General features: G+C 29.9%; 5 protein-coding genes across 8 annotated transcripts in view; 2 read left to right on the forward strand and 3 right to left on the reverse strand.

Moving 5' to 3' along the window:
- Positions 1-10,216: 10,216 nt before the first annotated feature.
- LOC119688208 (ankyrin repeat and KH domain-containing protein mask-like) lies at positions 10,217-17,952 on the reverse strand. Its single transcript, XM_038102890.1, has 2 exons — positions 17,692-17,952; positions 10,217-11,819 (listed from the first exon to the last, which is right to left on the reverse strand). Exon 2 carries the CDS (start codon positions 11,633-11,635, stop codon positions 10,217-10,219), a length of 1,419 nt encoding a protein of 472 aa, XP_037958818.1. The 5' UTR covers positions 11,636-11,819; positions 17,692-17,952.
- Positions 17,953-32,211: 14,259 nt separating this feature from the next.
- LOC119687310 (ubiquitin-60S ribosomal protein L40) lies at positions 32,212-33,199 on the reverse strand. 2 transcript variants are annotated; one of them, XM_038101586.1, is made up of 2 exons: positions 33,100-33,199; positions 32,212-32,693 (listed from the first exon to the last, which is right to left on the reverse strand). In XM_038101586.1, the coding sequence occupies exon 2, from the start codon at positions 32,678-32,680 to the stop codon at positions 32,294-32,296; it is 387 nt and encodes a 128-aa protein (XP_037957514.1). In that variant the 5' UTR covers positions 32,681-32,693; positions 33,100-33,199; the 3' UTR covers positions 32,212-32,293. The 2 variants fall into 2 exon arrangements, with proteins under 2 accessions (XP_037957514.1, XP_037957515.1); XM_038101587.1 differs by lacking the exon at positions 33,100-33,199 and adding an exon at positions 32,942-33,017.
- Positions 33,200-34,697: 1,498 nt separating this feature from the next.
- On the forward strand, positions 34,698-41,855 carry LOC119687311 (cleft lip and palate transmembrane protein 1 homolog). 2 transcript variants are annotated; one of them, XM_038101589.1, is made up of 4 exons: positions 34,698-34,907; positions 37,504-37,559; positions 37,692-38,663; positions 40,817-41,855. In XM_038101589.1, the coding sequence occupies exons 2-4, from the start codon at positions 37,509-37,511 to the stop codon at positions 41,783-41,785; spliced, it is 1,992 nt and encodes a 663-aa protein (XP_037957517.1). In that variant the 5' UTR covers positions 34,698-34,907; positions 37,504-37,508; the 3' UTR covers positions 41,786-41,855. The 2 variants fall into 2 exon arrangements, with proteins under 2 accessions (XP_037957517.1, XP_037957516.1); XM_038101588.1 differs by lacking the exon at positions 34,698-34,907 and having other exon boundaries at positions 37,430-37,559.
- A 2,360-nt stretch (positions 41,856-44,215) lies between these two features.
- Positions 44,216-60,141, forward strand: LOC119688209 (ral GTPase-activating protein subunit beta). Its single transcript, XM_038102891.1, has 16 exons — positions 44,216-44,907; positions 44,976-45,195; positions 45,321-45,350; positions 45,425-45,823; positions 45,888-46,148; positions 47,607-48,269; positions 50,687-50,791; positions 50,849-50,989; positions 52,653-53,196; positions 53,262-53,479; positions 54,032-54,319; positions 54,563-54,703; positions 57,227-57,787; positions 58,305-59,352; positions 59,574-59,921; positions 59,996-60,141. The coding sequence occupies exons 1-16, from the start codon at positions 44,716-44,718 to the stop codon at positions 60,108-60,110; spliced, it is 5,274 nt and encodes a 1,757-aa protein (XP_037958819.1). The 5' UTR covers positions 44,216-44,715; the 3' UTR covers positions 60,111-60,141.
- A 5,795-nt stretch (positions 60,142-65,936) lies between these two features.
- Positions 65,937-72,089, reverse strand: part of LOC119689281 (protein Aster-B-like) — a 6,680-nt gene continuing 527 nt past the window's right edge. Inside the window, exons 2-3 of one of the 2 annotated variants that reach the window (XM_038104074.1) lie at positions 70,940-71,060; positions 65,937-66,289 (exon numbers count right to left, since the gene is read on the reverse strand). In XM_038104074.1, the coding sequence (XP_037960002.1) occupies positions 66,254-66,289; positions 70,940-71,060 (157 nt within the window). In that variant the 3' untranslated portion in view covers positions 65,937-66,253. Of the gene's footprint in view, positions 66,290-70,814; positions 71,061-72,089 lie in introns of those variants that run through there. The other variant, XM_038104073.1, reaches the window with a different exon arrangement.

Here is a 72,089-nt window from a genome sequence, read left to right on the forward strand (position 1 = left end):
CTTTTGCTGGTCTTTACCAACATGTATTTTCTTTTTTTATAGTTATTTTTGTTGTTGTTGTTGTTGTTGTTGTTGTTGTTGTTGTTGTTATTATTATTATTATTATTTTTTCTTGCTGCTATTATTGATGTTGATGTTGATGTTGCTGGTGTTGTTGATGTTGTTGGTGTAGATGTTGTTTTTATATTGTATATTCTTTAATTCGTATTCGTTCCGAACCGGTTAATAAACTCAAATGTAGGTCAAGATTTGCGGTGATAATACTACAACAGCCGCCACAACAACAGTAACACGTAAAAAAATATTAGCAATAGAAAAGAGACGAAAACGTAAGAAGTGTGTATAATAAATATTACAACAAAATTTATACGTTTCAATTAAATTATTCAGAAAGAAATTTCAAACAAATTTCAAATTTGAAAAAACTCTAATATTCTTAAAGAAAAGAAAGCAAAAAGAAATTATTTCAAACACTTAAAGCAAACCAACAGGCCAACAGGAGAATTAGGAATTACAAAACCTAATCAAACGCCAATTTTTTAATACTTACACTTAAACACGTAAACACATACATATATACATATAAACATACAAGAAACATACATAAACATAATAAGAGCGTTGTTTATATTATGTATTTCAAAAAAAAAAACAAAATTGAATATTTGGAGCAAGCAGAATAGGAACGTTTTGTTTAGAGTTCGAAATTCGTATTTATTCACAATATTTATTTAAATATTTACAATTAAAGTATTTAAATAAAAATCTAAGGAAGTAGATTTACACACACATATGTATGTATGTGTGCTTACTTCTATTAACATTGTTTCATTCTATTTTGTTAATATTAATTAACATATTACACTTCTTGCAGAGCATTGACCAAGAGAACCTTTTGTCATTGCAGACTCAAGACTCAAATAGACACTCCACTGGAGATACGTTTGAAGACTTAACTGAAGACTCGACTAAACACTCCACTGGAGATACGTTTAAAGACTTGACTGAAGACTTGACTAGAGACCCCACTGGAGATACGTTTGAAAACTTAACTGAAAACTCTACTGGAGACTCGAATGAAAACTCGAGTGGAGAGTCGACTGGAGACTCTTGTAGAGAGGCAACTGGAGACTCGAGTGAAGGGTCCACTGGAGACTCGACTGGAGAGTCGAGTGGAAAGTCGACTAAAGAGTCGACTAGAGAGTCAACTGGAGATTCGACTGTAGAATCCAGTCTCCATGATTTTAACTATAATTTGTCTTATCAATATCCAGTTTCGAACTGGACAGGTAAACTATAAGTTTTTGCTGGCATCGACCTTTAACGACTGTATTTAACTAATCTACATACCTTCAGCTGGTATTTTTTATATAATTCTAAACCAATGAAGTCGTTTACTCCGTTGTTCTTAAAAGCCTTATTCATTTGTATCGCATGAAACATAAATGAATTGTAGAGTTCGAGCGTAAGGGGCTTAGCTTTTTCAAAAGACCATTAACAGGCCATCCTTACGTCTATCAATATCGATATCAATGTCGAATACCGATGTCACTGAAGATGCTCATAATAATAATTGAAATATGATATAATCCAACTAAATTGTAATAGGTTGGATTATAACTTATAATAGGTATGCTTTACATTCTAACAACGTCATTGAACAGAAACTACAATTTAGACCAAAAAATAAAATTCTAAAAACAACTTTGGAAATTTTTTCCTTAAAAAAGGTATAACAAAAAAACTAAAAGTATAAATATTTGATTAAATAGAGTAAAATGTCTAAAGTGTTAAAACAATGTTGTTGATGTTGCTGTTGTTGTTGAATTTACTTGAGTTAAATTCACTAAAAAATTTAGCATAATTTACTTTTTATTTAAATTTCACAATAAGATACATTTACAGAGAATACTTTATACAGAGTTTACAGAGTTTGTTTCGAACTTGTAAACTTCACATATGTTTCTTTTTATTTTTTATTGATATCTCCAACAATTATATATGTGTACATTGGACATCTATCTTCCTGCCTAAAAATTATGTGAAAAATGATAACTGATTGGAGTGCAAATCACGTTCAACTTAAGTGCTTACAATATTTAATTAATATTATTAATATTGTTACGACAACAGATTACAATGATTACATTGTGCATATTATATAAGTTTTATATATTATATGATATATGATAAAAACAATTTATCTCTCCAACCTGCTCGTGTACATTGTACAGGTTCAATAAACCAATTAAAAATAATATGTAACTGACTTGACTTTTGTGGGCAAATGTTGAACCAGTGAAAATATTGTGGGAAGTGTTTCTAAATAACTTTGTGTCTCTCTGTCTATCTGTTTGTTATGTTAAATAATTGAAGAAGATAAAAAAAAAATAGTAGATGAAAGTAATATATTTGCGAATATCTTTGTGAATGCATAAAGCTGGAAAAGTCTTTCAAAATTCGTAACTGCGGTTTAAGTGTAAATAACCAGCTGTTTCCTTTCTTCGTCATACATTTCATTCAATTTAATCAACTTTTTTCATAATTTTTCTTTTTAAATTTATTGTTTTATAATTTAATTTTTTACTAGTTTAAGCTTCACTTGGTTGATTACGTGAAATTATCCATCCACCTTTTTCTATCCGTGGTTATATGTTTCTAGTCATGGAATCCGATATGCTGCATATACATATGCTATCTTATTATTCAACATTATTTTGTGGCCTATCTCTCTTATTTTAGTTAGTTATATTGATCGAATTTTATGTGGAACCATTATATTTGGTACTTACACAAAAATTCGATCGAAACTAGCTCTAAGTCTATAGAATTCTTCATAGGTCTGAATTTTTTTTAAATATTCAAAGTCTATTGAAAATCAGTATTTCTAGAAAAAAGTTAACCAATTCTTATGAAAACATATCGCACATATCGTTCCATGAGTTTTTTCTAGCAACATATTCCATATAAGATTTTCGCACACAAACTTTCAATCAAAGTAATCATATCAGGTGTGGCAAGAATCCGACCAATGCTAATGCTAGAGATGTTGCCGAGTGTGTTGAAGAAGGGGGCCCCTAGAACATAGACATAGACATATCAGTTTTTCTGGTGTCCTTTCTTCAAGAGCTGGTAGACACGCATTACAGGAGATACCACAGAGTATGCAAAGTCTAGCTTCATGCCGTCCTACGGTCCAGTGCCCTGTAAAGAAAGACATTAACCTAGATACCTCTGATTTGCTTCTGTGTATTAAGTTAGAGATTCTACATTTGGAATAGATTGACTATGTAGCACTCGACCTGGTTGCTGATGCGGCAAGGGTTCATACACATATATTTGACATAATAATTAACAATTCTGGTAATCACATCACAATTAGTATTTTCTGTCCTAGTTGCAAAATCAATGGAAGTATTTGCAACTATTGGAAGTACGGGTTTTTAGCTATTTCTAAACATCATTTCGTATAATCTGTCATTTTTATAACAACAAATACCTTGAATTATAAGAATTAGTAGGAGATAATAGCATTAGCATTGACCAGATTCTCTCCACCACAACTAACTAACTAACTAACTAACTAACTAACTAACTAACTAACTAACTAACTAACTAACTAACTATGCCAAATATATATATTGTAAATATACTTTTATTATATTATTAATTAATTGTTTTTCGCGTACTTCACAACACATGTATGTATATGGGTAGTGCCTTTCCGTTAAGCAAAAGCCTAAATTATATATAGATTAGTATATTAGTCGATTAGTCTGTAGTCGAAACGAAGATAATGTAGGTTAATCGTTGCATGTGCAGTGAAAAATGAAGACGTCACTCATACGCTGCGACCAACGCGGGAACGCTTTTACAGATACGCTGCCGCTGCTGCTGCTGCTGCGTACTTTGCACTGCACACTTAAGCTGTAGCATGAACAGAACTATTAAGTCATTAATCATGAATGGTTTGAATTCAATTGTACGGAGCCATTGTACGGAGCTTTATACTCCAAAATGCAGGCTGTGTACGAGAATAAAAGTGCCACCGAGTAAGGCAAAGTAAGGCAAGGCAAGTCAATAAACGTCAAATAACCAAAAACGTATACAAAAAAAAAAAAAAAAATTAAAGAAAAGATAAATATTTATAAATAATAAAAATTATAAAAAAAAAAATTTTAAGTTAAATGAACTACGACTAAATTAAACAAATTCATTTGAAAAGTACAACAAAGAAACAGCCAAAATGCAAGAAAATTATAGTAATTATTTTATCATCATTTCTTGTAACATTTTTGTTATTTCTATTTTTGTTTGAAAGTCTTTTTTTAAATTTCAAACTTTATTTTAAAAATTAAATAAAAATCGTGAAGTTCACATGATTATTAATTCAATTTGTGTGTCATTTCAGCTAAATTCGCAACTACCTGAAGCCAGCCAGCCAGCGCTGTAGAAATTTTAATGACACGGCATGACTGAATGACTTAGTAACTTAATGACTGACTGACTTAATTCTCAAAAATTATACGGTTAAATACATTTGTAATTTTTTACATTTTTTTTTTGTTTTTTTCGTCTTGTTTTCCATTTTTAATTTTGGTGATTTTTTATTTTTGAATTTCTGAATTTTAGTCATTATTTTCGCAAAAAAGTATGGCAAAATAATGAATTGCGAATGAAATTATTTGTTGCATTTAAAATTAATTGTATTTAAAAAAAAATTAACATCTAAATGAAGAAACGTGCACAAATAAACATGACAGCTGAAGACAATGGACTGTCATACCAACAATACCAGAGACAGCGACTACAGAGCATAAAAAGGCATTTAAAAATCTCCAAACGAATTTGTTCAAAGTCAAATTTTGGTCAAACTACACAAAATTGTTGGTTAAGAAGTTTAAATCTTACTGCTTAACTCTTATAAATCAGTTGTTTCTTATAAAATGCCATTTTTTAGGTAATACCGGCATATAAACTTAAAACTTCATCCATTAACTAGAAAAGACAAAGTCAAACTTAAAGTTAGCCAATTTGAACTAGTTTGTCGGTCCATCATCCATGAAACTATAGCATTTGCATTAGCACATTATCGTAAACCGAATAGTAATTAACTTGTGACATTAACATTCTTTAATTATGCACAGTATAAGAAGCTGTTATTGTGATACGAGTATCTACCAATCCCTTGGTTATGATCTTCAAGATCTTCAAACAGCAAACGTCCAACTAGTTCATGTTCATATTCACTGAATAGTTTGAATTATAAATAGTTCGAATAGATTATATCAGATAATATTTTCTACTTCATTAATTTTTATTTTTATTTTTATAGAGAGAGAGAGAGTCTTTCTTAGAAATTTTTAAGAAAAAATTGAAATTAGAATGTAATATTTATACCGAAATTGTTTATGGATTTTACAATCACTCAAAAGTATAAAACTATTTGCATAAAGCAACAAATTTGCAACAGCAATCATGTTGTTTTCTGAACTATATGCGTTTGTTGGTATACTTATGTTAAAATTCATTAAAGAGAATAGTGAAGAAATTGAAAACTATTCATTGCAAGTAAATAATTGAAAACTGAAATGGTGTAAACTACTTATTGACAAACAAAATAATTAATTGAGAAGGGTATAGTAAAAAGATAGTAAACCTTATTTGTAATGAGAACATTTTAAATATGTAATTTAATTAAACAATTTCGTAATTTGTTAAATTAAATCTTGAGAATTTGCTTTGTAATGTAAATGAAAATTTCATTTAATGTACTGAACTTGCATTTCACGATAAAAATTAACCCTAACAACTTTATTATTCATTTTTTTTTTTCATTTTTTAAGCTTAACTTAAATGTATAACTTAATAAGCTTATGATGTTGATGTTACTTTAGGTACTAACATTACTTAACTTAAAATATATTTATATATTTTGACTTGAAAGTTCACGCAACGGAACCCTAATTAAATGCGTGTCCCAACTCACATAACAGCTTTTTTACAGTTGCTTTTGTTTCTGCCGCAATTCGTAAATTGTGCCACATTTGACCCATATTAACCGTTTTGAAGCAACAAATGAACAAAAAAATGAGACAAAAACTAAAATGTAATGGTCATTCTTCTAATGTAAAATGTAAATGTAAAATATTGCTTTTTCTAGTGTTGAACAAGATAGCACAGAAAAGTACTTTTTTTAGTATCGTAAAAGTAAACATTAGCTTGGCTTAACTAAGCTTGGCTTAAGTAAGAAGATTAAATAATAAAATCCTTAATATGCTATTACATATTATCTTACATTTGTTACAATTTCAAGGGCTATTAAGGCAATCGTACACAGTTCTATTAATTTTTCAATGAAATCAACACTTTTAAAGAATTCTGAGCCAAGAGGAGGTCACTGATTCGAAAACTACTCACCCCTTCTGATATTAGGAGATCCCTAATGGCCGACATTCTGGCTTAGGGTCTGTTGCAGCAAAAAATATCAACCATGGTCGCAATGCTCCGCTCTGTTGGGAGCTGGTATCCCGGTTACACCCATTTGTATTCCTTCTAACTGACCATTTATTCCGTTTCACATTTAACAGAATAATATTTTTTGCAAATTAATTGATTAATTAATCAATAAAAAGTAAATAGGAACTTATATCTGTTTTTTCTTTGCTTCAACCTAACCATATTCTTTCTTATTTTCTGCGCTTAACAAAAATGCTAACAAAATGTTATTAATTACAATTAATTACAATCAGAAATTTGTAAACCGTCTTCCTCTTTCCCCCTCAATTACATTAAATAACGAAACCATTTCTCAATGTCGTCGCGACGCGTCGTAGTAACGCTAGCGCAGCGCTTTTACACTGGAAATATTGTAATTAAAAAGAAGAAAGAAAAAAAAGAACATCGTTCATAACCGAAGTGCTTAGCAAGGCGTTTCGTTACTATGCAACAACACGTTCCTTGTTAATTTAATTTTATTTTTGTTTTTGTTTTGTTTTGTTTTGTTTTTGTTTTTTTGAACTTTTTTCCGACTAAAACGAGTATTTTTGCATATTTTGTGAGAAAAAATGTTTATTTTCTTATACATTCCTTTTTAGTCATATTTTTAGCACTTCAGTGTTTTAACTTATTTTTCAACGATTTGTTTGAAAAGCAGGCAGGATATATGCAACACTGCATATAAACTTGCAATCCAAATGAGAGAAGGCAACACATCCATTTTTATTTATTAAGTTGATTTTTTTTTTCATTTCCATTTCGTTTTTTGATTTTTATTTTTTATTTTTTAAGTTTATAGTTTTTGATTTTTGTTTACATATTTTTTTTTAAACCTGCTACCATCTTTTCCTTGTTGTTGTTTAGACAACGAAACAGTGAAGTTTCGTTAAAAAATTCGTTTTGCTTTCTCATTCTCACTCTTGGTGATTATATTTTTCTCAGTGCATTTCATGCGGAATTCTCGATCAAACCGTAATTTTGCCTTTTGAAGAGTGCAACCGTGCAACCGTGCATTTCCTCTTCTGTTCCTTTATTGTATTTGTATTTGTATTTGTATTTGTATTTGTGTTTATGTTTTTGTTCTTGTTTTTGTTTTTATGTACTCAAATCTTATTTAAAAGTTTTTTTTTGTTTTTTAATATAATTTTGTTTTTTTTTTAAACTTTTTTTTATTTGGTAGAAGTTAACCTAAATTTTGGTGAGTAGGCAGAAGCTCAAATATTGTAAATACAATCAAATTGACGAATTTTTTTCTGTTTTTTCTGTTTTGTTCTGGTGTTCTGGTGTCTTGGCTTGTTCAGTTCTTGGCTATTACATTCTGTGTTGTAGTTATCGGCACTCTCTTCTCTGAGCACTAACTGCACTGGTTTCGCAAATAAAAAAGAAAAAAATATTAATCACCACCAAACCGTTTTTCATTTTTCAGAAGGATCGAATCTTTCTACCACAAATTACAACGATGCGGTCATAATTGGTAAGAAACTCGTATTTTTGTGTTATTAAAAATGAAAATAATGAAAATAATGAAAATAAAAATATCTACACTTATATGACCACAACACAACAAGAACAAGAAAATCAAAATCAAAATGCAGTTGAGTTTTATAATTTCTGAAAAATAGCAGTTATCTTTCACAAGTTCATAGTACAATTACCACAATAACGACGACGACTAATTAAGACTAAGTTTAGCCGCAGTAAGAACAAGACAAATACAGAAATTGGTTTCATGCTCATTGAGATTTTGATGACAGGTCACACCTGATAACATTATCCACCTGATGTTGATGTTAATGTCAACAGGAAACTGGAACCTGGAACCTGGACAAAGAACAGCAGAGAGAGCTAGAACTGCAGAAATAGATGACAGCAATCGCTAAATCACCACCCTCCGAAAAAATGCTTAAATGTGTTTCCAGAGGGATATATGGTTGGAAGAGGCATGGTGTTAAGATGAGGTTTAGTACGTAAGCGCAAATACCAAAGCAAAGAGTAGGTCTTGGTTGCGAATCGTGCTTACAAGTAGCATAGGCTATCAGTATCTTTTGAAGATTCCACATCCACAACGGTTTAATATTCTATTCGCTATAACTGATATTACAAATCTTATCCAATCAAATCATTTTTTATAGACTTTAATCAATGTTAGAAATCTTTTATGACGCTACACTGCACACTGTAGGCCTTGCTGACTCTAATTAAAGAAAAAAATTGCTATCTTTCACGAAAACGGTACAAATACTACAAGTTAATCAAAATAATAATAAATTTGAATGAGTTGGACTACACATTATTTACTCATTATTTACATTTTCTCTAACCTTCAAGGCAAAAATAAAAACCGTAGTAAATGAGAATTATCAACTAATTTGAAATCCAGATAAATCATCATCATCATCATCCGTGACTATACAGTCCATATAGGACCTAAGTCTGTTTAACAACAGTCTTCCATTCTTTTCAGTTTTTTGCTTTTGTTTTCCAATTTCTTATGTTCATATCTTCTAACTCCTGCTGCACATTGTCTTTCCATCACTTTCTTGGTCACCCTCTTCTTCTGCTGGTTTCTACTTCGTTCTAATAAATGTTAAGTGGTACTCTCATATTCGGCACACTTATCACATGTGCAATCCATCTTAATCGCTGCTTTTTCACAAATTTGATGATTGTTTCAAGATAAAACAAATACCGCAGGAAACGAAACAAATCGGTTCACGAAAAGATATTAAAATGCTGAATAAAATTAAATTTTGATTAAAGCTTTTTTCTTTGCGTTAGATCTCAAGATCAACGTGTTCCAAACTGGACAGGTAAAGTATCACTCAGCTGCTTTAACTAAAGCCTAACCTGCTCAGTATAACAGTATTGGTGCTGACGGATCATTGCGTATTAAGGAGAAATGCTTTGAAACTGTTTCTTCCACATAATGGGTTTTGTCGGAGTTATTGCTCAGCAGATGAGGAGGAAACTGTTCTCCAGCTCTTATGTCAGTGTCCAATATTGACTAACTAGGAGAAGATTTAAAATTTTTTAGGTCTCTTTTCTTCTTTTTTGGGACTTCACAAAACGGTTGTCCTACAAAATTATGAATTTGACAAAGCTTATAGACTTGTGAGGTTGGTTCATTTTTACTTGAATGGGAGAATTATGTATTTCAGCGTTGTTAGTAATATAGCTAATCCGTAATATCACAATGGGCAAATATTTGAGCTCAAGCGGGCTTTGGGCAGAAGGCCGCCATTTCAACCAAACATACATTATTATGTTTGTAATATTTATAATTTTAACTCTTGTGAACAGTTAAGGCGATCGTAAATAAGTAAAATAAATTTGTTAACATATATATGAATAACAGAGAACAAGATGTCGAAGATATGTCCGTCTGTCTATTCGTTCTTCATAAATAATATGGAAGTTCTTGATGGTGCAATCCATTGAAAGCTGGACATTTTCCGACTTTACAGTGTATGTTAAAGTATATAATTCTTCCATCAATTTATTGTGTCTTTGTTATTGTTGTTTTACGAAATCAATACAATCAAAATAATTTTACAACAACAAATCGCCAAAGAAGCAAAGAAGCAAAAACAATAGCATAAATAACGTAGTTGAAAGGAAAATAAAGACAGATGAAAAATAATAATTAAAAAAAAAGAATTATTAAAATTAAATATTTAAAAATAACAAAAAAAACATTAAATAAATAAAAGTTAAATAATTAAAATGTTACTAACCTTGTACTGTTGTCCAACATGACTTTGTCCATATTTAATGACAAATCCTCGGAATTTAAATTTCGTACTTGATTACTGACGCTGCCGCTGCCGCTATCGCTGCCACTGCCACTGCCACTGCCACTGCCACTGGTACTGTTACTGCTATTACAGCGCTCTGAATCTGTTGTTGTTGTTGTTGCTGTAAGTGTTGGTGTTGATATTGGTGTTGGTGTCAGTGTCGATGGCTGTGTTGCCGTTGATGACGTGGACGATGTTGACGACGAAGATGATGAGGAGGAGGAGGAGGAGGAGGAGGAGGAAGAGGATGATGATGATGACGTTGATAATGATGATAATTGTGTTGGTAATGTATCGGCTGGTAAAATTACAGGAGTCACTTCAGGCTCAAGTTGTAAACAACAATCGTTTTGATGTTGTTGTTGTTTTTGTTTTTGTTTTTGTGGATGTTTAAACAACATTGGCAATTCAATATGTGGTTGCTCTTTTTGTTGCAATGGAAAACTTGCAGCTGCTTTTTGTATTGGCGTTGCTGTAGTTGCTGTTTTTACAGAAACTTTTGCTATTTTAAATGCGTTTCGTTTTACCAACGGCTCCTTTTCTGCTTCTTCTGTACTAATTTCAACTTCGTCGGCAATTCCAAGTCCTCCTTCACCACCACTTATTTCACCTATATCACCTTTTGCACTAAAACCACTTGTTGCAGTCACTTTGCTATTCTGATAATTTGACTTTGCGTTTACGTTTGCGTTTGCGTTTGTGTTTGTGTTTGTGTTTGCGTTTTCCTTTGTTTTTGTTTTTATTATATTTATTTTGTTGCTTTCGTTTTCGTTATTTGTACTCTTCTGCTGCTGCGGCTGTTGCTGTTGCTGTTGCTGCAATTGCCGACGTTGTAGTGGTTGTTGCTGCTGTTGTTGCTGCTGCTGCTGCTTTAATTGTTTATCTTTTTTTTTTAATTTCAGTTCCTCTACTTCCTTTACTGCAACTTTTTGTACTTTAACTCTCTTCGACGGCGTTGTTATTGTTGTGGTTGCAGCACTGCTACCATTTATACCATTTACACCACCAATGCAACTATTCGCAGCCGCACCAATTGAGGTTGTTTCCTGTTGTTTATTACTGGCTAATGCTTTTGGTGGTAAGATTGGCAGTGCAGTGTTGACTGCTGTTGCAGTTCCTGTTGTTGACACAGTTGTTCCACTGTTGTTGCTATTTAAATGTAATTGTTGTGGTTGTGATTGGTGTTGTTGCTGCTGTTGCTGCTGCTGTTGCTGTTGTTGCAGCTGCTGTAGCTGCTGTTGTTGCTGTTGTTGTTGTAGTCCCTGCATTGATGAACCAACTTCTGGTATTATTGTTGCAAAAATTTGTTCACCAAATATAAAAAGATCCTTGGAAATAATCATTATCACCTTTTCGTTTCTATTTTAATTATTTTTAAAAAAAATTTTGATTCTGTATCGAATTTTGAATTGTGGATGCTGTTCTATTTTTTTTATTTTATTTTTTTTATTTTTATTTATTTAATAATTAATTTAAGCATATATATTTGTATTTTAAGCGTTCTTCATTTTGATCATTTGCTTGTTACTAATTAAAAATTTTTAAATAATATTAACTGTTATAAAATTTAATAGAAAATAGAATAAAAATATCCACTCTGTGTTTACGTGATCAAATTTTTCACAAGTTCGAATTATTTTCATCCTCTTCTGTTTTTAGTTACACACACAAATATTTCGAAATTGTCAAAAACTTGCAGAGAAATGCTAATTGAAGTTACTGGGTAAGAAAAATAATGACAGTAAAACTGTTTAAACAAGCCAAAAGCTTAATCGAATAGCCCGCGTATAGGAAGAACCTGATGAATAACACTCTGAAGACGAGGATTTTGTATATTTGGCAAAAATTGACTCAGACACGGTGATAGCAACATGAATCTTTTAAAGATTCTTCAGAAGATAAATATTGACAATATGGTTGAGAAGACAATCGAACACAGGATATTAAAAAGTATATGTTAAATACCTTATTCGAATAAAGTCGCAAGGCTCCCTTACCAACAATTAGCACTCGATAATGGCGAGCTCACTAATCAATTACTTTATTACAAATATCAACCGATTCCTATTATTCAAAGTCCAAGCAAAACACTTTACATCAACAGATCAGTACACGCAATATTATCATATTTCACAAAATAAGGAAGATAATAGAGATTTTTTATATAGCAGTAACGCTTTATCGAACTCTGCAACCAACTTATTCCACAAAGATTTCAAAATAGACAGCGATAGCAATAGAACTGAAGACAAGGTATAACTATAAAACTCTTAAGAAACTTAAAACTCTTTGTTAATGGGCTGGTACCCATACATTTACCCATACATTTTAAATTTAAAGCTGCACACATGTTATTCGCAATCGAAAAAGCAGTCTTATTAGACAAATCTAGACATCATCATCTGAACAACTTACAAAAAATAACAACGCCTCCCTCCCTATTTCCTTAATATAGAATATCCGGAATATGTAATTCCCGGTTAACAGTAAAAAATACGGAAAAAAATATAATAATGAGAATGCAAATAAACGGAAATAAAAAATATAGAAATGGTGCATCAGCAACAGGTAACAAAATCAAATAAGTACTACCGCAGGAGAGCCCAAATATAAGCTTTGTATAGATCCATAATAATGGTAGACGACATTTTTACACTGCTAAATCTAAGAGATAATTTACAATCAAATCAAATGCAAATAAAAAATCTCATTATAGCATGGAAAAGCAAAGTAATACGTGGCAAGCACAACAATAATTTGAAACAAGAGCATATAAGTATAGAATAGACCAATAAATGGTTTATAACTGATATGATTTTTCTAGAAACAGAAAAATTTGTTCTGGCTATCCAAGATAGTGTATTCATATAATAATAAGTAACTAAAAACGAATCAATAAAAATAAACGAATATACTTAAGGTCTAGAGAATATCAACCATCATTATGGATTAACGACTATGGAATACACTAAATTCAAACACCGCCATTTTAGCATGAGAAAAATAGTATTTGATAATTTACTTAAAATATTAAGTATAATAATATATTAAGTTATATATAATAATAAGATCAACAGAACTGGTAACAAAAATAACAAAACTTTGTATAGTAAATCTCCATTACAGAACATCCATTAAAATGCAAATGCAAAAAGCACTTCTATTATGTACGACAAGCATAAGGGGGACAACTATTGCTTGGATAAAGCTCCAATATTACAAAGCACAATTTCTTTAGCAGAGACTCGAGATAAGTATATACTAACCAACTGTCTGTGAAAAATTCAAATTATAATAATAATCAATTACCAAAGTTAACTTTCAGGCTCAATTATCATGAACACAAAATTTCAATAATCACAATATTATGCATAAATATGCTCTATTATAGCACAAAATTGAAGTGTACTAGATATAAAAACGATTTTTATTTTTTACTAAGCGTGTTTTACATTGAACATTACTTGTTAATATATATAAATTTGGAGATTTAAATCTCTAGGAGCATCGGTGTTTTCCGAATTCCTTAATTTGAAAATATATCTTTATGGTATAATGCTGGTAAATTTGATTTTCTCTTTATCCGATCCACTTTTAAATGAATATGTGTACAATATTGTATTTTATGTACACTAGAACCTCTATAATTCGAAAACTAGTTCAATGTTTCTGCTACACAAGAAGCAAAGCTGGAATACAATACACACAATCAATTAGATGTGATTCAAACATTTCCTCCATACCCCGGTGATTGTTTTTAATATTACAATCATCAATTTTATTCGTAAGTTGAGGTCCTTGTTGATTGGATTTGACCTCGTATTCAGTAGACAAGAATTGTCACGCTAAAAGAAAATGTGACAGCTTCAAAGTTCTAAACCTGGTACTTATAACCTAACAGTTATGTACGTTCTTATACAACAAAACTAACAACAGAACTCATCAGTGATATTTCTAAACATCACGATCGACATATGAATCACTCACACATTTAGCGGTAAACCAAGCTCTCATATATCAATCAATCAATCTTTTAAATAAACAAACCATCTCTTATGGCGCACATGACAACATCGTTTTTGTTGTAAATTGTTGTTTGTTGTTTTTCACATATTACATGCAAATAATCTTGGACAAATTTATGTATAGTATAGTTCTTTATGTATCGGAACATATAATAGTCAATATTATAATAGTGAGACAAAAACTTATAAGACGACTAAGAGCCTATCTATTGAAACTGTCTGTTAAAACTATTAATACCAAATTGCTTCTAATCTTACAAATATTTCTTAAATATATTCTAACTATATATATTAAAAGTTAAATAACTATACAGAAATATTAGTCTTATCTTTTAAATAAAATTGAGCAAAACATTTGTATAAATTTCTACATCCGATTATGAAAAATATAGAAAGTATTTTATTTTAGTATTTTATATCGGAAATTAAAAATATAATTTTATTTTGGTAATTGCAATTTTTAAGGAAACTTTTATAAATAACATGGACAAAACTTAACTAAGCTTCGCAGATATCGGTGGTTACTACAAGAAGTTAAAGTGCGAACCAGCCACAGGACAATGTATGGGATCGGTGCAAATAAGACTACAACATATTTACCAAATTTTGTATATAAAAATTATAAAAATGAACTATTAAATTAAAAATGTTTAAATTACAGTATTTAGTCTACTTGGTTTTATTAAAATATTTATCTAAATAAGATCAATTAAATTACTCTATCTAAAAGCAGTCATTAATAGCCTCCAACGCAATGCAAATGTTCTAAGTGAATAAATCCGAAACGTCTATGAAATCTTAATCCCTCAATGCAATGCAATAATTCTTTCCTTAATTTAGGTTGAAAAACTCAAGACTAAGTTGGAATCAGTAAAATGCAAACTAATACTAATGTCAAGATTTCTTGGTTAGGATCTTATATTCATCTACTTAATCCAATCTGTAGTTACCCACTCAAGACGCAAAAAATGCTACAAAAATTGTGTCAGTGGGCGTTTCTCATTGGTTTCGTTCCGTACGTGGCCCAACTTGGAATGATTTATTGAAGCAGGTTAACAAGACTGTCAACAGACAATAAATCAAAGACCATTTGACATACATAATATAAAAAATACGTATTTACGTATATTGAAATCATAATGTTCGATTGGTGACGAAAAATAAATTCGATTTTTTTATAAAAATAAGGAAGTTTAAATCAAAAAACGATATCATTATACACGGTATGTGTATTAAATAATATATTATATATATATATATATCGAAGTCAAGAAACATAACTGTAAAAGCTAATAACTTTTAAGTGCGGAAAGAGTAAATATCATAAATAGCTTAGAAGTGCTATTAATATTAATTTTATTTAAATAATTTTAAAAAAATTATACTATTACCATTTGAATTTAATTTAAACAATAAAAAAAAATTAAAACAAAAATGAAAGTTTTTATGGAAATGTGATTTTTGTAAATATACATTTCGAATTTTCAGGAATTTATAATTAGGATCATTTTAATATCTAAACTTATTAAACGATGCTTGGGAATTTTTCTTCTGTTTAAAGTATTTAATTTGTATTTCATTGGAACATAAAAATACCTACAAGTATTCTATTCTCTATTCTCTATTCTATTACTCTCTATTGGAGAGTTTTTAAATGTCTGACGTAAACACTTTAATAAATTATACGAAATATAATTTTTTTATTTTATTATGTTGAAGCTATTTGAGCCAGTGCACTTTTACTATTTATTAACTCGAGGTATCTTCAAAACCCCTCTTCACCCCTCTGCATACCTCACCAAGCAGCCTGTACCATTCTGAGATTCGATAACGCGGTGTTGATAAGCCTGTCAGTTTTCGTAAATAATTTCAGGGCTCTATCCTTTATGTATTTTTTGATCGGATCAATCATGAGGTCCCTGAGTATGTCATTCGTCCTAATGTACCATGGTACCTTGAAAAGTCGTTTTAGAGTCTGGCTTTGTTAAATTTCCTGCTGGCGAATAGTAGCAGTAGTAGTAGTATTTTATATTATTAGAATTTTATTCATATTTTTTTTAATATTTCAGCTTAAGTTTATATACAATATAAAAAAGCAACATTTCAAATATTGTTCAATTTTGTACCCAGACCGAAAGTTTTTTAAAACATTTTTAATGTATAATACAAATAAAACTAGTTTGGAAACGCATTGTAAGATAATGTCACTGTTGTTGGAAAATGGAACTTGTTAAGTTTACTAAGCTAGTTCACTGAACAAGTTTTGAATGTAGTGAAGCTTTTGAAAGTGTCGACTGTGTAGTGTGTAGTGTTTTACTAATTGGTTGTCAGGACACAAATCTTCTTTATTTATTATATATGCAAAATCTGCGCTTTCGTCTCAAAATCTACATTTTAGCATCGGTTGTTGGCCAAAAGATACACCCAGACAAAATCAACACAACAGCTGATTTTGAAACTAGTTTAATTTATTTTAATTAAAGTCATCTCCAGTCTAGATAATGTTTTTTTTTGGATATTATTTCAGACTTTTATTTTCTGATATTTCGATTTGGATTTGACGCTTCGATTCATTGACAGAGCAAACCTACTATCTTTATATTTAACGATTTTCGAGAAATTTTTATTGAAAATAGTCACCTACTTTCTGACCATTAAAAGTATTAAAGTTATATATGTATATATGTGAATAATATTTCGGAATAGCTTACAAGTTTTTTTTATAAAATAGAATCTTTTCAGTTCAAGTTCTTTTGAATCAATGATAAAAATATTTTATGGTATTTTATTTCTTCTGGCACAAAAAATCAGAAATGATAGCAATCCTTCTTCGACCTATTTGGTGCCAAGAACTGTGTTTAGTGATTAATTCTAATAAAATCTTTTATTTATTATATAAAAATCAAATTACTTATAAATATATAAACACATATTGTATATATTAGTAAATGGAAACGATCAGTTAGTTTTTGGTCATTGTAGAAAGTAGCAGTAAGTAAGTTTCTGTTAAAAAAAAATAAAGACCAAATCGGTTTTGATCAAAAACCTGTCAAAAATCTATTTTTTCAAACAATTTTTTTGACCTCTCCCGAAATGATGAAAAAGTTAAGTCAACCTTATATACTCATGTAAAATTCTGAAGTATATAAAACATTAAACTATGTAAAATTCTGCATACATACAGTTTTTCATTTTTTTCATATATTTTTTTGGGTTTTTAAATCTAATTTAAAACCAGGCTCAGAGATCTATTATACACAGTTCCATTTTTCTTCAATTTAAGAACAAATTAATTTAGATATTAAATGATTATAAGTTTTTTTTTTTTTCAAATTATTAATTGTTTTTTTTTTAATCGTTCATTTTTCAATTACCACACTTAGCTTTCCATATTTTCTGAGATTAATTTTGATTGAAATTTTGACTAAAGTCGACTGATATTTCTTGGCTAGAAAAGAAAATTTTTTCGCTTGTGCAAAATTTTCGCTCCTTGGTTGCGAAGCGCGAAATGAAAACTAACTTCAAAATTTCGCGCGCTATTGCCAACAAACAAAGATTGCAGAAAACAGAATTAGAGATGCACAACAACACAAAACCAACTCCACACAAAGGCACAGACAAAAACAAAAAACAGGGAAATTTTTGCCAATAAAAACAAATTTAAAAAAATTTGAAAAAATTTAAAAATATTTTAAAATACGATAAAATATGTTAATAAACGTAATGAAAACGTAATCAATAAATTTTACTCAGACACAGAAAAAAGGAAAATCTCTCCAGTTTCAAAAAAACTTAAAAAAATAAATAAAAAGTCAAAACCAATTCACAATTGATGTTGTTGTGTTTGTTGTTGTTATTATTATTATTGTTGTTGTTGTTATCGCCGCCACAATTAAAAACATATTTTGTTGTTGGTGCATTTTTTGTTCAAAATTTTTTTCGCCAAATTTTACAAATTTTATTTTACTTTTATTCGATTTTTACACATAATTTCTTTGTTGCATTTTTTACATTTACTTTTAGAATTTTTTCTTTTTCTTCTTCTTTTTTATTTTTTTAATATTTTAATTTTTATATTTAGTATTTTTAATTTTTACTAAAATTTAAACTTTTTAGGTGATTTTGTTTATATATTTTAATTTCTTTGTTGTTGCTGTTGCTGTTATTTATTTATTATTTATTTATAATTTTTTTTGCACAAATTAGTTGAATAAAATATTTAATTAGATTTAATTTTGAATTATAACAGTTGTTGTTGTTGTTGTTGAACACAAAAACAAAAAAAACACAAAAATATAATTTTTATATATAATAAATATTATTATATTTAATTCTCAGAAATTACGAATCATTTTTGAGTAAAATAGAATAAAACATTAATTAAAATTGATGTACATATGTAAAAAAACCAAAAAAAACCCGCACGAGTTATAAAGAATATTTGTTTCGTTAATAATTTGTAATTTGTTAGCCTTTTTTTCATAAAAAAAAACAGCAATAAAAAACGTATACGTTATATGCTTTTGTTTTGGAAGTCTTGCAGTCGCGTTTTTCTCTGTTCCACCGCCGATCTTAACTTATCATGTCTTTTGCCGACGAAGACCGTTTATCGTATGAACTGGCTGGCAAGCAGCAAGCAAGAAAATGTGATCGGATGTGCCCAGGCACTGTTTGTTGTGATGAGCAGAGTTTTGTGTAAAAAATAAGAGAACCAACGAAAGAGTACAAAATCAATAAAAAAGCAAACTGCAAGCAGCAAACGTTAGCATTAAGCAGCAAACAAATGTACATATTGTGTTTCATCGCTCTTTTAAATCAACACACGGTTTTGTTCTGTTTCTGTTTTTGTTTTTGTTATTTGTTGCATTTTCAATGGGGTGCATTTTATTTCACAACAAAAACACAACAAAGCTTAATTTTTGGCTTTGAAATCAATGATCGGCAAAAGCAATGAAACTCAATGACGACTCTGAGCGAAAGTTTGTTAAATCAAACAAAAACAATTGCGTTTTTGTTTTTGTTTTCGTTTTTGTATTTGTTATTTTTGTGTTATGTGTTATGTGTTATGCCTTGTATTTGTAATGTGCATCGTTGAAAGTTGTAAAAAAATCTGAGCGAAAATACCGGAAATAGAGCTTCCAAAAGAGTAAATTTTCTTCAACGATACGGCAGTTCTGTAATTGTAAGAGAAATTTAAAGAGCGTTTTTTTTCTTAGGTTAGTTTAACTATACATACAACAATAAAAATTGCTAGGTTAAAACATTCACACAAAGATTATTGAGCATTTCAATAATGTCGATTACGCCGATTACGCCGATTATGCTGATTTCTTGAGTTCTCTGTCCAGTCTATCTGATTTCGGGTTTCCTTTTTACACGGTCCATCCATCCAACAATTCCGAAAAAAAAAATTCCGGAACTAAGTAGAATGTTCGAAAAGTTTTCCACTAGAATATATGGTAAATGAAATTTCAAAAATATCAGCTATTTTTCAAGTAATTTTTTTCAGGAATCAATTTGAATTGCTTGAAAATATTAAGAAAAACTAACATTGCCTTATGCTTTAATTAAAAAAAATAGTTTCAGTTTCAATTGAAATCCAAATTAGATGAAGTTTCTGAGAAATGCACGCCAATATCTTCTAAGTCCAACTTCAAACTTACCGTATCAGCTTTTTTTGTGAAGACTGTTCAGGATCGCCAAAATCCTTCCCAATTAACGAAAACTTTAAAAAATCAATTGGCATCTGATGGTGGTCGAATAAAAATTAGAGGGCTTATTGAGGCTATATGGGTTCGGATGTGTACACCTTCAAAATATTGTGTGGGATTTTAGGCTTTGAAAGAAATTTTGTGCTGCAAGAAATAAACTGAGCCATTTATACTTATGGATTTGAATGTATTGCCGTAGTGAAAATAGGAGAAACCATATGACCCATTTGAATTTGATACAATCATTTGACACTTGCATTGTATTTTTTTATGTGCGTAGTATTTGATGATCGAATCAGAAAACTGTCTATCAGAGTTGTTCATAAACTTACCGTTTAGTCTGTAAATTAATAACTCCAGTTCGTGGTATCAGAAGTGACCATTATTTAAGATCAAAGGGCAACCCAACTTAACTTATCCTTTGATTCACTAGATGTACCTCCGAACGACTACATATCTTATATTTATCTAAATTCCCAAGTTCAGCTCAATGGACAATATAACTAGTCAAATAAAGAGGTTATGTATAGTTAATTTGAAGACTTTGAACTATGTACTCATGTAGTTCAAATTTAGCATAGTTTAAATAAATTCCGTCAGTACTGGTACTGGTAGGCGTTTAGAAATATCTTTTTAATTACTAACATTATATCTCGAAAAATCTACCCAGTACTTTTTAAAAAAATTGTGTTACTAATGCTATATTAGTAACTTTATTAAAATCTAATCATCATAATCACGAGTATATCCATCTCCACGATTTAAGATGGGATACTCCAAAACAGTTATCAAAGTGTTTTTGCATCTACGTACTTTCAAATTATTTTCTACTTTTATGCATAAAATAAGCTATTTTAAAAGAAAATCTTATTTTATGAACATTTTCGATCGTTATTTTATCAGCACACACAATTTTAATATAAAGTAATAACTGAAAGTCTTTGAAGTGTAGTGGACATATTTTATCACCCTCCTCTCTTTGTTCCTCTCTGTTTGATAATATGGTGGAATGGTTCTCTTATATGTAATTTACACTAATTAACCGAAGTAATACTGTATATGTTAATTCATAAGTTCCAGTCTTTTGTTTGGTCAAATCCCATCCCCGAAAGGCCTACCTGCGTTACTGTTAATGTCTTGAGTTTCGTAATAACATACCTACACCTTTTCTTAATTCATTGCCCTATTTTTTGAGTGCCGATTCTTTATATATGATAACGCAAACGGTTGGTTCATTGTATTCAAAATATCTAAGAGACAAATTTCACAAAGCACAACAATTATTAAGCACTTTCGATCGTGCAGAACAGACTTCACGAGTAGATTCGCAAACAGTAGTGATTAGGCCATTTTAACCGAATTTATTAAACAACACAGAAAACCAACAAGAGCAACAAAAACAACAACAATAACAGTAAAACATTTATTATAGTCTTAAGTGATAATTTTCATAGCTCTCATCCACTATACATGCAATCATTAAAGGCCTAATTACTTGACAAAAATCAGCTTGAAATTTAGACATAAAATACTTTATTTTCATTTAAATGTTGCTACCAAATTTCTTATCGTCTTAAGATAAGTTCAAAACATTTGACTACAAAGTACTTTTATTACTTCACACAATTTTATTTCTCAGAGACCTATTCCAAAATGTAGATTTTTTTCTTTTTTATAAACTGCAAACGAAATTTACTAGCCAAAAAATTATTATTAACTCTGACACCTTCTCTTAATATATGCTTTTTTTAAAAGTACTCCTTTGAGGACAAGTACTCCAGTTGCTATTAATTTCCATAGCACGAAGTCGCTTTTCCTATTCCCAGATCTGCATGGCACAGCAGATCATCGGGATCCAAAACTATTTTTATGTTTTTAGACCACCACTTCGTACAATATTTTCTAGAGAAAAGTAGTTTATTCTATAGTATATACCCTCGAAAATGTATCCAAAATCATTACAATAAAAATGGAAAAACATGTGGCATGTGATAAATCGAAACTAATATGATTGAGATATAATCCATAGACAACGGAAATTTTGTCCAAATTTAGCGAGATTAAAACATGCTACTGTCTTATATGAATCTTCGAAAAGTAATATCATTTACCAACCACTTAGGTTAGTTCAAAGACGTTGAATTTTGAACAACTTCTTGTTCCACGTCAATATAGGTCTTTCGAAATTAATTAAAATTATCAATCGTTCCAGCTGAGTCAAAGAATTAATATTAAGTATCAGGGTATTTTTTGGTATATAGTACCAAAATAACACCTTTGTAGTACTCGGATGAAAGAGGAAGCCAAAGCAAACCATTTCATCCTACTGCATAGAATAAATCAAATTATATTCAGAAATGCCAATACTTTCTTGTCTGGAGAATCTCAAATACTTGTTGATTCTGTCAGATTGACTTCTTTAAATTGAATGTAGCAACAGTGACCGTAGAGGCAGCGATTAAGTTGCTTGCCTCACGAGGTAAACAGGGTTAAGTCCACAGTAAATGTGGGGCAGTAAGAAAATTTAAAAACTCTTATGCGCAATAAGACATTTCCAAACTATAAAAAACATCCTCTATATTAATTATATTATTAAATAATTTATTATTAAATTCTTGTTATTAAGGGGAAACCATTATGCTGCATGTAGGGTCTTGAATTTTAGAATGTGCTTTCGAATGTAGCTTCCACCATCTACAGATTGTTATCTGAACTTAATAGAAAAAACAAACAGAAATGTTAATGAAATGATGCGGGATGGAAAAATGAGAATCTTTAAAAAACAAAATAGAATCGACGAAGTTTCAGTTCGCGTTGTTTTTGTTATTGTATTATGTACACATAAATTCGATTTTTCAGCAATTGCGTTCGCAATCAATGAATGATTATGAAGTAGGGCCATTGCCTGGTTTTTATTCTCAAAGCTTTACCCAAAATATATAAAATTTAACTTTTTTTATTTATTTATTACTATAATATTCTTTTTTGCATATATTTTCAATATCAACCGTATTAACCGTAAAAGGTTAATATCCCTGCGATGACTTGTTGCCATTTGCATGTCCGTACGTCTTATGTACGAGTATCACCGCAGTATCGCCGCAGTATCGCCGCAGCTGTAGTCTACTTGAGCTCCCACCTCTAATAAAAATATATGCAAACAATTGAAGTGCAATTCCCTTTGATAATGTTTTTCTTTTGCACTTTGCAAATTTTATTTTTATTTTTTATTTTTAAAATTTAAAATAAAAATTTTTCGTAAAATATTTCACAATTTTATATTGCCAGCTAAGGTTCACGACTGATAAAAGACAACAACGTTCGACTCCGGCTCAATTTGCTTGATATAATTTTTTTAATTTTTTTAATATAACGTATTAACTACATTTTAACCGTATATTGATTTTATTCCATTTTTTTTTTGTTTTTTTTTTTAATTTGATTTATGTATATCTATGTACATATATATTCAGATTTCTTTTATCGCTTTAACACAAATTCTTATTAAATTTATTGCTATGATTCATTTACTATTCATTTATGCGCATAAATTGCAGCGGCGCTAGGTGTAAAAAAATATAAAAAAATAAAAAAAAATTAATAAAAAAAATATTTCTATAAATAAACTAATGAAGAATTCTAAATTCGTATTCGAAATTTATGCCTGTTTCGCATTTCTTATGATTTATCAACAGCGCCGCATCTGATCCGATTCTGTAAGTCAAACCAGACCAAGTTAGTCGATAAATCCATTTTGACTTCACTAACGAAACTTTGCGTTTTTTATTGCTATTGCTATTGCTATTCCTATTGCTATTGCCTTAGTAGTAGTTATCGTTACGTCTCTGGATGTTAATTATACCGGTGTGAGCGTACGCGTCTTGCTTTCTCTGCTTTAAGTTCGCACTTATAGCGCTGTTGCTGCTGCTGTTATTGTTGTTGTTGTTGCTATTGCTTTCTTTCTGATTCCGATTCTGGTTCTGATTCTGGTTCTTCTTACTTCGATCGTTTGTTTGGTTTTAAGAAGTTACATAAATGTCATTTGTTTTTCTGTGTTTTTATTCATTTATTAATTTAATCAATATGTCAATATTTATAGTTCAACGACTTCTTGGTCAATATTATTTGTCAAAGCGTGACAAATAATAAAGAAACACCTTAAGCCGTAACATTTTTCGATTTTTCGATTTTTCGAAAATGAAAGTTCATTAAATAACGGTACATTTTTGGAAGTAAAATGCGTTCGCAAAAATGAGACATCACATTCGAGACATTAGCATCGAATTCAAATTCGAATTCGAACTGGAATTTATGTTAGATTTTTATTTGTTTAGTGAATTTAATATGAAGAAAGGTAAATTGTAAAAAAATTACTTAAATAATAGATCATTTTATAGTTCTTGTAGGTATTAGAACACACAGAGCCATTTCATCTGTCTTTCTCTTTTCCTAATAGATCATATAACTTTCAGAATTCTGTCATATTGAACTGTTACCTTACCGATTCTGTGTTCATGCCTGGAACATCTTATATAATTAAAGATTAATAAAAAACACGATCGAAGGAGAATGTGCGACTTCCGAAAGATTGATAATACATACTGTATTGCTTATGTAATTGAACCCGCAACGCTCATATAATACGGCATGAACATATGTTTATTTCCAAAAGTCAGCAAGTTCGCAACATTTACTTTTATTCTCTTCGACGTCTCGCAGGCCTAGAAATTTGCAGACTTCATGTTGCAGTTAAATTCGAATCTTTAGATATATCAAAAGCTTTTTGGTTTTCATTTATACGAGATGGAATATCTTCATCATGCTGCCAAGATAGTTGAAGTAGTTCACCAAAGTTACTGTTATCTTTAAATAAGAACTATATAACAAATATCGGATTTAGATTACCATTTACGGAGCTTACCGATTTTATCATATTCTAATAAAACTATATTTCTTATATTTCATTCTCTGGATACTAAAATTCTTTTTTAGCACAGTCTGTCATAGTCTGATAACTGAGATCTTTTCAACACGTTACTTCCTACTACTGGAAAAAAAAATTCTTTGATGGAGTGGGGTAACGTATTACTACACAAAAATTGACAATAATGAACTACGAAGAAAACTTTAAGCCCTATGCCATCAGGAAACAAAGGAGGATGAAGCCAACGAAAACAATAGAGGTGAGATATAAGAAACTATAGCCGGTCTTGGGATTTAAGACCGAATAAGTCTTGATCAAAATCGAAAGAGTAAAAGTAGTTAATGAAAGGGTAATTGTTCTCCTCGCACTATGAATGTGTTATGATCATAATGATTTATTTAAATAACTCATCACGCTTTGTCACAGTTCGAGACCTTAAGGAATAAATTTATTAGATGTTAGTTAGTAGTTAGTATAGTCGTCGACTACTTCTTATAATAATTCCAAAAATTATAATTATTTGTTTTTAAACATTTTTCAGAAAAATGTGCCAACATAAAAAGTCAAGGTCAGCCTTGGATCAATTGTTTAAGATGCGCTGACTCTGAGCTTCAAATTTGGCAGGGCACGAATTCAAATATTGGTACTTGCAGTCTCAAAAAATTATTTACGCAATTATTTTTGGCAATACTTGAATCAACTGTATGGTCAGCCAAAAATTCAATTAATTAAAATAATTTTTCAAATATATACATGATTTTTGAAATCGTTTTTCAAATACATAAAAAGAAAAAACTTTCGTTTATTTTATAGTCTTCAGCCATTGAACTATTTATCACTCATACGCCCCGACATCCGAAAAGGAAGAAATGCATTTAACACAAATTCTTTAAAATGAAATTGCAGTGTGAGTTGTGTGAGTGTAGAGTGTAGAGTGTGGTGTGTGTGGTGTGTAGTGTGCATGACATGCATTATACGAAGTCCACACACAAAAACACACAAAAAGTCGACAACTGTAATCATCGCGCGCACATATGTTTGACGGTACAGCCAACAACAAATTTAATGGTTTCGCTGGTATTATTGGCTTTGTTGGCTGTTGATTTAATGATAACTTTTTCAATGTCAATAACACAAACCGTATGAATATTGTTTCTCTTGATGTTCTTATGCTATTGCCGTTACAGTTGCCATTTTGTTGTTGTTGTTGTTGTTGTTATTGCTAACGAACTACACTGTCCTGTAGTGTAGTGTAGTATATGTGTGTATATATTTATGTGTATATAAAAGAGAGAGAGAGAGAGAGAGAGTTCTAATGTATTTTCCAAAACAATTTGTCAAATTATTACACGCACTTCTTCACTTCTTTTGGCTTAACTCTTGATCCACACGCACTCTTTGTCCTCGTGAAGGGTTCTCTTCTCGACTATTGAATGCAGCGCAAAACTCTCTCTTCATTTCTCTACAGCGCTCACAGCTTTCATCTTCTTGCAGCGTGGAAAGCACTAACAATTCCGACAAAGTTTTGCGTATGTTTGTCTGCTTGCTTACTCTTCGACGCTTCACCGCTTCGCCGCTTAGCTGCTTCAACGCTTCGTACGCACTTTTTGCTTTTGATAAGATTTTGTTTTGTAGTAGAGTTGTTTTTTTTTGCCGTTTTTTCCTTTTTCCGTTTCATAAAATCATATAAAAACTAAAATTGTTTTTATGTGCGCTTTTTTTTTCAATTTTTTTCCTTTATTTTCGCACACACATTTTTTATCATTTTATTTATTTTTAATTATTTTATTACGTTTCAATCCAACTCGAATGTGCGTGTGTATATGTGTGTGTGTGTGCTGTGCTGTTTACCATGGAAATATCTGCGTGTAGAGCTCAGCAAATTCTTCTTCGTCGTGCGTAAAATGCGTTTAGCTGTATGTCTGTATGTGTGAGTGTGCGTATGTATATATTGCGTATATGATTGTAGTATAGCCGAAGTTACTGGAGCCCTATTTGTGGCTCTTATCAGAATTGAATTTATTTGCTTAACAAAAAATTAAATAAAATTCATATGAAAAAGAAATTTCGTTCGCGATTTCTACATGAAAGCGTGGAAATGTGGAAGATCGAAGAGCGGGGAAACAAATGAAACTATCATTTCAAGGTTATCATATATTTGCAAAGACACAGGGTGCATTGACTTCACGCATGAACTAAACAAACATTTGCACTGTTTGTTCTTTTAAACATAAAAGTTTTGTTTGTGGAACTTTTGGATTAAAGATAATTCAACTTAGAGCAATCAACTAACTACCAAAAGATAACTGAACTAAATCACAAAAGTCGTTCCCATCCCAACCAGTACGAAATGTTTTGTAAAACATCTTAATTTTTTTGGGCCGAAACTGGCCAATCTTGAACGAGCTTTTAAGTGAGAATGCTTTGTTGTTGTTGTGCTTTTTTTTAACACATAATAAAGCTTTTTTGACATGGGAGCGAGAAAGCTCATGTGCAGAAATAAGCTATACACAAATTGTTAGTTTACTTTATACATCTACAAAATATAATCCAGGTATATTCTGACTATATATCTTTTACGGAATTATAATTGAATCTGCCACAGGTGTTTTGAAAATTTCGGAAAATTATTAAAGGAATTTCGCGGTTCAGACAGAAATAATTTTTGAAGAATTTCCTTTAAGTTCTAATTCTTAACTCTAAGGTAACTCAAAACTGTTACTGTATTTTTTCCAAAGAACCTTTTTTGATATTTACCACATTTACATATAATATTGCAAATTCTACTAAACCGAGTGGTTCGAATTCTAGAATTAGATTCAAACCACTCAAAATAAATACCACTGTAGGTCATAATATGATTGTTCAGGAATGAAATTTTCACACTAAACTGCATGGGTCAAATGGAAAATGGATAATACAATTTTTTTAATAAATATCAATATTTTAAACATATTAAAATATTGCTATGCGTTGTCCTACTCAGTTTTACGATAGCATACCATTATTTTTTTTATGGATGAGATAAGAATAAGAAAATAGAACAGGACTTTTCTTTTTCTGAGACCGCTTTGCCATTTATTTGGAGAAGATTTCTTATTTATTGGACACCAATGCGGTATGTTTTTCTCTTCAGTTCAGTTTGCGTCCAAGTCTTTCTTTTTTTTCCGGAGCACGTTTTCGATGAATTGTGTGGTTTTCATTTTTGTGCGATTAATTTTTTAAATGTTCTCGTTTTTAAATTCTCGCCAAAAAATTGACCTATTGACCTTATCTTCCAGTTGTGTTCTTTCACTGTGCCATTTTCCACAAAAATTATTAACTAAAACAGGAAATAGGTTAAGTTTACTTATTGTGGTGATATTAGGAATCCAATTAGGTCTATTGGCTCATTGTGTTACCTCTGATGCAATATAAAATGCTCTTTAAGAAGAACTGACAAAAATCCTTTAAAAAGTCCCTAGTATGCCTAATATACTTGATTTGAGACTTTTAATCGTCTTCTTGAGAAGCACGCAAGAATCTTCGTAGGATATATTTAATCAGCTAGCATAGTTTCCTTACAACATATACAACATACACACTATAAGACTTAAATTTTTACTTGACGTATCAAACGAATTACTGAATTCTTTCTTATATAAAAGGGCTAAGTTGAACACAGATATCTCCATAGTGTTAAATCTTTCGTCTTAGTATTGAATTGGTAAATATGAATAGTTTCAAACTGTTTGAATGCGCTAGAAAAATGCCTAAGTCTAAAAAAAATACCGATTTCGTTTTTTAAATGATCTGTCTAGCAAGCTAATTCGCCTTGCGAATGCCTCTATATCCCTATGATCCAGAGAAGACAAATGTTAAACTGCCTTGATAGCACGTTTAAAATGCTTAGCTGTCAAAAATCGTCCTAAATTGAGAAATCGACAATATCACTGATCATATCAAAATCAGACAAATGAATATGGTTGTAAAAGTAATATCATTCAAAATACTTTAAAATTGTACTGAAATACGTTCGGTTCCTTTTTCCTACGCACTGCAGGTTTTCCGTGGATCCTTATAAAGTTCGTTATTTTTAACAACCTTTTCTACAAATCTATATGTCGATAGTTCTTGAGATACTAGATTATAAAGTTGAAAACGTTTAATACTGATTATACAAATAACACAACACATACCACACATGCCATATACTGTATTCAAGATATTACAAAAGTTTGAAGTATTCTCATCTTCATATCATATATTCATATATTTATTAGCCATAATTTTTTTCGTATTGATGAATTCATCAATTTCTGGTCTGTCAGTTTTATTTTCATTTATAATCAGCGGTACTCTAGTCTAAAGCATTCTATAAACACATCTAAGCCATAATAATTATTAAAACACTAATGAATAACATTCTTACCTTCTACTAGTTCATTATTACGGCGCACATTCAACCTATTTTATTGGTCCAAATATTCTTTCTAAGAACTAAGAACCAAAAACACTGTACAGTTACATCTACTTAAAATGTCCTTATACTAATGTGTTAACACTAACGTGTTCGAAATGATATTATCTAGACCGGCAGCCAGATATATATACTTTGGTAGGCCTTCAGACAATTTTAATAGGTTGCCTTATTAAACAGTAATAATGCATTAATAATAAACATACATATGAACTAATATTGTTCTTTAATAGTTTTTTGGGGACTTCAACACTTTAAGGACCGCTCTTCTCCTGCCTACGTCTTCTTAGAGCAAACTTCGATTGTTTCCGGTTATGTTTTTTATTGACTTCTATTAATATTTACTAAATATACATACGAGTAGAGCATCGTCTTCTCACAACTCCTTTTCTAAGTGACATCACCTTCATTTTTTTATAGCTGCTGACTTTTAACCATTCTAATTAAAGAGAGGTACTTACTTCATACCTACGTATACTTCACTGCCATCAATTCAAATAATCATAAAGGCAGGCACCACTTGAGCTGTATTAATTGTTAAGAATGGGAGAGATAATTCATCAGTGAGAAATTCTTCTTTATCCTAGTATGTAATTACCAATAGATGATCTCACTAAAGGTATCTATTTTTCAAAGACTTGTTTGCTGTAAAATATACTTATTATCCATACTATTATTTATGAATTATTTTAATTCATATGATCGCCCAAAAATAACAACATGGAATAGGTGATCGCCCAAAAATAACAACATGGAATAGGTGATCGCCAAACATATTTACTTCGCTAAATTTCCGGCAATTCATATTTCGGCCATAATTAAAAAATGTTAACTGTGTAGTCCGGATCACATATTGACATGACTGCTCGACAATCTAATGAAAGAAATCACATTTATGGGTTATGGGTTATGTGTATACTCGAGTATATATTTATTCGCCTATATAATTTCTTTATTATTTGCTTATACAAAATTATATACCATATAATGAATAAAAATTTATCATATATCATGTGAATGTGTCATTCAACATATGAATTAATTTAATTTAAGCATTGAGTTATTATACATTTGTTATTCAGTTTCGTTTGTTAAAATTAATATATAAACACATATTAATCTTTTTCTAGATTTCTAATATAAATCCAGTAATTCGAATACGTTCCGAACTCCGAATTATCAGTTTTAATGTACTGCGTTTAATGTGGCAAAAGCTTTTACTTGCAAGAATTTTTTAAGCTTCATTCGAAATCACTAACCATTCATTTCATATAGCACTAGACTTCTATATATAATTAGTTAGTGGTTAAGACATTAACAGTAAACAAAATTAGGTAGATGAACCCTTCTGTCAGATCTAAAGATCAACTTGGTCCAAACTGGACAAGAAACGTACCAGTTAGCTGCTTCAACTTAGGCGTAATCTTCTCAGCACTACGGTATCGTTGCTGACTGGTCACTGCAGCTATAAAAACAAGTTTTGAGACTGTGTCCACCCTATAATGACTTTTTTCGAGGTTGTGGCTCTACGAATGAGCAGGAAATTGTATTCCACCGCATGTCAGCGTCAGCGTCCTTAATTAGTTAGGCGTACAAATTTTTGGAATCCCTTTTCATATCGACCGTTGTGTTGTTCACAACATTGTCTGTGGTATCACAACAAGCTATTGTTTCAGCTAAAATGGACTTTGACTATAAGGTTACCATTCCAACTTAAATTTAGAGATTAATAACATTTCCAATCTTATAGGCATATCGGTATATGCCTTATCTTTTTAAACAGAGCGTAACAGAGGTGATGTACAAAGCTCGATATCCAGATGTTAAACAAGCCGAATACTATTACTGCTATAGTAATAGTGAAGAGTTATATATAATTAAACAAACTAATACTCGTGTTCACCTTCTCTCGGTAAGCTACAACAATAACAATTCGTTACACAGTAATGAATTGCAACAACAAAATGTTATATTTGCCCAAATTTTGCCAAATATCGGTAATCAGTGGTCTTTAGAAACAATTCATAAGTTTGTTAGTCCGTGAATAAATTGTATGAATTATAAGCTTCAAAACAGTCTTATTACTTTCATACTGTTAAGTTTTTGAAGGGATGACACGCCCATTTGTTAGCTGGGTGTGCCAAATACTGCACGAAACTTCGTTATTCAGAAATACAACTTTTATGTCACTTCTTAGATGAACAAACTTGCCAAATACTTAAGTAATTAAATATAGAAATTTGTTTTTGGAATTAATTATTGATTAAAAAGGTTCACTATATATATAATATAATAATAATTACCAAGTAGTAAACTACATAGCATTTGCTGTTATGATAAGCCAGCACCTGTTGTTTTTGTCCCTGTCGGGAAGATTGGGTGGCACTTGATTGTATAAAAAGCGGCGACACCAAGGCGTACACCTACCTGGCCGCTCCTCAGTGTGATAATCAATAATTAGTGATGCTTAGTGATATATCTGTCGAAGATATATCATACATATATAAACATCATATAAATACCACCACTAAATATCAATTATAAAACGTTCACGTTTTTTATGGTATAACTTTAATCCTTAAATATGGCAGATAACATAAATAAAATTAATGTCGAGTGTTTAAACGTAAAACTCCGAGCACTGCATGAATGTTGGACAACCATTTAAAAGCAATAAATGAGAAAACTTTATTCACTAAATATCAACTTCGAAAATACGAATTTGTGGAATATACCTGTTCGAAGTCCCATATAATCTTCAGTTGCTGTCAACTGTTCTTTTAACAGTAATTAAAAAAACTTTAATTTACATTTTATGTTTATTGTTGTTGGAATTTAAACAATATAGAAAATATGATACTTCTTCCAAGCATTTCATTAATCTACTTCAACTTCTTCTTTGGACGCAAGTTATTGGTGTGTCCACACTTCTTCTTGCGGCAGTTGGTTGCACGTGGATGCAAGCGTGCATAGCATTTACGGCAAATCATTTTGTCACAATTGTATTTTTGTGCTAAGATACGCAATGATGGTTCAATGATACCACCACGTAAACGCAACACCAAATGAAGTGTCGACTCCTTTTGAATGTTGTAGTCGGATAAGGTGCGTCCATCTTCAAGTTGCTTGCCAGCGAAAATCAAACGTTGTTGATCTGGTGGAATGCCCTCCTTATCTTGGATTTTAGCCTTCACATTTTCAATTGTGTCGGAAGGCTCAACTTCCAAAGTGATAGTCTTGCCGGTCAAAGTTTTAACGAATATCTGCATTTTGCGTTGGTTTCTGCAAAATCACATACAAAAACAAATAATAAATTAGTTTATGTTAAATATCACGTAAAAACTAAACATATATAATTCGTATAGGCTTCGTTAGCCTATTGTGATATATGAGTTTTGCTTAAAAGCGTTTACTGTTTTGTAAATTTGTTTAAATTTAGTGCACCGTCTGATCTGGAAATTTGCAGATCAGGCGGAGCACCCCGTGCGCCATGTTTGTTGCAAACTTCACATTTAAGGTTAGAAACTCACGACAAGGCAATACTTTTTTGCACACTTAAACAAATTTCCAAACTTTTGCAAAAGAAATATCATTTGCATATTCAAAATTAAATTTAACTTTCAATCACATTTTGTAAAAATACATTAAATAATTATTTTAAGCAAACCTAAATTTTTTAACAACTCACTTCGTAAAACGTGCTAACGTATACCAATCACAAAACGAAAAAGAAACGTTCGACTCTAATGTCAGATGAACTAAATTTCCCCAAATGGTGAGTTTCACTTTAGTATGTTGAACATCTATTGTCAAATTGTTGCGTTGCCAATACATTGCTACTGAGCGTAAAAATGATTGGACTGCGCGAATGTGTGTTGATGATAAATACTCTCATATGATGCGAAGAACATATATTTGAGTATAATACGTTTCAAAATTAATTCACTAATTTATATTTTTCTTATAGAACTGTTTAGAAATAAAAATTTAGAACTGCATAATTATGGAATAATTGCTTTAGGTAAGAAAATGCCATATCCGAAAATTACAGTATTATAACAGCGGTTGCAATTGTTAATCAAAACATATACAATACATATTGGTATTATATGTAAAATAGAAAATAAAAACAATACACTTATTGGTATTGAATTTACTAACTGCATTACGTAGAGAAAAACTTATACTACGTTTACATTGTGAGATTAAGAGTACGAGATTAAGTTAATCTGCATTTCTAATCTCAACCGTTTACATTATATATTGGAGATTAATTTTGAGGTTCCTCTTGTTGTGTTTTGGTTCCTGTAAGCATTCGTGCAAAGCATTTAATTACAATTTCAGTAATTTAGTTAATTATTGTTACAATTTTTTTAATTATTGTTATGGTTTTATAATAATAATTCAACAAATTTTAAATTTAATTATGTATAAAAATATTATGCAACAAATTTAATAGAAATTTCAAAACGAAAATTTTAAATTTTCAATGTTTGTTTTGAATAGATTTTGACATTTCTTTTTAAGATCGTGAAAAAATCTACGACATTAACACATTTTCAGAGTTGCACAGAGAAATAATCATAATTTTGAAAGAGATTTAAATTTAATCTCAACCAAAAGGAGATTAACATTTATATGGGAAATCTGAGATTAACAACGAGGTGGGTACTTTAAGTTCGATTTTTGCTTTAATCTACTTTTAATCACACAATGTAGACGCCGTATTAATTTCAATGCAATTTTATGCAATTGAGATTAAATAGCTGTTCATAGTTGAATGCAGAAAGGGTTTATGTTATATATTTGCACATATACCGGAGAATATAAAAAGGAAACATATATAATAAATATATAATAAAGCTAATTTTTTATTCATTTTTACTCTGAGTCTACATTTTTATAGTTTCACTTTTTCACTAACACGTATAAATTTTTTCTACACAGTATTCGAACTTAAAAATCTTGCAAAGCTAAGCCAGTGTAGACGCCCAGCTGCTTCGTGTATTTAATTTCATACTAAAACCAATTTATTTTGTACACATATTAATTCAAGTACAAACTGCATCCGGAATTGTACAACTAGATTTGTAAGCCTTTATCAGAATTCATATCGTAATATATACCTTTAGGTACAATAAATGGTATTTGTTTTGCAAAAAATTTCATATTCGATTAAGCATTGTATTATATAAAAATTTCTGTAAATTAAAATATATTATGTAAGCGTAATCTATATACTTAACCCATTGTGTAGTTACTGGTCGAATTTTATAAAGTGTATCCAGCCCTAAAAAAGGACAGACAGTATACAGTAGCCAATGACATATAGTGTGTACTTTTAAATTTCAATGATGTATTAGTAAACACATTCAAATGCCAGCAGTGTTCATTGCTCAGTATCTGTCGAACAGATAAGGTCGGCAAATCGGAGGTGTACGGATTGAAAATCAAGAGAATATTTTGCGCAACTACATTTACGAAATCAGCAATCAAGTAAGTGTTTTTGTTGTGAAATATTGCAGTGATTTGATTTGGAGCCAGTTGAGCGATGTGAGATTAGCCAGTTTTCCTATAACTTAAGTTGGGATAAATATGAGTTTTTTTTAACTCTTAAAAATTTTAACAATTACAAAACTTTTAATATGAATCAAGAATGAAGCACCAATCTTTACACGATAAAATTGAAATATTTTATTTTATTTTATTTATTTTATTTAATTAAATAAATATAAAAATATTATTGAGATGTATTTAACATCACAATTTTTTTTTTTATTTTCACACAATCGCTTTTATAATCAGATTGCCAAACTAATACCATTCAAGTACCATTTCTGACAATTTTTTAAATATTAAATAATATCAATAATTAATTTTATTTATAACTTTATTTAAAAACAAAGTCACAAAAATTTCAAATTGTGTTTGTATCCAAATTTTCATACATCAATTGTTGGTTTAATAGTCCTTAAGTCCTTTAATGACTAATAGTCCTCATTATTGGGGTCTTAAATGTCGTCCTAAACTCAATAGTCAATGTTATGTCCAATCAGTCACTAAACATGGTCCCACTAAAACTGGTCCTTAAAGTTCTAAATACAAAATAATTCTAATTGCATTTGAATGTGAACAATACACGTAAATTAAATGAAATTGTTATATAATTGATATATTAATATAAAAAGCAACCATTAAAAAGTTTATACAAAGCTTCCATATTGGAAATGAAAATTGAACAAAATTTTTTCATATCATACTTTTTTTTGCTTAATTTTTTTTTATTTATATAAGAAAAAACTTGTATAAATAAGTATTCCTTGTTATAAATTTATAACTAAGTTATAAATAAGTTGCTAGGTATGATAAAAGGATAAAAGTATATATTTGTTACCAAAAAATCACAAATCATAAATTCGAAAAAAAATCTCTTCTATTGAAATTTCATTTGACATTTAGCTTAAACAATCGATTTTTTATCGGAAATCATTTTTATCTTTCGGTTTTTTACTTATATGAAAACAAATATAAATTGCAAATATTATAGTCTCTTCTGATGACTCGTAAACATTGTTACTGCTATAATTTATGATTTCGAAAATTGCTTCATGTATTCAATAATTATAAATTCATAGATATTTGTAATAAAAAAATTAATTGTATCATATAAAATTCAGAATAAAAATAAAATGAAATTTTATATTTTGTTTTTATATAAAAAATTCTGTTTAGAAGAAATTTATTCAAACATTTGTGATTACGTTTTCAATGCAACCATGCATTTTTAATTCAAGTGGTGAATATATTTTTGCTACAAGTGGCGAATAAGATCGTCACATGTGATTTGTATTTATTAAATTTTATGTAATTTCATAGGGTTACTGTGGCACAAAAATATACATATGACTAGCATAAAAAAGTATTATATTTAGAAAAGGCAAATATATATGAAAAAGCATTTGGATAAATTTTTATTTGAATATGAATTACCTGTAAATTATAACAATATATATTTTATTTATATCTAATTTAGTTATATTATGATTAATTAAAATAATTTACGAACTAAATCAATATAAATAAATTATATATAGATGTACGAACATATAATAATTCAATCATAATTGCAAAGTAAATCGATATTAATTATGATTGTGTGCACATATAAAAATTCAGTCATAATATTTAAAGGTTTTCTTATTATTTTAAAATAATCATATTTTTTAACAAATAAATTTATATATGACATTCTTCCCAAGAAATCAACTAATTTATATACCATATATATATATATATTAATATCGAAGTTGTTCCATAATTTTAAAACCTGTATACTTTGTGATATACACAATATATAATACTATTCTATACACAATTTTTTCAGGAAACCATGGAAGAAACTACTATTGCAAGCGGATGTATCTTTTTTAATATTAATTAATTTTTATATGTAGGCCGTGTGCGAGTTCAAGTAAATTGAGGTAAAGTAAATTGAAAATTCCTAGTGATTTTTTACACTACACTTATGTAAATATATATTTAGTTGTTTATTGCACTTATTTATTATTTTTGGTTAAAAGTTTTCAAATTTATTTATTACTTATTGAATATCTTATAAAATTTCCACAATGGTAACACCTAATTTATCTTATTTTTATCTAATTTACCTTACTTGAAATTCTGGTAAATACCAACATTCGCTGCCATAACGACATTATTTACTTTTTCCCTCAATTTACTCGAACTCGCACACGGCCGTAGCAGTAAATATTTTCGTATATAACATTTAGTAACATTTTCTGTAAAAAATGTTTTAATGTGACATAACTTCTGTCATTAAAACGTAGTAAATTTTTGTTTGTGTGCAACCCTGGTTTCATTATTTTTTCCACATCATTTTATAATTAATTTAAGAAGAGAAATCACAGTTGCATTGAATTTTTGTTTAAAATTTAATGGTCTTAAAGATTATAGTTAGTTATTTTAATTGACAAAAAAAGATTTTAAAAGATTTTTTTATAAAAAAATGCACATATAAAAAAAAATCATAAAACATTTCATTCATTTTAATAAAGTTGAAAAAATAATTTAGATATCATGGCCGAAAAAGACGCACAACAACCAAATGCCGAATCGGTCGGGGGTGAGGTAAATATTTACAAAAATGCATATTACAAACTGATGCAAATAATAAAATTAATTTATATTTGTATGTAGATATATGTATATACATATATATTTTCTTGAAAGATTTATTAAATTGTGAATATATAAATTTAGGCGGCTCCAGCTGTGGCGGGGGATGAAGTTGCTGCCGGTCCCAATGAGCAGCAGCAGCAACAACAACAACAACAGCAACGTCAACCAACAAAAATGGAATCATTTTTTGCAATGACGAAGTCGTTTATAACACGCGCAATTATAATTTATTTTGTAAGCTCATTTTTCCGTCGTCCAGCACCACCAACCGATCCAAATAATACAAAAAGTTTGGAACCAAAGATAAGTGCTTGGAATTATTTTGAAAACGGTCAAATTTATGATTTGCATATTTGGCTGTCAACCATAGAAAATGAAATAAATTTCAAGCAAGGTTCGAATTTGATATGGCTACAAAAAGATCTAGTTTATGGTGATTGGAAATCTGGACCGAAGCGTGATGGCATTCATCACCACAGCACAAAAATTAAAGCTACGCCAAGTATCATGAATAATGGTTCTATTTTTATGCATGCATATGTGACACGCAGTGGTGAAAGTCCAAATCCTGATGACCCAAATTATGCTAAGAATGGTATGTTTGGTTATCAAGCGCGCATGTTAAATAAATTTAAACGGCTGCGTGTAAATCGTAATTACAATTTACTGTCGAGCGAAGAAGAAAAGCTCGCCGTAGAGTTGGAGGTGGAAAAGCAGAAAGACCAAATAATATCGTACTGGCATCCAAATATTACTGTTAATATTGTGGTGGATCAAACTACTTGGTCTGCAGGCAGTGTACCACCACCGCTTGATGAGTCTGTAAAGTTTGCTGAATTTGGTAAAGTTTATTTACCTATTGTCTTTGTTAACGATTATTGGAACCTACAGCGTGATTACTTCCCCATCAATGAAACAACACCAGAACTTGACTTGCATATTACTTTCCAACCTTTAACCTTTTTCAAATGGCAACTATACGCAGCACAACAAATGAAGAATAAATGGGCTGGCAACATGTTTGGTGATCTCATCAGTGGTGGTGGCATGGAGGTAATATATATACTATTTGTTTTATAAGTTGTAATTTGTTTATAGTGTTAATACAACTGTTGGTATATAACCCATCATACACTAAGTTTAAGACTGACTGCTAACAAATATTTTTTTTTTGTACAAAAATTAACCTATTCGTTAATATGGATATAATTTCTAACAATACATTTATTTCATTGCTTTCATCGTATGTATACATTTCTATACATTTCGTGTAGAAGACTTAATTTGACTCTTAAAAACAAGTCATTGTTTTGGATATAATTACTTAATCGGAATAAAATCCCTTTCCGTTTTTAGATCATGTTTTTGAAAATTTATAATTCTCCAAATCCGTTCCACCTGTGGTTAACGAGGTGGAAGTTCGTATTACAATTCATGCAATTTAGCCATCGCAAACAAGTATTTGTATTTTGATGCATGCTCTAAGGGAAGAGAACTTCTGTCTTCTGTGTGTAAAACCGTTTTCAGATGTACCAATAACTTTAACATTTACTGGTAATGATTTCTATATTATCAAAGTAATAGTATTGAAGTACAGAAACCGCCATAACCTCACTAATCGATATCTACGTTTTTGGATGAGCTTCGCAGATTTCTCTCTTTATACAATGAATTTTTTTTTTCACTCCGGTGTATAGCATTGGATTCAGTTTTCATTCATTGTTACATACCAACAACTCATTTAGGTTTCTGGTCACAGGGGTATCTCGGGTAATTGTATGGCAGATTACCTCGTCAAGACAGGTGCTCTTCTCCCTAACATTAACTTCTCAGATATATGCGTTCCACTTGCTACAGTTAAATTGGCAATTAAACAAAAATACCTAGGAATAGCCAAGCAATACTGGGCTGATGAACTTCATTGTCAGGTATCTAGGTTGACTTGGTTGGCTTGAAACCTTCTAAATATTTAATATAATTAACGGGTTAAAATTTTATGCTACAACCTTACAAATTATTTACAAAATGAGGATGCATAACTCTTTCAATTGAATAGATTCTTTGGAGATATAAATTCCCCACTATCGCGCACTAAATCCTCAATCATTTTCTTAACTTTCTGCATTAAAAGGGTATTCTTGGCTTCGGCCATTTAAAATTGTGAAGTTAGAATCATCGTAATCAACAAACACCCTGGGTGCCGTTATATATTATGCTGATATTCGTATATATTCTTAAATGATTGGTCGCAATATTCTTGGAGCTTGGTATGTGCTCAACAAAGCAATAGGGTAATATACTTCGGTGATGTAGCTCTGATATGAAACTTCTCAATTCTGCGAAATAAATTGGAATCATATCCTGTGCTGTCAGCATAACTCTTTATTTTGAATATATCGACAACAAGCGCAACGAGAGTAATATCGACAAAGATTAACTGCCCATTATGACAGATTTACTAACACCGCGTTATCAAATCTCAGAATGGTTACAGGCTCCTCGGGGAGATATGCAGATCTGAGGTTAATTGACCTAGTCTAATTAATTGCCTAGTCTAATGAAGTGATAAACAATAATCCAGTCAAGGCGCAAAGAGGGGTTTTGTAGAAACCTCGCAGTTAATAGAGAGTAAAAGTGCTCAGGTGCACTGACTCAACTCAACTAGCCTCAACATATATTATTATATATATATTTAAACTGTTTGCAGTGTATCTGATAACAGATACAAGTCTTACTCTAACATTTGTCAGAAAGACGGACTATTTCTCCGTACAGCAATAACTGCGTAGGTTCAACTTAAAATAAACTATAAATCCACGTGCTAAACAATTATTTCCCGCACATGTGCCCATCTATTAATAACGTCCATCTAATAAACTATCACCTCATTTGCATTTACTCAAATGAGTAAATGAGTAACTGGTCAGTGATATCAAACACCGGTGTGTTTTCAGTGTGTCTTCAGCCTCACAACTTTCAAACGTTGAACACATTTATTGATAATAATTTCTGAGGAAATTATTGAACAATGAGAAATGTTTATTTATTTTTCTGTTTATTTGGGACCCTCAACATTTTTTATTGATTTATTTTTTATTTAAATATTAGTAAAAAAATATAACTACAGTCACATTTCCTATTATATACACAAAATAATATTGTGTATGATATGTTTAAATAAACATATTAATATTTCGTACTTACAGGCTTCAGATGACGAACAGGACTCGTTGAAGGAAACTCTATTGGACACAAATATATATCTACTCGCTTTAACTATTGGCGTTTCGATTTTACATTCAGTATTTGAAATGTTGGCTTTTAAAAATGACATACAATTTTGGAATAATCGTCAGACTCTAGAGGGTCTGTCCGTGCGTTCTGTGTTCTTTGGCGTATTCCAATCGCTAATTGTGTTTTTGTACGTACTGGATAATGAAGCTAACTTCATGATTCGTGTTTCATGCTTCGTTGGTCTTGGCATTGAAATCTGGAAAATACACAAAGTTGTTGATATCAACTACAATAACGCTGAGAAAATACTCGGTATATTGCCTAAGATCAGCTTTAAGGATAAAGGCTCTTATTCAGAGAGCCAAACAAAAGAATATGATAATCTAGCGTTTAAGTATCTGGGCTGGGTATGCTTTCCACTGCTAGTTGGTTATTTCGTTTATTCATTAGTTTATAATGAACACAAGGGCTGGTACTCTTTCGTACTGAACATGCTGTACGGGTATTTATTAACATTTGGTTTCATCATGATGACACCACAGCTATTCATCAATTATAAACTAAAATCAGTGGCACATATGCCCTGGCGTATGATGACCTATAAATGCTTAAATACATTCATTGATGATATCTTTGCTTTTGTCATCAAAATGCCAACAATGTATCGTTTCGGTTGCTTCCGTGATGACATCATTTTCTTTGTATTCCTGTATCAACGCTGGCAATATCGTGTCGATCTTAAGCGTGTAAATGAATTTGGTTTCTCTGGTGAGATGGAACAGGAAGCTTCAAAGAAAAAGTTACTTAATGCCACCGCCAGCGCCAGCGCCGCTTCTGGTACTGCCACTGCTGCAATAACTGAAAATGACGCAAGTGCAGCTGCAGCTTCAGCTTCAGACACTGTTCAAGACAAACCCGCTGAACAAAAGAAGACCGATTAAATCAAATCATTTAATTCATTTAATTAAGTCTTCAATATTTATTGCAATTGTAATAGTTTACAATTATAAATTTTTTTTTGTAATTTGCATTTTTTCTACCTCTTCTTTTTCTTCACTTTTTAAATAGAACAATGTTTTTAATTTTAATTTTGTTAAAATTAAATATTAAAATAATTTAAATTAAGTTTTATTTTAGTTAAATTTTTTGTTGCCAAATTTCCTTAGTATAATTAATGTGCATAGTTTTAGCACAAGCTAAAATAAATAATTAATCAAATAAACGATGATAAATGTGTATGTAAATATGTAACTCTTGACAAAGCCTGGAATCTTAATCTTATCAATATAGAAACAAAAGACAAAAGAAAAGATTGTACATTATCTGCATTTGTTTTAATCAAAACTTGATATCGTTTATACAATAAAAATTATGATTTAAATATCATAAAATCCTTATGAAACGAATAGCTTTTATTTTTAAGTTCGTAGTTGGGGAAAAAGTTTTTTCAACATTAGAAATCAGTTGAGGTCTTGATCAAATATAATAAAATTAAAATAACGATAATCGCTACTCACTTTTCACTACTCACTACTCACTTAGTTATCTAGTATAATATTTGTCTTAGATTTATAGATAACTAGATTCTAGTGATAGCTTGACTCATGAAATGTGAACTCATTTCATTCTCGTTGTCATACCACTAATAACTATTGGTTAAATACACTGCCTGACTTGACTTGACTGGCTGAGTGCAAGAAATTTGAGTGCGGATATTCTTAATCTAATTAGATGCGTTCTGGCAGTGACAAAACATAAGTAACATTTTCCTTCACATTCGCATTCACATTCAGTATCATGTTAAAGGATGTACCTTGAGACATAAATCAGTGTCTCTCAAACTGGTCCCATGTTGTTGCTGTTATTATTATTATTGTTGTTGTTGTTGTTGTAACCCGCTGGGACCTGTAAGCAGATAACATGAAAGGATACACAAGACGATCACATGAGTAGGGAAGTGGGTAAAGCTAAAGGTTAGAGGAGATGAAGGGGGAGGAAGGAAGATGTGGAGGGTGGGATTGGGTGGTAGGCTTATATTGAACAATTCAATAGGACGAGTCCAAAGGTTAATTGGACGAAGGTTAGTGTGAGCAGAAGGACAGGCGAACAGATGGGCAACGTCATGGGGAGGAGAGCTGCAGTTAGGGCACATATTGGAGATGGACGTGTTTATGTCTGATAAGTCACTGTTTAGCATTCGGCTGTTTGTTGTCTTGTTGTCTGACAACCTGTGTCTTGAAGAAGATATTGCAATTGTGTGGTCCCTTGGAGTGCGACGGTAACAATAAAGTTTTGCAGTTTACGAACTAATATAATAGTGCACCAGCAAATAAAATTTTTTTTCTGGGAGATTAGCTTTACAAAGTTCGAAAAAGGATAAATATTAAACAGATATGCATACTATACGCTTCGTGTGTATGTTACGTATGGTAGACATTGGTATTTTTAAATCCTTGTTGAATTGTTGTTGGTTAGGTTTTTAGTATAGTATACTGTCTTACATAGAAATTGACCATAAAAAGGGTGGAGAGTTGATCTTGGGTAATATACCGAAACAATGCACTTGCTGATATGATTAATTTTATGAGTATAGATATATGACTATAGTTCCATTTTAACTTCCTCTCAAGATATTACAATGCTAAGAATCAACACCACAAAATGCCTTTATTGGTGGTTATCAGTATGGCCTCACGAAACTGAAGGTTATGAAATATTTATAATATTTAATGCCATTTGATCTTGTAAACTTTAAAAGTATGCTTAACGACTATACAATCTGTTTATTGGGGAGAGCAAACCTGCTCTTGTTTGAAAATACTTTTGCTCAAACAGAACGTCTTAATACGTTTTAACGAAGGGTACTTTGTGACTACCTTTTTCTTTTTACCTCTATTATGAAGATATTTCACTTAACGGTTCACATGACATACAGTATGAAGCAAAAGGTTTCTCATTTCTGACTGTACATATGTACATTTGTCCACGGTCCTAGTCTATAATCCAAAAGTTCAAATCTCGTTTATATTCATTGTTTTCATATTTAAAACAATAACAGCTGTAATTAATTTTATTGATTTGTATTGCAAGAATACTTGCGACTGAAATACAGACTTGAATACAGTTTTGTAGATCTTATTAGTATTGTCGATATTTAGCTTTTTCATATAAGAAACCAACTGGGAACAATTATTTGCGCGCTCTGGTGTGTGTGTATTTGTTGTTAATTGTTGTTTGTCTAATCTGGAGAATCTGGAGAGTCTGGAGAGTTATGTTGTCATATGGGAAGTTGTATAACCTGAAACTGAAATCATGCCCAAAAATATGATTTTTATTCTGCGAATACAACTCTGCATCTGAGAATTTGACATTCGCTTATTGAGTGTCGAAGATTTTTTCACCCAAAATCATAACAATTCCAAATTCTGTGCTGAAAATTTTTCCGAAAACATGCAAAATTATGTATAAATACTATTAGTTAATATGTACATATATAACGCCATTTGGAATATGTAGTTGACTTAGGTAGAGTGGTACATAAAATAAAACATAAAATTGAATGCTCTAAAATATATAAAAATAACAAGAAACCAAGTGCTTGCGAAAGTCCAGCCGCAACGACAGACAATGGAGAAAATTTGTTGACGTGTGTTGTTGTTGTTTTTGCATTGTTTTTTTATTTAATTGTTTAATTTTGGGATTTAGCGATTTAACGATTTAACGATTTTCTTGTGTTTTATATAGAAATTAATTAGAAATTTCGGTTGTGAAGTAAACTTATAATTGTGATAACTGTTGTACTGTTGTACTGTTGAAGTTAACTTTTCGTATTTATAAAAATAAAAACAAAATTGATAAACGCAAAGGCAAAATGTACTCCGAGTGGGTTTCCCTCTCGGCACAAATTACGGCGAACAGCTGTGGTGCGCAATGCTACAGCGTCTTGAATAAGTTTCCCGCATCTGCTGGTCGTGAAGTGGCAGTGTCTGTGGTTAGACAACTGGCAAATAATTTAGGCATAACACAAAATGCGGAGCCAAGCCATTTGGTTAAGGATGAGGAGGTGAATATCTCGATAAAATTTGAACATATGGAATTTTTGAAATCAATTTGTTATTATTCGATATGTAGGTTAATTGGTGCATGGATGTCATATGTTTTGGTCTATCATTACCATTGCAAGAGCATGAAACAATAAAGGATTGCGTTAATGTTTATTGCGAATGGTTAACCGCATTGCACCCGCAACCACGTATAAGTGTGCCAAAGCCAATTTGTGAAGATGCGAACATGTACTGCCGTAAAATCATAAGTCATTTCCATAATTTATTCGTGCCCAGACAAGGCGAAAGTAAGTTCATTATAAACAATACAAAAAATCGCCTATAAATCTATAAATAGAATTAAACGCTCGAAGAGTTGATCTCAACTATTTTGTATATTCACAACAATTTCCTATTACCTTTCAATTTCAAGTCTTGCCATTTTTATATCAAACATCGCTTGGTATGTGCTTGTATTAACGTAATTTAAAAACAAAATATATGGATTGTTTTTCACTAAAACGGATTTTGTTACAGGTGCTGATACTATTAATCGACAGGCTGTGCTATGTCACCGGGTCTTGCGTACGCTACAGCAGACCGCGCAAATTTCGCAGACTATGGATCGTAATACTTGGGAAGCATTGCTTTTGTTTTTGTTAGCGATCAATGAAATACTGCTTGCACCGCCAACTATCAAAGATGATGTTGGCGATCAATTATGTGAACGTGTTCTCTCCGTGCTCTTTGAAGTCTGGTTATTAGCTTGCGTACGTTGCTATCCATCACCTTCACTGTGGAAAACTCTACAAGAATCTTGTGCTTTATGGCGTCATCGTATTGCGCTGATCGATCAATGGAATAGGGTGAATTTAGCATTAACCGCCCGATTATTAGAATTCACATATGGAGCTGCATTTCCTGAATTGAAAATTTGTGTGTATAAATAATAATACATATTAATAAAAATTTTATTTAATTCTTACTTTTTACACATAAGCTGATGAGGATGCACAGCTAATACCAGCAGGCATGTCAAATGATTGTGTTGCACAAACCTGGTATCGGTTTTTGCGAACCATCGGTAATCCTACAGCACTATGCTCACCACATATTATAAGCAAGTCGTCACATTTTGTGCAATGGGCTCTGACGCATGACAAAGGGGCCGAAACTTATCAACATCCTTGTCTGCAGGCATTGCCACAAATATTTTTAAAAGCTATCAAAGGCATATCTAGCCAAGTTGATGCATTTCTTGGTGAGTTACTCTATAAAATTACTCCATCTGTTGTTATTATATTAGCAAAATAAAGTCTTGGTGTATACAAAGAATCTTTAAATTCCATTAAAAGGTAGACAAGCATTAATTTAAAGAACCATAGTATTCACTTTTTTGAGTTATAAGTACATAAATAATTATTTACTTTAAAATTAGTTCTCTTAATATTTAACTCTACATATTGGAAAACTTTTATATTTATAAATTTATATTGTTATATATTGATTATGTTGTGTTGTATCATTATTGTATATTGTGGTTAATATATAAGAGTATATAGTATATAAAAGATATATGTTTAAATAGTTTGACATTATATGATTTGAAATATATATTAAATATATATATATATGGTTTTAATATATATATGGTTTAATGGTTTTAACAGTACTCGATTCCTGGAACCATGTTCTGCTGATTATACTATTATTGAATGGTATGGGTCAACTTATTGGATGGGACTAATCCATGTGTTGTAATTCCTTTCATGTTAGCTGTTAGCTGATATTCATTAGGTACTACAACAATAGACAAACGATTGGATTCCCCAATCAACTGTTTAAATATTTATTGGAAACCAGATCGCATAGTACAAATAATTTGTACTTGCACTAAACCTGAACTTTTTGCTACATCATTAAAATTGATAAGTGAGGTTTTAATAATTTTTTGGTATCACAAATATAGTTACTGGGCTGTTAGAGTTAAGAGTTATTCATAATTCGGAAATATGTACAAAAATGATTTTCCTAAATTTGATCAGCTAACATATCATTCTAAATTTATTTGGAACTCGGACAAAGTTCATTGATTTTAGTGTAAAATATGATGAGTTGGGTAAGTCCGCTTTCAACTTCTCGTTTAATATTTGTATTATATTGCATTATTTTATTAGTACTGGGGAACTGTTCTGGTTCTGGTTTCATAACATAACCAGTCTATCTAAACGAGTAACGTTTAGAGTTTTTGATATTGTTTACAAATATTTATAAGTTTAGTTGTACGCTACGTAAAACAAAAAGGGAACAGAAGTATGCAAGTAATTTGCTGTATGGGTCCACGTAATCTTTGCCTGTCTTTGATTATGTTTTATGTTATGGTCTTTAAATGATATGGTTTTACAAGTTTTATTCCCCCCTTTTGCTTTGACGTATAATTATGTTTGAATACTAGTGAAAATTATCTGTAGGACCTTTCTAAATATATATCTTAATAATATACATTATAATATCTTAAATAAAGCCAATTCCTAGCTAGCTACCTCAGTATATAAATACCTATATATGTATTTTCAATCGGTTAATATGTACATGAATATTTATATAAAGTAAAAATAATATATATATTTTAAGTAATCCTTTTTGTAAATGTAATTCCTTCCCGTATTTAAATAATAAAAAACAACATGAAAATATCACACAACATTGACTTCTGAAGGCATATATCAACCACCTCCACATCAACCAGAGGATGTACTCACGAATTTGCTCGACATACGTTTGTCGCTTAATGAAGCTACAACATCCTCATCGTCTCATCATTTCTTTCATTATGGCAGCATAAGTGCTTTAAATTTTTCTTTAAATAACTCCAACAATGGTGTTAGTATGAACAGTACAACAGCAGTGACATCTGCACAGCAACAACATCATCATCATTATCATCCACACTTACATTTACATGGTGCTGGTCACTTTTTACGAGACAATTTCATAAGTGGCTCAGCAAGTTCAGCATTTAATGCATTAATGGGGCATCATCACCACCATCATCACCACCAGCAACAACTACAACAGAATCATGGGAATGCCTCTACTCCATCGAATATCGGTGGTAGTAGTGCAGCTGGTGGTAGTCACCATTCAACTAGTACGGCCGTTGGTAGCACAAGCAGTAGTGGCAGTCAATCTGCTGGAGTAGTTGGTTCTATTTCATTTGGTACGCCGCTTAATACAAACGCAAACAGCTCCAGCGGAAGTGTTACGTCAGTGGGGGATGGTCAGACGCAATCACAATTGTCCACATATTCACCAACACCGCCACTTCAGCGTCGCTTGGCAAAAAGTTTCAGTGTGGCACCGACAGTGACACAACAGAAGGGTGGGCGTCAATTTGTTATACATTTTTTTTTATAAATTATAATTGTCTTTCGTTTATTGAATGTTTTTAATCGCTATTTTGCTTAAGAAATATCTGAAATCAATTTTTTTTGTTTTTCTATTTGTTATTATCCTTTAACTATTTTTTTCTATTACCATATATACTACTTGTATATATACATATATGTGCATTGTTCATATGTTTATGCATTTAAATGTTTCCCTAATTAAGTTTTATCACAATATTGAACTTTACTCTCTTTCTCTCTCTCTTTCTCTCTCTCTTTCTCTCTCTCTTTCTCTCTCTCTCTCTCTTTTCAAATAAAAATCTTTAATTTATGTCCAAAATTATGATTAGCAGTTCTTTCTATTAGATTTTTTAAGAAAGAATGCTCAACTTGAATTTGAATGTTGTGATGGACTTCAAATTCCTCAACGTTCAATTTAGAATCATAAATTGTTGTTATTACCTGCATTATAAAGTACCTAAGAACCTACGTTTTCGGTATCGTATTATCAGCGGCTCGTTTATGTAACTTTCTCACTTCGTTTTCTCGAACGATTTTCCTCACTTTTGACAAATACTTCGAGTAACTAAACGAGCCGCAGATCATTTACGTCCATAGAGCGTAAATAAACTCCTTACTTTTTATCAATCTCCTTACTTTTAGATAACCACAACACCAACTATGATCACAGAAAATCTATAACATTTTAATTCGTATTTACTTGTTTATCTTCACAGACCAGATTGTGTTTGCAGAGTACAGAATTGTTTTAGTCAATATATCTACTTTTCTATCCGCAGCACTAGACAAACTTTGCTTGCAATGAGTGTCTAACTCTTTAAAGACATATTTATCTATCTATCTATCTGCGTCAGCAGATCAACTATAATTTTCTTTATATTTTTTTTGAGTTGTTACGTCCTAATATTTGGAACTTTCATTAGGAGAATGAAGGCAAAAGCGAATTTGCCGAAGTGTGTATAGGAATGTACAAAAAATACGATCGAAATAAAAGTTCAAATCTTAAAAAATAAAACTTGATCTTGATTTTAAGGTCAAGTATGCTTGTAGAGAGTATAGAACTCTTTTAAAATCTAGCTATTTACATCACCAGATCACCAGGTCCCTTTAATTTAATGTATACCGATAATAAATGTTTTTAAAGTTGTAAGAAATTTTATTTTATTCATTTAATTATTATTAAATACGGATCAGGGACTCACCTTAAGAGATTTCATGTTTATAATAGATTAATATTATTCTACCCATTTCCTTATTACTTCAAAATTAGTCAGTCGTGTGTATTACACTGAGTTCCGCATATCGTATTTCGCATTTCTCACGTCTCTATATAATCATATATGTATTTTATTTATCCAGAGAGTTTTTGAACTCTCTTTACCAGACCAAGATCAATCCAAGTCGTGGATTGTAGTTAATTTAATTTTAGTTTTAATTATTATAATAATTATTAATATTCAAGCAATGAAATGGAATGATATTTGTTAATTTATTCAACTTAATTTTAATTGATTCTGTAAATTTTAATTATGTTGTAAATTAAAAGTTATTGTTTTAATCCACTAAGAACAACACATAAAAAGGTTCGTTTGCAACCTCTCGAAAAGCGTAAATAGTGAGAGCATCCAAGTTTTACAAATTCGTAAGTTGAGATACGTCATCCGTAAGACCATCTCAGAGTTGGAAAATATGCACAAGTCGAATAGTTTGAAATGATCATTATCCTTGGATGCTGAGGTTATTAAAGTCAAGGTTTACCTTTGACGTCCTCAATTCTTCTTGATACTTCTTGATACGCTGTTTCGACAGGTCGTTAGCGATGCTAATATTTTTCACAGTTCTAATTTATTAAGCACAGATTGTAAATAATTTGAAACACTTTAAATTAATTTTATATTGTTTGAGTATTTGTTTTATATCTAAAGCTATCTTTAAATCTTATATTATAATACTGCATTAATTAATTATATATTATGTATATATTTTATGTACAAAGAATTGTGACTACAATTAATACAAACTTTATTTAATTAAAATTTTATATTTTAAATTAATTTTGTTAATTTTTTACATACACAAATCTTTTAAATTTTTGTAAATAAACACAAATGTCTTATTTGTAACTAAAAACTCTCAAATCAAATTATAAATTTTAAAATATTTTTACCCTAATGAGCTAAACAATTATGAATGATTATTCTTCAAATGCGGTAAACGCCCCTCAATTATATTTTGCTTTATCTAAAATATTTTTATCTAAAATAATTTCAATTGTTTTAATTATTTCAATTATTAATTTTGTTGTTGTTGTGCCAAATGAATGTCTAATTTTTAAATAAAACTGTATATAATTTTTATTTAAGTCACAAATTATTTACAATGTTTGCAGGCTTAAGTAAAGCTGCACTAATTGGTTTGACCAGTTCGCGCTCTTCAACAACTCAGGCGCCCCTTACTCCGCCATCTGGACCACCTTCCTCAAGCAGTTTGACTTGTGAGTTAAATTAAAGTATGGATTATTTATATTATGGATTGTTTTTATTGTAAACAGCTTTACATTCTTTGGGTATGGAACAACGTCCTCATTTGGCTGCAGCACGTCCAAAATGTAATAGTATTCTACATTTATTTGGTGAATGGCTCTTTGAAGCAGCACATATCGGTGGTGATGCTTGGCTCGTGAATACCAAAAGTAAGTACATGCGCTGTGGGTTATTCGTTTATTTCGTTTTTAAAGTATGAACTGAAATTTTGGTAATTTAATTGAAGTGAGTAAATAAATATTGGGTTCTTTAACTCAAATTCCCAAAAACTACGCAAAATGTTTGCAAAAGCCAAAGGATTGCAAAGTAATACTTTAATGTAATATAGTAATGTAGTAATAATATTACTAAAGTTATGTTAATTTATTACTAAAAATAAAAATAGGCAATTTCTCCTTGCATTCAAGCTACTATCCCAGGAAAATGCTTTTGCGTGCCATATAGATAGACATTGCTATGGTGCCACGATTAGTATAGCTCTGTCTCCACGTTGTATATGTCGATTCCTTTCTTTGTAGCGGAAATACATCAATATTAATTGCAACGAAATTAGTAACAGGGGGGACCAAATGTAAACGAGTGATAACTGCACTACTTACAAAACCTGGGTCTTCTTTAAAACCATGTTTGTATGGCACTAAAGATACCACGGGTCCCCGTTTAAAACCTTAAGGGATGCAATATGAAGATATGCAGGAAAAACTTGTTTTATCCAATTGAGGACAGAAGATATATACATAGATCTAACTGAGGGCAGGAATACGGAGCTATAGCGTACTTGTCACTTATATGCCCCAATTTTTGGTGTGTCCGCCAAGTGCTCGATATCTCGGATAATTGTAGGGCAAACGACTTCGCCAAGGCAGACGCTCCATTTGGTATAGTTAAACTGGTAATTAAACAAAAGTACCTGAGCATAGCCAAGCAAAACTGGGCTGATGAATCTCATTGTCAGATATCTAGATTGACTTGGTCTAATTTAGACAACCTGCTCAGAACCATGGTATCTGTGCTGACGGGACACTGCGAAATAAGAAAAAATATGAGACTGGCTCTACGGTATAATGATTTTTGTGGCTCTGAGGATGAGAGGGGGATGAGATGAGAGATGAGGATGTCAGTAGCCTTCTTTAGTTAGAAGAAGATTAAAAATCTTCGGATTCCCTTTTCTCACCGATCTGGCTGAGCTGTCATCCTGTAATGTTAGGAGCCTGACCAATTGTATGGAACTGTCAGGTTGGTTTTCCTTTACCTAATGGGACAGTCGTTATCTTTTTCAGTGTTGGCTGTATACTGATTTAAATCTATGTACGTACCAATGCTATTCTTGTAGTACCACAATAGGCCATCATTTGAGCTGAAGTGGGCTTTTTGAAAACAAGGCTGCCACTTCAACCTACCTACCTATATTCAATAAATAAATAATCAACTGATTTACGATTTCGTTCTAATCATGACTTCGTTCAGCAAATGAATTTGTTAATAAACGTTCACAGTCAAGTACGGCTTTGTGTCAGTTGGCTAATGAACACTAACTCTGAGTTTCAAATTTGACAGGGCACGAGTTTAATTCCAGGTACTTGCCGTCTCAAAAAATTATTATCAAATAATTAAATACAAAAACTAATTCCAAGACTACTAATGATGGGTATGATGGGTATGATGGGTATTTGGCAATACCCGAAACAGGTGTATGGTCAGCCAAAAATTCAATTAAATAAAATAATATAAAAACTAATTTTTGTTGTTGTAGTTCACTACTATTCGAAACGCTCTTAATAAATGAATAATTATGACTGTTTTTGTCAATAGAACAAGCGACGGAAGCCAGTAAGCGACCGTCTTCGATGATTATGGAAAATCGAAAAGGCAGTATATCGCTTTCGCAGCCAAACTCTTTAAATGATCCGAGCAGCCTACCGCCAACTTTGACAATTGATAAATACGAATCCGGACGCGCTGAGGCTATTGGTACATTATGCAAAATATTCTGTGCCAAAAAAACTGGTGAAGAAATACTGCCCGTATATTTGGCTCGTTTTTACATGGCTTTGCAGCAATGCCTTAAAATTACTGAGACGAAAGAATGTGACGAATCGTTGGCGAATATTTTACTCAATTCATCAGATCTATTCCGTTTGGACTTAGATGGCATACAAGTGCTTCTATTGAGTTTTATAGCATCATTGGAAATTGTGTTACCAGATAAAGATTTGAAAATCAAAACGCAGGCGATGCACTTTAATAAAACCGAGCTGAGGCGTGCTTCAATTAATATTTTATTATCTATTTTGGTGCTGCCATTACATTTTCAGACATTGTCAATTAGAGATATAAGCAATACGGCAACCGAAAGGTGTGTTCCATCAATTTTGTAATAAAATAATTTTTAATATGATTTCGTTTGCTTTGGTATTCTAGGTTCATTACTTTTATACAGCTAAAGCCACGCCTAATCAATATTTTAATGAACGCCTTGCAAGTGGAAACTGATGCACAAAATACGCACATGCTTCTCGGTGGTTTGCTATTGGCTGTACAGGATTCTGTCACATTTGAAGAAACCGAATTGGGCGGCAATGAGCATTTACGTACAAATTCAGCTTCGCCGCATGGAGAAGCACATCTACTTAGTTCAGGTGCGTCTCTGACAGCTCAAATGGAAGTTGTCTTTCATATCCTTTTGTTTGTTCAGTGGTTCTTATAGTTTGACGAGTTAAGAATATTTTCGATATTTATGTAAATTTTTTCGTTCGCAAGTTATTGAATTTTTAAAATATTATTCAAGCATTTGTTTTCTTATTGCATATCGATATTTTAATTTGATTTTTTTTTTATTTTTTTTTTTCATGTGTTATACGTCACTGCATCACATTGTGCATATATAAACATACATTTATTTACATATTAAAAATAAAAACCACAATTGCCATGCAATTTTTTCTTGTAATGCTGCACCATTTCAAAAATAATTTCCGCCAACGTTTGTGATTTTTTCTTTTTCTTTTGCTGCTTTAATATTGCAAAATAAAACGATATTGATAAACAATAAAATCAATATCGTATTTACATTAAAAACAAAAAACAAAAAACAAAAAACAAAAAACAAAAATCAAAAAACAAAAAACAAAAACCAAAAAACAAAAAACAAAATACGAAATACGAAACAAAACTCAACAAATGCACTGCAGCTTGCTCAGAGCGTTCCGAATCATTAGCCAGTGTGAGCAATTCAAGCCTAGGCGGTCATAGTAGTGCAACAATTGGCGCTGGAGGCGTTGGGGCAAGCGGCACCATAGCTGGCACAGTTGCGCCTGCTGCTGGTAGTGCCGGTATCGCATTGCCTGCCGGCGCTTCCCCAAATGCAGCCGCAGCTATTGGACGTGATAATTCGTCACAGCACGATTATCCTAGCTTAACTATATCCGATGAGTTCCCAATGGAATTGCTACATGAGTTCGAAAGTGCTTCAGTTTATGGTAAATTATTTTATAACAAATTTTTATTTAATTTAATTTAATTTTATTTTTTTTTGATTAAAGTTTCAAATGCATAACTAAAAACGCTTAACTTTTTTAATTTAATAAACCTTTGCTTTGTTAATTACTAAGCATTTTTAATGTTTAACTGTTTTTTGTTCTCGAAGCATTCTCAATGTCTGGGTCTGTTGAATTGGAGTGTAGTGATAAAGTTTCTAATAATAATCTATAATTTTTGTTTAGATAATGCACACGCCTTATTTGTGCGCGCAACGTATTTGGTTTGTCATCGTCTGATATCATCTTGGAAAACAGATTTGAATGTCTCTTTGGCGGCTCTGGAATTACTTTCTGGTCTCGCAAGGTTACTTATACGGGATTCAGGTAAGCTTTTGTTCCAGCTTCACGGTTGCTCCGAAGTTCCGAAGTTCATCAAAAAAATTAAGATTTCTTCATTCATTTAAATTTGTTGAATTTGTTTTGTACAGATTTTCATATTGGAAAAGCAAAGGGTGTAGGAGCTTTTTTATTTAATAAGCGGGTGCGGAATGGTTATGGCATGTACTCTAATGATACTTATTAGCACTTATTGAAGAATAGTTTATTATTGAAGAATAGTTTTCAAGTACAATCATTATTATTTATGGAACGGAAAAACGATTTTTTCATTTGAAAAATCATCGTTCTGGACTTAATTGCCGTGCCGTTTTTATTGCTCCATCTTTGAGACATTTCTATAGATGGTAACTATAAAACTACTTGTCACATATATCAACTTTCGATTTTTCCTGACTGAATAAATGTAGAAATTCTAGTTTTAAAATTGGCATTGTCCAGGCCACGATCCACTTTTTTTTAGCTGATTTCACCTTAGAAATCAGTTAAATATTTGACGCCACAATCCTGAACAAATATTCATAGCGGTATATTTAGGCGGTTTTGAGGCGCATTGCTTGCGGCTTCTAAGATTTTCAGGCTAGCCAGTCCAGACTAGTACTTTCCAATACGGAATTGTTTAAATTTTTTTGTAAAGCCTGCCACCAAACGTGCGATCCGTATGTAATGATAATACTGATGTTGGTCGTGTACGGTGTATGTAAGTAAGTGCGTAGGTCATATATGTCGTCGATAGTTCACATTGTCTTCTTAACGTCTTTTTGCGGACATAGCGAAGCTTCTTTCTTAGTTTTCTTTTCAATATCTCTTCTCCGACTTTGATGGAAATCAAGCACAATACCTAATTTAAATAATTATGCTTATTAATTCTTGATTAATTCTTAGCTTTTATACAGTTCGGGATCTCTGTAGTTGTATATATTATGCAATCACCCAGTGAAATTACCTTAGAAATGATTCTATAATTTGTGTGAATAAAGAATTTATATAAAGACCAACGATTATATAGTATTTGAGGTCTACTATTAAACTGTTTTAACCATTTAACCATTGAATCGGTATAACTGGTACAACTGGTTACTCATTTAACCCATGCAGCCATCCAAAAACCCTGCTCTTACTAATTTTTTTTACATATTTATATTTTATATATTTCATATCAAAGATTTATTTAATCCTTAAATTTTTAGGATATTTTGCTTTCTCTTTGTATTGTCAATTAACTAATAAATTATGCATTTTTGATTCTTTTCTCTTATTTTTCCTTTTCCGACAACGCTGCAATATATATCCTGTTGCGAATATTCGTCGCTTAACCACTTTTTCTTCATTTTTTTCATTTTCATCAAATTTATTATTTTTTTTTTCTATTAACGATCTTTCTTTGGGGGATTTGCTTTGCATCTTTTGTTCTGTTCACATTAAAATGCACATTAAAATTTTCTTATTTTTTACCGCCACTTAGCAAGGAAATTTACAAACGGTAAAAATATTTTCCTTTATTTGTTTTAGTTTTGTCTTGGTGTTTGTTTTATTTCTTTCTTATACTATGTTCAGACAGTAAAATTTCCTTGATTTCGCAAAAATTAAATTAAGTTAATTTCGAAAGTGTTCATACTGCCCCAAATTAGGAAAATCTGGGAAATTTTAAAAGTTGATTTTAATAGCTATAAAGGATGCCATTCAATAGTTTTTATTATTATTTTTCACTCTATTTTAAATGAATAACAGTTACAGTTTTTTTTACAGAATATAAATCAAATTTAAAAATTTACATTACTTTCAAAATATTTTCCCGGTTTTATTAAAGGAAACTGTCACTGACATTTATTTAAAAAAAGTGCCACTTCTTCGTTATCTCAACTTTATCTTTTGCTTAAAATTTATCTTACACATAGTTGCATTTGAAATGTCCCTTAATTTCAGCCTTCGTTTTAATGAAATTAAGGTCATTTTCCTTAATTTCGTTCTAACCTCAAAATTGAATTTTGTATGGAAAAAATAAGTTAATTTCGCTGAAACGAAGATGAAATTAAGATTTTTTCGAAATGAAGGTGTGTCTGAACGTAGTATTACACAAATCAATTGTTATCGTTATCGTTATCAATAATTGTTTTGTTTAAAATACTCAATGAAATTATTGGCAACTCCATTAAATCTGTCCAACACATCCATACAACTGCGACATTACTTCGGTAAATGTTTACTGGAATTGTTTTAAGGAACAGGGTTAAATGGGATTTAATTAAAAAATTTTTTCATGTTTTTTCTTTGTACATATCTGCTCCACACAAAACTTGTAAATACTAAAAACAAAACCAAACACATTTAATCAACTCAACTCAACTAAAATCAAAAACCAAATACATTTTAATTCAAACAAAAACAAAAACAAAAACAAAAATAAAAATAAAAACAAAAACAAAACGAAAAATATCAATATCAAAATTCACCTAGACTTATTAGTAAAAATTGAAGAACCAAGTCAAAATCTAACGATCATTTCTACAGACGCTTTAGAGTGCAAACGGGCGGTAAAGTGGATCTGCGATTACATATGCTATCAGTGCTCACGACCACCGCCAGCACACAGCAAGGATCTGCACAGCACGATTGTGGCGGCATTTCAATGTACGTCGGCTTGGTTGATGCAGCATCCGTATTTACTGCAGGACAAAGATTGTCTGCAAACTGTGCTGGAAGTAGTCGAATTGGGCATCTCGGGCACGAAGAGCGTGAGTAAAACTGGCGATATGCCTAAATTTAAGGATGAAAAGGAGCTAAAACCTGCTTCGATGCGAGTACGTGATGCTGCTGAAAATCTATTGACCATCATTTTAGAGCAAGTGGGCTATTTTCCCAGCGAATGTGGTCCTGAATCGATATCATCACTTTTAGATGAGGTGGCGCTTATGAAACATTGTAATTCATTATCAAATATAGATGCTGCTACCACAACAATTGAACAAACTTTATCCAAGTTCAAGTATTTTGTTACGGAAAACTCAACAATTTTAGCCCTATTGGAAGAACCACTCGGTAATGATCAGGATCCACAACCAACTGTTACAAGTAAGTTATATGTAAAAATGATTTTAACACAATCATATTCATATAGATCTGCTATATAAATTCTTAGTCGCGTTTTATTATAAAGAATAATCATCTGTAAAACACATTTAAAGATAAAAAAATAGAACAATAACAACAAAAATATATATCAATAAATTAAAAAATAAACAAATAAATTAATAAAAATTAATACGTAAGTCTGAACTAAAATATAGGTTAGATTAGGTTTCGTTAATCAGATGTAACAAGGCACATGCATAGATTTGTAGTTGAAATCATGTAGGATGTTGACGCTTTTTAGCAATCTGTGGAAGCTCTATGCCGGAGACGTTTTCTAACCTTCCTCATTGTGAAACCTCAGGCATTTGAAGCGTGTTCGTGATAACGAAGGATACAAACATAAGAGATTTCCCGATGTCTACTTTTTTTCCAGGAACTAATATATAAATATGCATTTATAAAATATTCCAAATTTAAATTATTTTGCATACGTAACTAATAATATCTGTTTTTCAAGTGCTCATACGTGGCCCATTTGGACGTCATGCTTGGACAATGCAATTGCGTCACTTGCCACGAAGTAAATCAGGCACTAAATATCACGCTGTGAATCCAGGTCGTCCTATTCCTATGAACGATATGCCACAACGTATAGAATTTGATCAAAAATTCTTTCCCGAAGGTGTAGATAAAGTTACACCATGTGTCGCAGATTACTCCATACCAACATTGGAACAGATACGTGAACTTTACGGTGCTACTCAAATACGTCAACTTGAAACTATGCTTGAAAATCAAACAATTAACGAGAAGCTCGCTTGGGCAGAAACAGACAATAGTGCGGATAGTTTGTCACACGCACAAGAATGTGTACCACCTGGAGTGTGCCAAGAGTTTCAGGCTGCACGTTTGTTTTTATCACATTTTGGTTTTCTAACATTTGAAGAGCGCAACCCTAACAGTCCAGCAGAGTTATTGGGAACACCCACGCAACGACCTCTTATCGTACTGGACACTAAGCGCAGCAGTTTCGCTGAAAATCTTCGAATACTTGATAAATTGAGTGCTCGTACTCATGACACTGTACACATATTCTATGTGAAGGCGGGTCAAAGTACAGCACAGGCAATTATAGCAAATATGTACGATGAAAATCTGCGTACGTTAGATCCACATTTTGGAAATATGCTGCTAACATTAGGTTGGCCTGTTGAAGTTGAAGAACATTCTGGTTGGACAGGATTCGTTAATAATTCATGGTCTTTGAAAGGTAGTACGCAGAAAGAGAATGATAGAGTGCTTAAAAACACTGCACCAATGAACAGTAATGATTATAAATTTAATGGTGAGACGCGTGTACTATACTGGGCAGACGTGTCTTCAGAAATAGCGTTTGTGGTACCTACGGAATGGAATTTACGCAATGAAACAGATGGTAGTTGCTTGTCGCTTTGTTCTTCAAACTCTTCAGCTGATAGCATGCAAAACACCAGTAATGGTACGGGCAATGTTTGGGTACGGAATACAGATGCTACTGCAGTTACTGAGAATAGTAAAACTTATTTGTATTTATTAGTGCAGTGAATCTGTCTTTTGGTGTGTGTTGTGGGGGCGTTGAATTAGTTATTTTACCTAGTTAAATTCCCCGAGAAGTTTGTCCGGTGATGACAATCGAACCAGGACGATATGACGGCGGCGGGTAAGTTTATACAACCGCTAGAACCTTACACTACTAGTCAAGCTCACCTATAGAGTATATTCCTTGTTGCGTATGAATTTTTTTAAGATACATTATCACTTCCAATTGGGGTCTAATTTTGGTTAGATCTAATGAAGTTGCTAATGAAATTAATATTTCTGTCATTCTGTCATTTATAGATGATTTACTGCCGTATACCCGCACTGGAGAAGAATCTCAATTATTACAACCACCACGTGCCGCTGATTGTCACGTGATATTTTTACATGCTCTACAATCGGGTCTGTTGCGCGTCAAACTACAAGGTCCGGCAGGACGTATGAGTTTTGCTACACCATTAGTTGATGGCATGGTACTGAGTCGACGTGTTGTTGGAACCTTGGTGCGTCAAACTGCACACAATATGGCCAAACGCAGGCGTTTGGATAACGATAAGTACGTTTTTAATTGTATTTATTATTTTTGAGTTATAAAGTTACAAAATAATTTTCTACTTATTTTCTTTAAAGCTATCAACCGCCTCATGTACGCCGCCGTCTAAAGGTACAAGACATTGTACAAAAATATAAAATGGATTTAACAGAACCTGAACTTTTAGCTCACCTATTTAAGAGTTCAATTTAGTTTTAAGTATTTTATATTAACAGTATTAATAGATAATTATCATTTAAAATGTTCATTAATTTAATTAATTTGTTTCTTATTATTATTAATTATTGTAATAATTAATATAATTAATATTTTTGCATCGATGCTTTTAATTTATATATAAAATTTATATAATATAAATGTTAATTAAAAAAATAACAATAAATGAGGCTTTTGGCCAATGTAACGAAAACTTTAAACCATTTTAAATGTTCACACTTTTTTGTTTCTTAAATAAGACAATCCACATGTATAATGTATGGACAGGCTATAGAAGTACTCATACTATGGTGTCCAACCAAAAAATTTCTTTATCGATAGTGTTCTTTATCGATGATCTTTTCATGATATAAAAAAATGGATCTGTTTATAGTTGCTTTGAAGCTCTGTCTGAACAGTTTTAATGCAAGCTGGTCCAAAAATTTGATTGATTTGATTTAAAATGCAAATTTTTAAAAGAAATATTCCGTTCGGTGGCATTAGAAAGTTTAGGTTCTTAACAGTTTCTTAACGTTGGTTCATATCATCGCATGTACATTATCACGTTTACGAGTTGTATTTCTAACATCACAAACACTACCACTTGATCTGTATTATTCAATTTCATTACGAACGGCAAGATTTGTACGTTGACTTGCGGTACTTCAGGATAACAGCGATGGCTGGCTCGACCGAGAAACTGTACTAGATCTTATGGGAAATCAGATGCGCCACCTGTTTAGTACATATACATGTATACATGCAATTTTATTTTGTTTCTCTTCAACCAAACAAAATCGCTTGTTAGGATGTGTTGATAGAGATTCATCCGCGTTTACTAACATCTTAAATTATTTTCATTACGCTTTCTTAAGAATGATTTTCCACAAATGCAAATGAATCTACACAGTTTTTGTCTATAAAAATAACCGATTTCAATTTCAGTTGTCTGTCAATTTGGTGTGCCGGTGCGATTTCACAATCATATCGTATATTCCAAACTGGTTTCTTGATAAAAAATCTATTTCAAACAATTGTTATTTTTTTAACAATTTAAAATATTTTATTGGCTTTGCCAATATAAATGAAAAATAGCATTGCAAATCTTCAGGAGTAGCGACGGAATTGCTAAAAAAAAAGTATTTTCTCTATAACTGAAATTTTTCCTAACTCGAACTTTTTGCCATCCCCTTGACGATTCGAGTTAGGAGAATTTTACTATATATAAGAAAGCCAAATTACATACTAATGTCATCCTTTATCTAGATCTCCAATGCCATCCTTTATCTACACCCATATTATCCACCTTATCTAATGCACAAATTTTAACCAGACCAGGATACCTGATACCTTTACCTAAATTCAATAACATCGATTTGCATAACCCTTTCTTAATTCAATTATACTAACATTAAAAAAATATTTTCATCACATTACTAATGTGATTGTCCTGTAATTCTCTGAAATTGTTGCGGTTGATTTGTTTGAAACCCTGACAAACTGTTATAGATAATGATCGGTCCTATTATCAATATTGTCCATATTTAGTTAGATTATACTGGTTTACTAGTTCAGTAGATAAAATTAAATTATTTTCTTTCCGATTTATATAGATTTATACTGCTCGATTAAATTATTAATTGGGAATTTTTATGTCGTATGACAAGAAACCTATTTCGAACAGAAAATGAAGTATTAAAAAGGCAGTTTCAATTTCTAAAATCAATTTTCAATAAAGTAATCAAAGTAAAGTTGGCTTGTATATATATATATATATATATATTGGCTGATAATACAATTGTTTCAGATTTTAATAAAACAGCTATATAGGCGCTAGATTAGTTCATTATATATTTAATGAAATAGCTGTGTGGTCGGCCAATAAATTTTACTATATTAAAATGGTTCCAGCTTCTAATTAATGGCGTCCAAGTGTTTACTATTTCTAATTTTATGAATGAAATGAAAATCAAAATAATAATAAATTTTTACAATAGTGCAATTTTATTAATTTTTTCTAGCATTTTACTTCTTTATCTTTATTATTTTCTATAACGAACGCCCAAATTTTGAATGCGTTGAATGCGTTTTATTCAATTATTTAATAACATAGCTTTCACAAATTGTATTTGCTTTTTTTTCTATTATTTTTAATTTATCTTTGCAAGAGACATAATTTGACATATATGAATATATAAATTTAATTGTTTGCCTTGATTATTGCAAACAATTTTCAAGCCAACATTTTTCTTTTGCTTAATTAAAAATTAAAACTTATGAGAAACTTACAATAATAAATTATATATATGCGCTTTGAACAATTCTATGCTATAGTATATATAAATTTGTTAAATTTTGCTCTCACTTGCTTTTCTAACTTCTATGACTTCTATGATTTTTAATGATATATAATATTTTCAATTGGACAAGCAAATTTATTTATGCTTTATATTTAGTTTTGCTAATATAAAAATAATACATTTTATTTGTAAACAATGTCAGATAATAACAATAATTTATCTTAATATATGTATATTAATCATTTTATGAATTATACTAATATGATTAACTTATTTCATATATATAAAAATATATTTAGATAAAAACAATGTTTCATTATTAAAAGAGAAAGCAACTTGAATTTTTTAAAACAAAAATTCCCAAAAGCATTAAATTAAAATATTATTTTTAAAAATAGTAAAACTGTTCTTTACTGTGACAAGAATTCTAAAAAAAAAGTTTTATTTTTTTAACTTTACCTTACAAATTTATTAAAGTTTAAATCTTAAACTGCTCGTGTAGGTTTTATTATTAATAAATGGTATTCCTTACATTGTAACTTATTATATATAGCATCTTTGTGAATGGTTGATTCATTGATTATCTCATAAATATATTTTTGTTTCAACCAGTTGAACAGTACAAAATATTTTAAAATTTAAAATAGAAAACAGCTACAAGAATTGATCAGAATTTTTATTATATTGAAGTTTCTACTTTAACAGAATAAAAAATAAAAATATATAATTCATTTTAAATTATGTAATGTATGTAATACAGTTATCTATTACCAATACAATTGAAAAAAAAAATAAATATAGTTTGGATAATTTATTAAAATAATTATGGTTCCTGACGATATTTTTAAAACATAATTTACAAAAATAAAATACTTATAATCTTAAATTCTAAAATAAATAAAAGAAAAATAAAATAAAATAAAATAAAATAATACAAAAAAATTGTATTTAGCATAACATATAAAAAATATACCATGAAGAAGAAGACAAGCTAATATCTATAATTGTTGAAAATAAAAGATAATTAATTGTCTACTAATCAGGAAGGAGAAAAAGTTGTCCTATATTTATATCATTCTATATTTAAGAATTAAGGTAATTATACTATTATTCTTTATTATAATTGTAAGATAATAAAATAGAATTATAATTAATAAATTGAGTGAAAAAAAATATAGTAAAATTATATTTATAATGCTGACAATAAATAAAAATAGAATAATAAAACACAAACTAAGAATGTATTCTTCAATATTTTCAACCAAATTATTTAATATGTTTATAATACATACAGAATAATATAAATAAATTTATTATGTTATTTTAATTAAAGTAAAAATAATTACGTTAATAAAATAGCACCAATTAGATCAATACCTTAAGAATATAACAAATAAAATAATATAGAAATACAATACAAAAAAAAATAATAATAATAAATCTAACACAGTTAAGAGATAACAAAATAAAATAAAACAAAACACAATAAAAAATGTTGTCGGTTTTAAAATTAAAATTATAAATATAACTGAAGTACAATATTAACTAAAATAATAAAATAAGTTTTAGATAATTGAAATTACATATATAGCAATCAAAAAAAAAAACATTTACCATTTATATATCAAATCATAAATGAATAATACAATAAACGCAAGTTAATGTTATTAAGAAATTCAATAAGAAAAAAAAAATTATTTAGATATAATTCAAATAGTTTCTTAATTAAATTAATTAAAATTAAAAAACAAAAACAAATCTACCTAAATGTATCGAAACTTCTCAATTATATTATAATTTGATTTTTGTTGAAGAAATGAATTGGTAAATTTTTTTTTAATATTATTATAATATTGTTATATACAATTTTTTTATATAAATTTACTGGTAGCATGTTACACAATTCTTAGTTTTTGCTAAATAATTGTAAACAATAATATTTTTACCAGTAATATACATATATATATGATATAAAGAAACTCTTCTGTTAACTATTTTGTTCAAATTAACAGAAGAGATAAGCATTTAACAACTATCGTAAATATAAATTGAAAACCTCTACTAAAAACTATACAATTTGGAATTATTTACATAAATTAATAATTGCTATTAACTTTTGAACAAATCGGTGGATTTAGCAGTGTATCATGAAAAAGTGATTTTAGAACACTTAGAAGCTTGTAAATACAGTCGAATTTCTATAACTCAAACTAAATAGAGTGCAACAGGGTTTAGAGATCAAGTTACATACATTTCTTGAACTCGAAGTTACCATAAGTCGAACATTTTCCTTGCAAAATGATATTTCGAGTTATGGAAGTTTGACTGTAATTTTTACTGTTGTTTAAAGAGTGTTCATAAATTTTTTATTCTTTATTTTTTTTAATACAAAATTTTACTTAAATTTTTCCAAAATAATGTTAAAATTTATAATTAATGTTTTTTTTTTTGGTATTTCCATAATTCAATTGTAAATTGAATTCATAGAAACAGAACCAGGTTTTTAACAGAACACCCAAAGTGTAGTATTTACTCTTTAGATTTGTATAAAATTATATTAAACATTATTTTGATATATTTAAGTTTGTTTCGCATTTAATTTTAATCCACCAATTGGCATTTTAAATTAAAATAATTTGAAAAATAAATATTCATTTATCCTAAACATGTATAATATAAAAAATGCTTTATAAGCAACAATTTTATAGAATTTTTGGTAATATTTCTTTAAGAATTTAAAATTTTACTATACAAAAAAAAAAATAATTAAAAACTTTGACTGGAGTTTGATCAAATCTTAGCTGATAAATTAAATAAATTTTAGAAATATACAACAAAATATCTAAAAAATTAATTTAATTATGAAAAATAGCACATTTAATCACTTAATAGAAAATAGTTTAAAAATCAAATAAAAATAATTAATGTTAAGCAATTTAAATATATAATTGAACAATTAAAAGAAATAATTAAATTGTGTGAATTAAAATTTTTTAAAAATACATAGATATTTTTAAAAATGATTAAAATTTATAAACAAAACAAACAAATTATAAACAAATAAATGAATATTATTATAAATTATCTCAGCATTTTAAACAGGTGCCTAAGTATGATACGTATCTAAATTAAAATTCAGATATATATATGTATGCATACAAATAAGTGAGATAACAATTAAGTTGAATAAAAATTATATTATTTAACATTCCATAAAGCATTAATGTTAATAAATTAAATTAATTTAAACTAATAAACTAAATGTAATTAAATATATTTATTGCCAGAGAAAAACAATTTGAACAAAATTCAACTAAATTCTTAGCGAATCTAAATTAAATCCTTTGACAGCAACAATTCTAGGTTGAGTGTACATATAGATATGTAAAAGTATACAGACAAAATTGAATAAATATTTTTATACTAACATAAACATAAATTAAAAATAAGCAAAAAGAATTATAATTAAGCTAAAATTAGTTTTTCTTAAGCATCACGTACAATTTCAACGATTTGATTTTAACGATTTTAATGATTTTGTTTCTCATTTATAATTTTATAAGCTTTATAAATTTTATAAATTTCATAAATTTAACTACTTGTAAAGGAACGGATGCGCATCCATTTTAGGATGCCGGTGATGCCGGTAAGAATGAACTAATGAGCCTTCTTAGCATATTTTAGACTCATACTCGTATACAACAATGAATAATAGTTTATTATATATTATAATAATTTTGTTTTTGTAGTTGTCACTTGCAGTAAATTTTATAAGCGAAACAGCAACCATTTATATCTTTTGGGATTTTCAGTTTTTGTGTAAATATGTAAATGATCAAGTTAACGAAACATGAGTTCAGCCAAAGTTCTCTCAGTCTGAAATGATAAAAAGTAAGCAGGTATTTTGTCTGTGGTCAGTAAAATTAAAAAAAAAAATAAAATACATAATTAAATATTAAAAATACTTGAAAAAGCGCATATTTCTAAGTAAAATTAATTTTTGTTTAACTATTCTAGAAAATGTGTATATAAGTACTTTAACGTTCAAGAAATTTTATACAATATCAAACAAACCAATTTCAAAACATTAAAGTATTGGAATATATATCTTGTAGTTGTTTGAAAAAATTTATATTCTCAATAATAATTAAAACATTATATGTTTATTTTATACAAAATACCAATAGCAAAATTATTTTCAATATACAATTTTATTGTTTCAACTAATATAAAACCCAAATGCAGTTCAAGTATTTAAAAAAAAAGCTTAAAACATATAAATGAAAAAAAAAAAAGGATTGAAACTAGTGTATAAAGCTTCGCAAAGCATTCATTTCGAGTTGTTTGAACTTTATTTTATGGTAATCGATAATCGGTAATCAGTAATCGGCGTAATAGAACTTGAAGTTCTAAGTTCAGCCAATCATCTATTCCGATGAACACAAGCGTCTCCTGCCACTCTCAAGCTTGAAAAAAGTAGTTCCAAAAGAAACACGTTTGAAGTGTTCAGTTAACATAGTTTGGCAGAAAGGCTGTACATTCAAAACTATTTTGAATTAAAAAAACATTCTTTTAGAGAAATATTTTTGAATGCTTAAGCGTAGACAACTTATACATAGATGTCCCACGCCGTTCAAAATAAATTAAATGTGTCCATTCGATTGCCAGTCACTCTACAACGAAGCACTGCCACTGTCACTTATATGTTTATCATAAAACAACGAACATATACATTTAAACAAAGAGAAAATGAGAGCGTAAAGCTTGTGTGACTCGTTTGGGGGATGTTCTCTTGTCCCACCGAAGTCCCACCGAACACACTAATTTAAGTTCAATCGACCTTTGGACTCATACCCTTGAGGAAGCTAGATTTTTACGGCTGAACCCCGGTTGATTTCAATTATATCCTTCCCATTATCCCCACTCCCCTACCCCTGTATTCGTTTTGTAATCCTTACATGTTATCTGCTTTTCAGATCCCGGTGAGCTACAACAACAACAACAGAGCGTAAAGATCTTTCATATGAAAAATTACCCATAAAGATAAGCAAGGCATAAGTGTGCTGAGAGCAAATTATAAATCCCAGTTAGAAACAGATCGATCTATCTCCTCTAAGATGTCTTTAAGATATGGATGCATTCATGTAGACTGGGCTTTGGGAACACTTTTTAAAAAAATGAGGAAAGTGTTTTCGATGATATTTTCCGTACGTGCCTTTAAGATTTAATCAGCCTTACAAAGTGGATGCTTTCGATTGAAAACGTTGCACTCAACATAGGTTTTTTAGTATACTTAGGTAGTATACTTAAAATTTATGATTTTCTAAACTGAGAAACCACCTTAATTAAATAAAAATTGAATACAAAAATTTTCAAACATAATCAAAAAAAGAAAATTCCAACATTTTTATATACACATCAACTAATTAATAATAATTAATACCTTAATTAGATTAAAATCAATTATATTTAAATATATACGCTTTAAAAACTAATATTAAAAATAAAAACATCACAAATAAATTTGTGGTCTAGAAAAAATATATAAAAAAATAATATATAAAATTCTTATAAAAAAATATTTCATTAAAAAATATATAATTATTATCAAAATATCTAGAAAGTTTATATTAAATAATGACAATAAAAAATATTCTAATATTTGATATGTTTCAAAATAAATGTGAAATTTTAAATAAAAAAAAATTAATTAAAAATTATCAAAATAAATGTGAAATGTGAAATTTTTAATAAAAAAAATTAATTAAAAATCATCAAAATAAATTAGTAAAATGATTTTGAAAGTTAATATATATAAGAGCTAGTTAGCGATAAACATAGAAATATAAATAAAACAAAAAGAAATACGTATATGAAATAGTGCTGACAAAAAGAAATATGAATAAAAAGAAAAGATAGATAGATAAAAATATATATAAAAAATACAGAAATTATTTGGGGGAAAAAATAGGTTTGACATTACCAAAGCTTGCGCCTAAGAACCAATTATGAATTATAGTATTATCGTACCCACAGCTGAGGATTTAATTACTCACAAGAAGAAGAAAAACTATTTGTCGGACTCACAATATAAGTCAACGTCAAAATAAATTTATTTTAAGCAATTATTTTGTATGGTTTTCATCTAAAATCTCTATGTAAAGGGACGATTGATTACCTCCAACACTAAGGGACTGGTTTGTGTGATAAAAGACTAACACATATGGACAGACTAGCAAATAGATGAAGATGGATAAATCAGTTAGTTTCGTAATAATATTAAACAGTATATACGATATATGTGCTTTCCAATACTTAACATACTCTTCTAATACTATAAGAAACATTAACATAACATAGATATTCAATTGATGTCGTATTCAATTGAAGTTATATTACACATACCTACATATGTAATAATTATATATACTGAAATTATTATTAATGTATACAAGTTCTATATAAAGATACCAAGTATTTACGAAAACAAACTTTTACATACTTATAAAACTCTCTCTCATAAAACTCTTATAAAAGCAGTTAGACGTTGAATTAAATAGTGTTCTAAAGGACATACATCATCGAATTAAATGATTCCAGGTCAAACATATTGCTTAATTTCAAATGTTTGCCGTGTCCTATCAGTTCACATTACGTTGTTGTTGAATTGAAAGCAAGGATGTAAATGAGTTAAAGAACATATATATAAGAATGAGTTAGGATAAAAGGAAAAGTTGGAGAGAGAGAGCGAGAGAGAGAGAGAATGTATATAGAGTATTGAAAATTGCTCGGGTAGAGGTGTAGAAGTCTTGAAATTTAATTAATAAATATAATTTAATATAAAGAAATGCGGTCCTATGTTCCTCCTACGAGTTCAAGGAATTTATATACATATATATATATATATGTTTATAAGAAAGAAATATTAGAGAAACATAATTTAAATTTTAAATTATATAAGTATTGAATTATAATTAAGTATTGACACGTTGTGCTAATACAATAATAAAAACTAAAATTATAATAAAAATAATACAATATATAAAAATTAAAAAAATATACATATAATATGCAAGCTGTGTAATAAACATAAAATTCAATTATGCTATTAAGAGACGATAACGATAACGATAATTTTTAATACAATAAACTACTTTAAAGCAGTTTAAAGCAATATTTATTTCTAAAAAGTTAATGGATTTGTTAACGAATGTTGAAAGGATTATGTGACCTAAATTGATATTTTTCACATAAAATTAATTAAATTAATGTAGTTAAATTAAATCTTTTTTATTTTAAATGTTATACGGTATTGACAATGCAGTCGTTATATCATGCTTTTAAAATATTAACTGCAAATCTAAATCACTTTCTTAATATATTTAAAACGTATTAATATTTAAATGTTTAGGTTGGTGTATTGTATAAGACCCTGAGGTGTGTAAGATCTTATTTAATTTTTTGTGGAATACGCGGTTATATGTAATGAAAAACAATGGCGCAACAATATAGATAAATGGTGCCAAGAGTTAAATTATTTCAAATGAAATGAAATGAAATTTATAAAAAAAATGAATAATAATTAAACGTCAAATAGACAAAAGTTTCTTAATCCAAAACGTATCGCGGATTAGAAAAATATTCAATGATATGGCACAATGGTTGATACGGTACTACGGATAAGTGATTAAGAGACGTCGAAGTAGATTATGTGCATAAAGTAAGTATATTTTAAAATAATAAAAATATTGAATTAAAAGTAGCACATTATATGTTATAGCACATTATATGTTATAGCACATTATATGTTAGATTGAGATATTAACGTGATGGAATATGGAATGGAATAGCATTCTACATGTGTATGTGTAAATTATATACTGAATTGCACACCAAATATTTAATTATTGGTAATGAAAGTAAATAGCAATACAGTTATTTATATATGAAATGAATGAAATGCTTAGTCAAAATTTTAAATTTAAAATTATTACAAAATATAATTCTATTCTATATCAAGTGTATATATTATTACTTTGACAGAAATGAAAAGCTTGACTTTGAAGCTTATAATGTACATATCAAAATAAAAATAATTATACATTTATTTTTGAATGTATATATAAAAGAAGCATATAGCAAAATGTTCATAAAAAAAAAGATATAAATATTGTATACATACATAAACACAAATTTCACAGGAAGCAATTTTTTTCATATAAAAACTCTTTAACAGACACAAAAGTTAATCACACATAAACTTTATTTATAACATATATATCTTTATATATATATATATATATAGTTAAATACAATATTAGTTATAAAAATTTGTTATTACATTATTTAGTTAATCTTCTGTTAGTAACTTTATTATTATTTTAATTTAAATAAAGCTTAATTACAGAAATTGCGTTTTTTTTTGTTTAATTTTTGTTATTGAAACAACTAAAGCTCATCGTTAAGTTCTATTATTTGTTGTGTTAGCTTGACGTCGTTGGTTATTGTTTGACAAACAATGCTCACCTTTTTCAACAAATCAATGGCAGTTTGCAATACTTTGTACCATTTCTTGAGTTCCGCTTCATGCAGAATTTCCTGTTGGCGCAACAATTCAATCCAATCTTGCGGAGTATTTGGCAATTCCCTATAAAAAATTAATAATACACTTTAGTATGAAACAAATAAATATATATATTTCTAATAATTATATTAAAATATATTCTATGATAAGCTTATTTTTGTTATACATTTAACTTGTAGGTTAGAATTCATTTCATAATTATAATTATAACCTTTAAAAACTAAATATCACCTTATAACTCTTATCATTCGCATTTTAAAATAAAATTCAATAAATAATATGCATTTTTTTTGTTCACGCACAAATAACTCTTAAATTCTCCTTTTTTATTTTAAAACGCACAAATAACTGCTATTTTTGTCTTAAAAATATAAAACGCAGGCGTAAGTTTTATAACTCACACGGCGTGCCTGATATTTTTAAAAACGATAATATAAAATACATTTTGCATGTAAGTAGTTGCTTTTGTAATTTCATACAAAATGTATTAAAGACACAAAACACCACAACAACAACAACAACAACAACAACAACAACAACAAAAACAAAAAGCAAAAGTTTTTCTTTACGTGCATCAACTCTTTAATACATTTTGTATTACAAAATTACAAAAGCGTTTTATTTTTTCGTTTTTAAAAATATCAGGCACGCCGTGTGAGTTATATTTTGTTTTCAAAAATAAAAAGTAATGCCTGCGTTTTATATTTTTTTAGGCCAAAATAACAGTTATTTGTGCTTTTTAAAATAAAAAAGCAGAATGTAAGAGTTATTTGTGCGTCGTGAAATAAAAGGCACATGATAATATTTATTTCTGAAATATATATATATATAATTATTATTTTTTAACTCTTCTTTTAAAATATGAGTTTTAAAATTTAATTATATCTTTCTCACATTGTTTTATAAGAGAGTTTAATATTATGATATCATGATATGATATATGTCTGATTGTAACTTAGTAATATGAAAATAATATATTTAACCCGAATCATTGTAATTCTTTTTTAGGTTCGTTTCTTGGATATTTATTTCCCAAAACCGGAATTAAAGGATATAAATGGCATATTTTCCAGAATGGCAATTGCTATTCTT

The sequence above is a fragment of the Teleopsis dalmanni genome, chromosome X, assembly GCF_002237135.1.
Source record: "Teleopsis dalmanni isolate 2A chromosome X, ASM223713v2, whole genome shotgun sequence".
Taxonomy (NCBI): Eukaryota; Metazoa; Arthropoda; class Insecta; order Diptera; family Diopsidae; genus Teleopsis; species Teleopsis dalmanni.

Bases quoted from the DNA above. Each gene is read 5' to 3' on its own strand.
- LOC119687310 (XM_038101586.1), bottom strand. From the start codon at position 32,680: ATGCAGATATTCGTTAAAACTTTGACCGGCAAGACTATCACTTTGGAA.
- LOC119688209 (XM_038102891.1), top strand. From the start codon at position 44,716: ATGTACTCCGAGTGGGTTTCCCTCTCGGCACAAATTACGGCGAACAGC. The intron at 54,320-54,562 runs GTAAATTATTTT...ATTTTTGTTTAG, and splicing joins CGAAAGTGCTTCAGTTTATG to ATAATGCACACGCCTTATTT. The intron at 59,922-59,995 runs GTACGTTTTTAA...TTTTCTTTAAAG, and splicing joins AGGCGTTTGGATAACGATAA to CTATCAACCGCCTCATGTAC.
- LOC119687311 (XM_038101589.1), top strand. From the start codon at position 37,509: ATGGCCGAAAAAGACGCACAACAACCAAATGCCGAATCGGTCGGGGGT. The intron at 37,560-37,691 runs GTAAATATTTAC...ATATAAATTTAG, and splicing joins CCGAATCGGTCGGGGGTGAG to GCGGCTCCAGCTGTGGCGGG. The intron at 38,664-40,816 runs GTAATATATATA...TCGTACTTACAG, and splicing joins TCAGTGGTGGTGGCATGGAG to GCTTCAGATGACGAACAGGA.
- LOC119688208 (XM_038102890.1), bottom strand. From the start codon at position 11,635: ATGATTATTTCCAAGGATCTTTTTATATTTGGTGAACAAATTTTTGCA.